This window comes from Populus alba, chromosome 4 (genome assembly GCF_005239225.2).
Source record: "Populus alba chromosome 4, ASM523922v2, whole genome shotgun sequence".
Taxonomy (NCBI): domain Eukaryota; kingdom Viridiplantae; phylum Streptophyta; class Magnoliopsida; order Malpighiales; family Salicaceae; genus Populus; species Populus alba.
Window position 1 is genome coordinate 22,136,393 of NC_133287.1, and position 70,727 is coordinate 22,207,119.

General features: G+C 33.6%; 7 protein-coding genes and 1 long non-coding RNA gene across 15 annotated transcripts in view; 4 read left to right on the forward strand and 4 right to left on the reverse strand.

Moving 5' to 3' along the window:
• The window catches only part of LOC118031141 (YTH domain-containing protein ECT4), a 5,407-nt gene extending 1,009 nt beyond the window's left edge, over positions 1-4,398 (reverse strand). Inside the window, exons 1-8 of the mRNA XM_035035461.2 lie at positions 4,241-4,398; positions 3,657-3,710; positions 3,469-3,515; positions 3,160-3,337; positions 2,119-2,183; positions 1,336-1,692; positions 510-1,052; positions 147-359 (exon numbers count right to left, since the gene is read on the reverse strand). Coding sequence (XP_034891352.1) covers positions 147-359; positions 510-1,052; positions 1,336-1,692; positions 2,119-2,183; positions 3,160-3,337; positions 3,469-3,515; positions 3,657-3,684 — 1,431 coding nt within the window. The 5' untranslated portion in view covers positions 3,685-3,710; positions 4,241-4,398. The remainder of the gene's footprint in view (positions 1-146; positions 360-509; positions 1,053-1,335; positions 1,693-2,118; positions 2,184-3,159; positions 3,338-3,468; positions 3,516-3,656; positions 3,711-4,240) is intronic.
• Positions 4,399-7,572: 3,174 nt separating this feature from the next.
• Positions 7,573-12,755, reverse strand: LOC118031140 (uncharacterized). The gene is made up of 2 exons (XM_035035460.2): positions 9,634-12,755; positions 7,573-8,316 (listed from the first exon to the last, which is right to left on the reverse strand). Exons 1-2 carry the CDS (start codon positions 12,200-12,202, stop codon positions 7,880-7,882), a joined length of 3,006 nt encoding a protein of 1,001 aa, XP_034891351.1. The 5' UTR covers positions 12,203-12,755; the 3' UTR covers positions 7,573-7,879.
• Positions 12,756-27,076: 14,321 nt separating this feature from the next.
• On the forward strand, positions 27,077-31,969 carry LOC118031138 (DEAD-box ATP-dependent RNA helicase 35). Of its 3 annotated transcripts, none has more exons than XM_035035459.2 (3): positions 27,077-27,221; positions 29,088-29,997; positions 30,891-31,969. In XM_035035459.2, the coding sequence occupies exons 2-3, from the start codon at positions 29,099-29,101 to the stop codon at positions 31,753-31,755; spliced, it is 1,764 nt and encodes a 587-aa protein (XP_034891350.1). In that variant the 5' UTR covers positions 27,077-27,221; positions 29,088-29,098; the 3' UTR covers positions 31,756-31,969. The 3 variants fall into 3 exon arrangements, with proteins under 3 accessions (XP_034891350.1, XP_034891349.1, XP_073264903.1); XM_035035458.2 differs by lacking the exon at positions 27,077-27,221 and adding an exon at positions 27,888-28,085; XM_073408802.1 differs by lacking the exon at positions 27,077-27,221 and adding an exon at positions 28,122-28,423.
• Positions 31,970-34,947: 2,978 nt separating this feature from the next.
• LOC118031137 (uncharacterized) lies at positions 34,948-38,594 on the forward strand. Of its 5 annotated transcripts, none has more exons than XM_035035456.2 (5): positions 34,948-35,226; positions 36,474-36,571; positions 36,654-36,707; positions 37,582-38,013; positions 38,343-38,594. In XM_035035456.2, the coding sequence occupies exons 4-5, from the start codon at positions 37,720-37,722 to the stop codon at positions 38,484-38,486; spliced, it is 438 nt and encodes a 145-aa protein (XP_034891347.1). In that variant the 5' UTR covers positions 34,948-35,226; positions 36,474-36,571; positions 36,654-36,707; positions 37,582-37,719; the 3' UTR covers positions 38,487-38,594. The 5 variants fall into 5 exon arrangements, with proteins under 5 accessions (XP_034891347.1, XP_034891346.1, XP_073264951.1 ...); XM_035035455.2 differs by lacking the exon at positions 34,948-35,226 and adding an exon at positions 35,250-35,491; XM_073408850.1 differs by lacking the exon at positions 34,948-35,226 and adding an exon at positions 35,523-35,920.
• A 2,470-nt stretch (positions 38,595-41,064) lies between these two features.
• On the reverse strand, positions 41,065-41,917 carry LOC118031136 (uncharacterized). The gene has a single exon (XM_035035454.2). It carries the CDS (start codon positions 41,774-41,776, stop codon positions 41,246-41,248), a length of 531 nt encoding a protein of 176 aa, XP_034891345.1. The 5' UTR covers positions 41,777-41,917; the 3' UTR covers positions 41,065-41,245.
• A 5,061-nt stretch (positions 41,918-46,978) lies between these two features.
• On the forward strand, positions 46,979-51,198 carry LOC118031134 (stromal 70 kDa heat shock-related protein, chloroplastic). Its single transcript, XM_035035451.2, has 8 exons — positions 46,979-47,795; positions 48,320-48,572; positions 48,752-48,831; positions 48,918-49,060; positions 49,146-49,244; positions 49,381-49,570; positions 49,730-50,128; positions 50,416-51,198. The coding sequence occupies exons 1-8, from the start codon at positions 47,241-47,243 to the stop codon at positions 50,818-50,820; spliced, it is 2,124 nt and encodes a 707-aa protein (XP_034891342.1). The 5' UTR covers positions 46,979-47,240; the 3' UTR covers positions 50,821-51,198.
• On the reverse strand, positions 48,694-54,084 carry LOC118031135 (uncharacterized). Of its 2 annotated transcripts, none has more exons than XM_035035452.2 (2): positions 53,659-54,084; positions 48,694-52,585 (listed from the first exon to the last, which is right to left on the reverse strand). In XM_035035452.2, the coding sequence occupies exons 1-2, from the start codon at positions 53,879-53,881 to the stop codon at positions 51,744-51,746; spliced, it is 1,065 nt and encodes a 354-aa protein (XP_034891343.1). In that variant the 5' UTR covers positions 53,882-54,084; the 3' UTR covers positions 48,694-51,743. The 2 variants fall into 2 exon arrangements, with proteins under 2 accessions (XP_034891343.1, XP_034891344.1); XM_035035453.2 differs by having other exon boundaries at positions 53,640-54,084.
• Positions 54,085-61,443: 7,359 nt separating this feature from the next.
• Positions 61,444-62,297, forward strand: LOC140955552 (uncharacterized). Its single transcript, XR_012169772.1, has 2 exons — positions 61,444-62,098; positions 62,209-62,297. It is a non-coding gene; the product is annotated as an uncharacterized lncRNA (long non-coding RNA).
• Positions 62,298-70,727: the final 8,430 nt, after the last annotated feature.

Below are 70,727 nucleotides of genomic sequence, written 5' to 3' on the forward strand. Positions count from 1 at the left end.
AGGGTGTCTTGCAGAGATATCAAAGATTCAAATCTCAGATCCTAGTAGAGGGTGACAAGCACAGGTTTAGTATACTTCATTCAAGGACCAGACCAAGCACCACAAAGAGACCCATGTGCATTTAAATAAAAGAATATAGGAGATACCTCTTGAGTGTCCCGGCTGAAAGTTACAGAGTGGCCATCATTATTTTCAAGCACAATATGCCGCAGCTGACCGTTAGGAATGTCTTTTATTACATGCCACTTAACTGGGAAGAAACCATTCCACTTGTCAATTTGCCAAAAATCCATGTCTTTATTGAAGTCTACTTGACCAACCATCTCAGCTAAGCCAACAAACTGTCCACTTCCATTTACCTGACATTATAATAAACCAAGGAGGGCAGAACCAAAAAAAAAAAAAAAGACCAAGTCATTTAAAGTTTGATTGTATATAGGGGCATAATGAGTAATTAAAGAAACAACAAACTTTTCACATAAAGAAAAAAAAATGTGTTTCCAACTTACTGAAAAAAAGAGGAAAATTGGACATTTGGTGCCGGTCTCACTTGAAACCTCTTCTGCATTGTGGAATGCAGCATCTAGCTTCTTATTGCCATTTGGGGTACTTGCCCATACATCATATTTAATGCTCTTGTGAATATCATCTTCATTGTAAGACTTGATAACAAAAAACTTGGCATTAGAATACTCAGTTTCAAAATCTGGTAAGTTGTATTGCTCCTTATTCATTGAAAATCCCAACATGTCCTTCACCGAGGAGTCCAATGGAGCATTATTTTTGACCGAGGAGTCTACAGGAGCATTTTTGTTGGATGCCCTAGGACCACGAGTTAATTCAGTTTGGTTTTCAAAATCACCATTTCTATTGAATCTATCTCTTGGTTTGTTTCTGTAATTCCCATTCCACATTCTTACATTTTGCCTGTAGTTCAAAGGACCACTGTGCGGGAATGGACCTTGTTTTTGGCCAGTAAATGGAGGAAACTTTCCCATAGGTTGATATCCCTTGTACAGGCCTGCTGAAAAATCTGAACCCAGCGGAGAAACCTGTCCATTGATTGGTCACATCAGCAAAACACTTCCAAAAAGAATCCCTTAACACAATGTATACCATACAAAGTTCAGTTATTCTTGAACCAGCTTTTATGATAAAATAAAGAAAAAAGTTCAAAGAATATTAAGAGTATCTAGAAATGCAAGGAAAAGAAATGCAGTTTCAAAAACTCACAAGCAATTTCTGCTCAACAGAACCACTGCTCCGATAAAAATGAGGAAAATGCTAAAGATGATTTCTGGAAAAAATTAAACATGCTCCAAGAGGGTTATATACCTTGGTCATAGGTCTGGCAGGTTGTGTATACATAGGCTTGGCAAATTTGCTTCCAACGTTGCTATTAGATTTTACAGAGTTGAATCCACTTGACTTGGAAAAAGCAGTGGAACCTGAGCCATTTTTTCCATTTTCAAAACCAGCATTTCCATTTGAGACATCACCAACATATGTTGAATCCCATGAATAACAAGGCATGGTTTCTAATCCATAGGACACAGGATGCTGTAGATATCCAGAGGAAGAAAAATATGGCTGTTGAGGAACACTTTGCCCCTCAACACCAACTACAGTCCCTGAAGCATACGGATAGCTAGGCCAATAATAAACCATGGAACCATTATCTGATTGCATACCCTGAAGAGGCAACCAATAAAGAGTATAAGAAGTAATATTTCATCAGAAGGTGATGGCAGTAGTGATGATATGCAGTGGCAAAGCTAGAATTTTTTTTCAAGGGGAACAGATTTTCCCATTGACAAGAAAAAAGAAAAGTATGGGGGGCAATTCATACATTTTAATTTTGATCTGTGAGAAAAGATAAGAAAAATATAAGGACTAAATGTGGAAGTTCAAAATATTAAGGGGGCGGCCTTCTCTATAATGTAGCTTCTCCCCTAACATATATGTAGTAGCAGTAGTATTACTCTAATGGATTTCGGAAAAAACAGACAAAACCCAAAACTTTTGCAAACAGATTCAAAACTTCAAAGTCAATGTAAGTTGGACCATTACAAGGTAATGACGCTCTGTGCTTCTACGTAATAGTTAAGAGGAACGTACTATATGAGAACCATCTGCTTGATAATAGCCATGATCATCCAATTGCGTGAAGGACCCACTATAGCCTGCAAAATAGAGTTAATTCTTCTAAAAAAAACAAGCACAGTGATAACAAACAAAATGCTCAAATTATAAATTGGAAATTGGAAATCAAAGGTGAATAAACCCAATGAAAATTTCCCAGTAAATGCAGACAACTCCAAATAGTAAAAGAAGAAACTTCATGGTTACAAAAATTTATTGTAGTATTATTTTAGGCAAAGCATTAACAAAAAAAGGAATGCTTCTATGATGTCTATCATATAAAGCAAAGAGGCCTGGGGCTATCTCAAATTACTACCCAACTTATAACCAGGTCACAGCAGTGATCTTGTTGAAAGAGCTTTTGTGTTAAATATGTCAGTATTTACCAGGTATCAATTAGGACAACCCCACTAGCCACTCGCTACCACCTTGACAACTAGAAAGAGTAGCAAATAAGATTTGCTCACTAAACCTTTTGAGTAAGCAAGAGTAGCATATAAGCCACCACTGGATGCTCCAAATCCCAACCTGCTTATACTCATTGACCAAACCCCAGGCGATCCCATTAAATTAGTACTCTACAAGTACTCCTACGCTAAACCAAATTCTGACCAGCAATCTGTTACTATTCCACATGCTACCCGGCCCAGAATGCAAACTGAGGGCTGATTTTTAGTCTGACCAGCAATCATTTTTTTTCTCTCCTACAGTAGCTTGGCTTAATTAGACATCTTTTGATGTTCTCATGGTTGACAACATCCTAAGGTGAAGAAGTTCCCTTTTCCACATAATTGCACGGTGTAGCATAAAACATTCTAACCTTATGGCAACAAAGTATTATATCAACAATAGAGATCACAAAAATCCATTAACTTTCAGTTTCATTAAATACCTGAAAGAGTACCAAGTACACTACTTCGTTTAGCTGAAAACCTATTACCATAGTATTTGCAATGGAGATTATAAATTTCCATGAATGCACATCTTAAGAACAAAAAAAACATTTTGACTACTAACCTGGGTATTGATAATTATAACTACTAGTAGGGGGAACAAAGGCAGCATGTGGCTCTTGATCACCCTCCTTTATGGTGGTAGCTGCAGCACTACCATTAACTTTGGTGTCAGAAGCACCACTCCCAGATGACAAAATGGTGGGAGTTGAGTCTGATGGGATTCCATCTTTTCCAGAAACCTGCTTAAAAAGAAAGAAAACATTTAAAAAAAAAAGCCTTAAAAGCCAAAGCTTTTTCATCCCATAATTCTATTATTCCGGCCGAGCCGATTTTAACTGAAAAAAATGAAGGTAGGTGAAATGTAAAATACCAAATTGTTGTCAACTGGTTTAGCAACAACAGGGTTTGGCTCCAATCCTGTCAAGACAGTCTCAGCTATATTAGATTATATAGTTAATGACTAACTAACTCAAATCATCCATTATCAGATTTAATCAATCAAACAGGAACAGAAATCCAAGGAAAAACAAAGACTTGAGAGAAAGGAAGGAAGGGTACGTTTCTCGAGTTTGGTTTCGGTGGCCATTGTCGATCTTCAGAACTCAATTAACCCTACAAAAACAACAAGAACAACAAGCTGAGACACCCATATATTTATGTATTTATAGATATAAAAAAAAAAAACATTTCTTTTAGAGCTGGAAATATCTTGGGAAATATTAAATTAAATTTTTTTAAGAAAAAACATGAACTGGGTCACGTTATGCATCCAGGCGCATGTTAGCATAATGCACGAAACTGGATAAAAAAGGAGATTCTGATTCTTTCTTTTCTTTCATCACCACAACCATCGTTATTACTGGTAAAATCAAAGGGAAAAAAATCAATATTTTCCTAACCCCTTGATTGATTAGTGATTTCTCTCAAAAACAGATTTCTTTTTTTTTTTCTTTTTGAGATATTTCTCGACAAAGATTCGATTTTTTTTAGAGATATTTTAAAAACTGTTTGTTTCCTGAGAAAAAGAAAAGGGGCACCACAGAAACTTCAAAATTCAAAAAGAAAACGAGAGAGCACTGAAATTTCAAATTTTCAGAACTGTGAATGAATTCTTAGGAGAGAAAAAAAAAAAAAAAAACGACCTTAAAGAAAAACCGGATCAAGGCCGACCCGAAATCGAGAGACCCGATCTAACCGAAACAGAAAAGGCTCTCTCTTTCGATTTTTTTTTTCGGAGAAAGATAGAGGAGAATGGAAGAAGAGAAGGGTGTGGCGGATTTGGAGTGAAGGAGGGAGGACACTAGTAGTAGGGGTTATGGAGTGAAGGAGAGATCGTACGGCTTAGATTAGATCCCATGTTTTGTAATAACTATTATTAACCCTTGGATGTAGGGGTTAGCGGCTGCTTAACATGTTCCTTCTCTTCAAACTTTTGTCGATAGAAAAAGTATGATTTTTGAGAAACTTAGGTTTAGTCCCTAATGTATTAATTAATTATGAAAACATTTCAAAAGCCATAAATTCAATTCAATTTTATCATATTAAAATTTATTTCAAACATATGAATTTAATTAAGTAAACAAATCATTTAATAAATCTGTTATTATATCCAAACTACCATTCCTTTAGAAATACATGTATAAATTGCATTTTAAATTATTTTACTTGCAACACTTTATTTAATTATTATTTTTTATTAAAAAAAAGTATAGATTAGAAGAGACATGTTTTCTCAACACTTTGTATAAAAATCCAGCATAGATTTGTTTTATATCTTTGCTTTTATCTATGTTTTTTTCAAGGTTATCAATTTTATGTTTTGTTTCGTTTGAAATGGCCGAAATATTTCATATCAATTTAAAAAACAGAGTAATTTTTATCTTATTTCAAATTTCAGTCATTCCAAATTTTTTGACTAAATTCCATCCGAAATATTCCGGTTTCATTTCACATATTTCATTCCAGTCTTGAAAAGCTATTGAATCAAATTGAATCTGGTTCAATTTAATTAATTAAACCATCAAAGTATAAAAAAGCTCTTTTTCATTACTATTTTCAATAACAATTATATTAATTTTTTAAAATTAAATTTATCACTAATATATATGGTTTTATAATCATGTTGTTTTTTTCAAGTTTATACTGTGTAAAAATTTGAGCAAAACAATGAATACTTTACATTCCATTAGCCTTGGTAACATTAACCTGGCTTTATATTTAAAATATTTGTGTTAAAATATTTTAATTTTATAATATTTTAATATTTTGTTTAAGTTGAATTACTTTAAGTTAAAGATCTATTTAATCTTGACTATTTAGAATATTTTAAATTATATTTGTTTGACATTGTATTTGTATTGCATAATTATAATTAATTTATCTTGAATTTGAATTATATTTGTTCAATGTATATATATATGTGTGTGTGTGTGTGGAACAATATAACTATGAAACGGCACATCAAAATATTTCAAAATTGAAAACATTCCATTTCAATTTAAAAAATAAAATACCCACCGAAACAAAATTGACAACTTTGATTTTTTCAACCAAACACATTTTTGTTAATGTTATTTTTATATTTTTTTTGTTTTAAGACAGTAACTAAACATTACCATATAAATCATATTCTATTTTATTTAATAGTAGTGTGGTATTCATTTTTATACAAAGCTCCAATACAAAAAAAAAATATTCATATATACTAGAATACATATGTACTATTCATCTTTTTTGTTTTAAGATAGTAACTAAACATTATCATATAAATTGTATTTTATTTTATATTTTATAGTAGTGTGGTATTTATTTTATACGTAACTTCAATACAAAAAAAAATATTCGTATATACTGGAATACACATACACTATTCATACTAGAGATGAAGCCACGTAAGGCTATTCTCCATCTAATGCCCGTAGAGTCCTAGGTGCTTAAATTTGTACATTTCTTATTAATTTCACTACTTAAAGAGCATTATATATCTTCTCATAATATTTTCCTGGCACGTACCCTACAAATTTCTCACCCACTCGTGTGAGATCTTCGTAGATGGTGGCAGCTAATTGTTGAACCTGAAATTTAAATACCATGTTAAATACTTATGGTTGTTGTTTTTAAAACGAAAATTTCATTATTTCAAACCCGTATTTGTTTTCTAAATTATTATATTTATCAAGGTAATATAATATTGATAGAGAGATTTTTAATTAAATTTCCCGATAAGATTATTGATAAAATTTAATTACAATTTTTTTTAACAATTTCAATTATATTTTAGATTATTATCCCTATATTAATGGCATTATCAAACCTTTACATGACAATGACAAGACAAGTTAAAAACCCATACCAACCTTGTCAAATAGATTAAAATAGCGTTTGGAAATACGGTTTATATCATATTTCTTAAAAAAATTTTTTAAATTTTTTTAATTAAAATTTAATATGGTTTATATATTTTAGATATTTTAACGTGTTATATCAAATATAATTTTTAAAAAATAAAAAATATTATTAAAATATATTTAATTTAAAAAAACAAGTCTAAACGTAGATCATGCCAGTTCTATCGAGCTAGCTATGTTCCTGTAGCTAGGCGCATGTAGGATAGATTCCATCTCCTGCCTTTACTAAGGTTTAGGGTGAGCCCTTTAGCTTTATAGTCATCGAGGCCAGCTTGTGTTCGTAGGTGTTTTGTGGATGAAAATGGTTGTTTCTCAACCTAGTAGGAGGTCGGTCCTTACGATTGGAGGATGTGTTCGAAGATGCAGTTTTGATTTAAAGTATTTATTATTTTAAAATATATTTAAATAATATATTTTTTTATTTTTTAAAAATTATTTTTAATATTACATCAAAATAATCTGAGAATATATAAAAAATTAATTTTAAATATAAATTCAAATTTTTTAAAAATATGGTTTTGCACCTATTCTTAAACACAATATGAACCAAAAAAGGGTAGGGGAGATAGAGATTTTTGTTTTGGTAGATGAAAAAGAGAAATGTATGGGATGCGTATTATGGGATTTTTTAATCCTATTATTATTTTAAAATGTCTTTCCTTTTCCAAGAAAATGCAAAGAAAGAATCATATTATTATTTTAAAATATCATACTAATAGTAAAATAATTCACCTAATTAAATTATAATAATAAATGAATGTTGGCTATAATTAACTTTTTTAAATTAATAACAATCTCAACTCAACAACATAAATGTTGTTAGGTGAGGTTGTAAAATATAATTTATATTATTTTTTATCACACCCCCTTTTAAGTGAAAACAGTTTGAGCTTGAAATTTACACAAACCCTTACCTTGTACTTAATGTTTATCAAATAAATAGGGATAATGAAATTTGAATTCGTGATTATTTGGTCATCAAGGTTTTAATACTATGTTAAAAAATCATCTCAACTCAATCTCAAGTTTATAAGCGAGGGAAATGAAAAAGAAGAAGAAGAGGAGAATTGTAAAGAAATCAAACAAAAAGCATGTATATTAAGAGTATATATATTAATACAAACATGGTACCATTAAGATTTGCTAGCTCTCTCCCTCAGCTAAATTCAAGAAGTTCATCGTAAATTATTCCTACATATCGATATGGACATGGAATCTCTGTGCCTAGAACCTAAGTCAATAATTAATAATAAGAAGGAAAAAAAAAAAGGAAATCGAAGGGAAAAATATACTTCGCACAAGGCAAAGGTTGTAACTAAATCAAGCCAGCTTTCAGACACAATTTAAGTGTAATAATAATATAAAAAAACTGCCTTAAACCAAAAGATCCTGTTTATATTTCAAGCCATTTACGATCTCCTTCTTTTCAGTACCACTCTTCTTCAGTTGTTGGGGGAGAATTGAAGAAGACGAAGATAGGTAATAATCTGGTGATGCGTGGCGATGGAATTCCGAGAGCATCTGCACCACTTCCCTCATCGTGGGACGTTCGATGCTATTTTCTTGGCTACACAACATTGCAATGAAGAATAAATGCATGGCTTCGTCCTTTGGCACCATTGTTAGCCTTGGATCAACTATGTGCAAAGCATCTTCTCTGCGACCGTTTGTTGCTCTTTTGCTCCACTGTACAATGTCAACTCCATCGCCGAAGTCTCCCACCGGCCTCCTCCCGGTGAGAAGTTCTAGTAGAACTACTCCAAAACTGTACACATCGCTCTTCTCATCGACCTTCAATGTGTATGCATATTCTGCATTATTTAATTAAGAGATTAGACAGAAATAATTTGGGAAAAAACGCCATTTGTAACGCAGTTAAAGCTACCCTTTAAACCCGTAGCTTATAAACAAAATGTACTGAATCAAAATAGTGCAAAAACAATCAAAATGTTCGTAAAAAAGGAAAAAAATAAATCAAAACTATATATTTAAAAGAAGCAAGACAAAAGGAGATGTCAGTATGCCAATAGAAACCAAAGCAGCCAAAAGGGACTTGTGGGTGGGAAACAGCAGGACAAGGAAAGGAACAACAAGAAGAAAAGATAGCCCTTTACACGTAAGATCAAATTAGCAAGGCAGTGCTTCAAGGCATTATATTTTTTTTTTCTTTTTGAAAAAAAAAAGAAAAAAAATTGATCAAAAAAAGAGAAAGAAGATGATGATGTAAATAGGTGTGCATGTCGGTTAGCTTTCACCAATCTCAACGCCTTGTTACGTTAGACATCATTGTCAGACAATAAGATTTCTGTCAGATTTAAACATCTTAAATTCTGAGACCAGAAGTTTTGTAGGGTCCCCAGCAAGTGCTCTGTTTTTTTTTTTTTTTTTTTTTTTTTTTTTTTTTTTCTAGCTGTGGTTACCAAAAAAATTCTATGTTCCTTGTCTTGCTTGTCCCCAGTCTCTCCCTCTGTGGCAAAAATCACGGGTGGTATTTTTAGCTGTTGCTTTAGCAGAGACAGAGAAAGAGAGACAGTTTAGCTAAGTAGTACAAGCGTACAGCACCCACACTTGCTTTTTACAGCGGGATGAGGGAAGAGATGATCATTTATGTTATGAAGGAAGATGATTGTGGGATTTGAATACTAGGTATCACAAGTCAGTGATGATGATGATGATCATCATCATCTGGAAACTTGAGCTTATTGTTCCCTGCGGAGGATTGTCATACGTAATTGATTACTTCATAATCATCTTCTTACCTTGTTACTAATCCTAATTATAAAACCCAACTCAATCCCGCGGGTCATTTCAGTAACTAATCTAAGTATTGTCTGGTTTGAACCAAGTCAATTGAAAAATCGATCAATAATAATCTGGCCCTGATCGATCCATGTCAAGTTTTATAACTATAGTGCTAATTAAGTTTACCTGTCCAAATTCTTTTATTCACAAAATCTTAGAATTCTCTCAAGGAAGCTTTTTAGACCAATGTAAATTGAATTTTGTTTTGTTTTCAAGTTTCAAATTTGTGTAGATATTCAAGAAGAATGTAAGCAATTAAACATGTTGCAGAAAATGAAGTTTAGTGAAGAAATTAAGATTATTAGGGAGTTGAAGATGGTGAGTACCAGGTGCTATGTAACCATAAGAGCCTGCAATTGCCGACATACACTGGGATGCACCACCATCGACCAAGAATTTCGCTAGTCCGAAATCAGCTACATGAGCTTCGAAGCTGGAATTCAAGAGGATGTTGTTTGACTTTACGTCTCGATGAACAATCAACGGAGAACAGTCATGGTGAAGGTAGCATAGGCCTTTAGCAGCTTCAATGGCGATTTTGTACCTCAAGTTCCATCCCAAGAACAATGCACCTTTTTTACCATGCAGTGCCTCTCCTAAGCTCCCATTTCTCATGTACTCATACACAAGCAAGTTGGTGTCCTTGTTGGAACAGAACGCCAGCAATCTAACAATGTTTCGATGTCTAATGTTGCCAAGTGTTTGAATTTCTGCTCTAAAACCATGGTCGTGGCTGTTGTTGCCAAAACCAAGTAGTTTTTTTACTGCAATTTCGACACCATTTGGCATTTTCCCATGGTAAACAATCCCAGCTCCTCCTCTTCCAATTACATTGCCATCTTTCACACATTCAATTATGTCTGTCACTGTGAATTCAAGCTTTTGGAAGGTTGTCAACTTCCAGGAATCCGAACTGCTTTTCTTGAATGTCTTGGCCTTGATTAAGGCAGCAGTTGCAAATATCAGAGAGCATATCAGCAGGCCTAAAGCAAATATTAGCTTGAAATTGCTGGGGGCTTTTCCTGGTGTGTTGGTGACGGTGGTGAAATTGCAAGGGTTGTTAAGGAGAGGACCGCAAAGCAGAGGATTACCAGCAAAAGAAGAGGCATTGAATAAAGAGAACTGGCCAGATTCCGGGAGCTTTCCAGCGAAATCGTTGAAAGAGAAATCAGCAACGGTGAGGCTTTTCAAGGAACCAAGGGATTTTGGTATGGTCTGGTTCAAGTGATTTCTGGATAAGTTCAAGTAGTTCAAGTTACGAATGTTGGACATATCCGATGGGATTGGACCGGAGAGGTTGTTCTGGCTCATGTCAAGAAATGTAAGGTGGAAACAGCTGCCTATTTCAGGTGGAACCAGGCCGGAGAATGAGTTTCTACTAAGATCAAGCTTCAGTACTTGAAGGAGTTCTCCTATCATTGGTGGGATTGGGCCTGAGAAATTGTTTCCACCGAGTAGAAGAGTTTGAAGGGAAGAGAAATTTGAAAGTGAAGATGGCAATGGACCTGAAAGGAGATTGTTTGACAAATCAAGTTGCCCTAATTTAACAGGTTTCAAGGAGCTATTACCATTTTCTGACAATGTCCCCGATAGGTAGTTGCTCTGAAACTCTGCTAAGATCAGCTCAGGCAAGTAAATAAATCCGATCGGAATGCTGCCATTCAAGTAGTTCTGACCCAACCTCACTTTGGTAAGACTATAACATGCTCCCAAGCCTTCTGGGATTGGCCCAAAGAGGAAATTCTTGAAGAGAATCAGTATCCTCAACTGATTGGATGAGCACAGGTCTTGCGGGATTGTACCGGTGAGCTTATTGGAGGACAAATCAAGAAGCTGGAGCTTCCCATTTCTGCCGAGGTTGCGGGGAATCTCGCCGGTGAAGTTGTTCTTCCACAGTTGCAATGTTTCCAAATTGGGCAAGTCTGCAACGTAGTCTGGAATTGAGCCGTGCAGTCTATTCAAGAAGAGATTTAGGAGGTTGAGTTGCTTGAGATTGATGAACTCAAATGGGATTTCGCCGGTGAGTGCATTGTACGAGAGGTCAAGATTCACCAAGCTTGTCAAGTTTCCCAACTCCTTTGGGATGGAGCCTGAAAGGAAATTGATATGCAAATAGAGAGTGTGAAGCAGCTTCAAGTTTCCAAGCTCGTTAGGAATCGGACCATCCAATCCACAGCTCGAAAGATCCATGTGAACTAGATTCACCAAATTGCTCAACTCCACCGGGATCTCACCTTCAAAAACATTGTAGTTCCCCAAGTAAATCTCTCTCAAGTTAGTAAGATTGCCTAGCTCACCTGGGATTTTTCCTTGAAGATTATTTCCCATCAACGAAAGATACTCCAACCCCGCTAGTTCTCCATAGCTTGTTGGTATTTTGCCATAGAAATAGTTTCCACCAAGCTCCAAGTACCTGAGTTTCTTCAAGTTCAGAATCCCAAGAGGAAGGAAAGCAGTGAAGTTGTTGTCAAAAGCATCAAACACTTCCAAGTCTGCAATACTCGTGTAGTTCCAATCCAAACCACCATTGAATTGGTTGTTTGAGATGTTAAGAAACCGAAGATTACTCATGCCGGCCAACTCAATGGCACCGCTAAAGTTGTTTCCTGCGAGAGATAAGCTGGTGAGTTGATCAAGCTTTGAGATTTGAGGTGAGGCAGAGCCATACAGACTAAAATCCGTCAGGTCCAACGAAGAAACACGACCGCGAGAGCAATGAATTCCAACCCAAGAACAAACTGAGCTCGGATTCGACAAATTCCACGTGCTCAATACAGGTTCAGGGAATTCAAATCCTCGTTTAAGCGAGAGCAAGACACGAAAATCACCAACCAAAGAAGAAAAACAAGTGGTGCTTAGAAGAGAGAGCAGGGCCAAAACAATGAAGGGGACCATGTTTTGTTGTCAAGATTTCTCAGCAAGATTTGTGTTTGGAAGGACTTGAAGGAAAGGGTAAGGGATTTAAGGAGTTGAGAGATTACAGAGTTTCTACAAAAGGAAGGAAAAGCGAAGGGAATCTGAAGAACTTCAAGCGCGTGTTTAGGCCCAAGGAATCAAACATCTTCACAGAAAGAGTCTTCAAATACAAGGAAGAAGCTTGGCCTCTCCTTTCTCTGCTCCTCTTTTCTGTTCATTTCTTTTTCTTTGGCTTTCTTCCCTTTTCTCTTAAAGAAGAAGAAAGGGAAGAGGAGAGGAGAAGATTGAAATTCTTCTTAAATTCTTTTGTTCAATTGCTTTTATGTCTTAATTAAGCTTTGACAGAGGAAGCTGAGAGAGAAGAGGGTAAAGAAGGTGTGCTAAATTATTCTTATGGAATAGTAACAGTGTTTATAAAGGAAGAACATAATCATAAAGCCGTTGGATAACAGAAATTTAAAGATGAGATAGACTAGGGGGAGAAAAAAAAAAAAGTAAAGTTGATGCTGCTCGCTCGCTCTCTCTCTCGCTCGCCCGCTAGCAGCTCTCTCCTTTTCTTTTGGGTGACAAACCTGCCCTTTAGCTTTAATCAAAGGATGCTCTTTATAGCTTTGATTCTTTGAATTAGAAATGGTGGAATTGCACTTTCAATGATTTGAAAATGGCTGCATTGTCCTGTTGCTTTTCATAATTGACACCCATGGATCCTCTCTCTTTTTTTTGCAATTCTCAGCTCCATATTATGATTGCCTACAAGTGGGCAAAATAATTGATGCATCAAGTTGTTAATTGATTTCATTGTTACTTTGTACTACTTTAGAGTCTCAAAATCAATTCAATGTTGCTACAAAGGTTTAAGATGGCCATAGTTCATGAATTTGTCAAGCAGGCCATGCAGGTTTTGTTTAAACAGCATTTGATTATTGTTTTAAAACTAAAATGTTAGTGGCAGAAAAACAGATAAAATATTTTTTCATGTAATTTATGCTTTAAAAAGATATAATTCTACTCTAAAATTATTGGTATTTTATTGGTATTTACTGACAGAAATCTATTCTAAAATTATCAGTACTTTTCAAAGTACTTTTTATGTCGAAATGCATTAAAATAATGTTTTTTATTTTTAAAAAATTATTTTTGAGATCATCGTATCAAAACAATTTAAAACATATAAAAAAATTAATTTTTTACAAAACAAAATTAATTTTGTTTCAGAACATGGTTCTCAAACATTCTCAACCCAACCAAACATAACCTTACCATAGGTACTATGAGAGTGATCATTTGACAATTGTTTGGATAACTTTGGTAAATGAGTCATGTTATACATTGAATTAAGTTCCATCAGCAATAGTATAGCTAGCAATGGTTATCTTTAGCCATGAACAATTTTTGTTTTTTTGTTTTTTTATGAATTAGCCATGAACATACATATACAAATTGGATGGAAAAGCACATTGACACCTGATGCATATTGGACCCATAAAAAAGTTTCCTGTTCATGTTATACGATAAGTTGGACCGAAGAAAAAGAGTGTACTTGATCAAGAGAGAACGTAGAATTTTGTGTACTTTGATGCAAATCCTACACACACAAACACATTTGAACTTGCGGGGGATGGTTTTTTAGGGTTAATTGTTCTTAATTTTATCTTGAGATTGCAAACATGTGCCTGCAACAAACAGTACTGGGCTGTAAGAAGTAAAAGATGATGATTATTAATATATCATTACCATGTTTGCTGAATGATCAATATATAATTATGTAGTATGGATAGGTTGCATGGAAGGAGGAACCAGTGGAAGCTTTCTTTTCTTTTTTTCATCAGCTTTATTCCTTCTTCTTCTTCCTTGCCCTACAGGACTGGGACCAAAATTTCCCTTAGTTAATGTGCATTTGAGCTTTATTAGAAGATGGAATAGTCTTAAAGAGAGGGCTGAAAAGGAAAAGCAAGTGATATTTGCTTTTGATCTTCCACTTCAAAAGAAAAAGTAAAGAAAAATCCATGACCCCTCCTTCCCACTTCTTTCACATGGAAAAGAGTGCTCTTGTATGATCTTGAACTCCATCAAGACCTCAGACCGCTCCCTCCCTCCCTCCCTCCCTCCCTCTCTCTCTCGCGACCCCTCGTACATGGGAAAGAGTGCTCTTGTATTAGCATGGACTTCACTCTCTCTCTCTCTCTCTCTCTCTCTTGCTTTCATGTGTGTATTTGTCATAAAATAATGCATGGTTAATTGGCTCCACTTGTAGCTTGGTGGTTTACTCTCATGGCGAGAGGGGGTGATCTTAATTTTGAGGAGTCTCTATCTGTCTTATTGATGGGCGCAGGCCTGCCCTCTTTGAAGAGTCACTGTCTCGTGGCTTGCACCTACCTTTATGTGGTCGGTCTCGCACTGTTTTCTTTGGCAATGACATATATGCTCGGGGTTGATTTCTTGTATATGTTTAGCTAAATTCCAAGAGTTTCTCCTACTTCACTTTTGTCTAAATCTTTCATGTCCGAATTCATGAAGCTACGACACCATTTTAAAATGCCCTAATCTTCTCCTTTGTTGCAGAAGGTTAGCCGAATAACTGATCAAGAGTATATAAGAAATGATCTTATGTTCATATGTATATTAACCAATATATTTCATGATATATGTTGTTCAACTCGATCCATTTGAAAAACAGTATCCTCATATTTCTCACATAAAAATGCTCAAGAACCTAAAGATACAAAAGTGTTTGCAGATTGAGAAAACACAAAATAAGGTCCCTTGACATTGTTTCCAAGTGATTATTGCTTGAAACAAAGTTATTAAATACAACCAATCTCCGCACAAGACTCGGTCATGGACTAGGCTGAGTGAATTTATGAAGATCAATTAAAATAGTGCCATTAAAATGATGTTATTTTAAAAAGAAATTAAAAATTAAATTGAGTTTTAATTAGATCAATCAATTCAAGAGTTGACTTTCTTCTTGGGTTTTATTTTTAAAAAAATCTAGATCAAGTTCTGAATCAATACACCAGATTGGGGATTTATTCAATTAAGGTGAAGGAAGGTTATCAACAAGTCAAGAGTACTAAATGAACCGTCTGATAAAAAAACAAAAGTAATTAAGCATGATATAATTGCCATTGCAAGTTATGAATTACGTTAAATTTTGCTGTAATAGAACATGCTAACATATTGTTTTTGCACCGAAAACACGGTATCGGACTCAAAAGCATTATCATGGAACATTATGCAATATTCCATATTATATGCGAAAGGAAAGGGGAAAAGGGGGAAAAGAAGAAGAAGAAGAAGAGAGGTTGACTTTCTGCCATAGAATGTGAAATAAGATAGCATACAAAAAGATGAAGAAGGGGAAGGAGAAGAACCAGGTTCCTTATCTTTTTTGAGGAATTATAGTTAAAAGCAGCTTTAGAAATCTTGGGCTGTTATATTGCTACAATGGCAGCTGTATCATTTCAATCAAAGCTGAAAGAAAGCACATTTATTTTAATTTCTCTCATGGCAATCTTGTAAGAATAATTAATTTGGAAATGGCAGCAGTATCAGACTTTCAAACATCCTTAGCTGAAAGAAAGCACATTTATTTTAGTTTCTCACATGATTGCAATCTTGTAAGAATATTTAACATGGAAATGCATTTATTTGTAGTTGAAATAAATAGGATATATGTGTAGTCTGTTATGAGTGATTAAGTGTTCAAATTAAATTAAATTATGCATATTAATAATATTTGTATGTGTGTTTACTGTTATTAGATTATGAAATTTAATAACTTTGACATAATATAACATGTTAACTAAATGATACATAGTATTTATTTAACTGAAAAGTGAAAGTGTAACATTTTAACAGGAGGAGGAGGAGGAGGAGGAGGAGGAGGAGGAGGAGGAGGAGGAGGAGGAGGAGGAGGCTGCTGATCGTTCCTGGGACTATACCGCAAAAAAAAAGACGCACATGTACCACTCATCTGTGATCTCATGTCTATGATTATTTGACCTGGTCATATATTAACTATTACTGATAGTATTACTGATGAAATTATTTTGTCTGTAACTCCGTCAGTAACTTATCGATGTTTTGACACATCACTGTACGGACAGCTTGGTTTGAATCCGAACTATAATTTCATCGGTAAAACCGTCCACAAAAACCTACATGTCATCACACAACTTGTTTTTTTTTTTCTCATATTCTGTTTGAGATTCTCTCAATATTTACCGTTAGAGTGTTTTTATCAGTATATATCGATAAATTTAACTACTTAAAAAAAAATTATCAGTAAATATTACCATAAAATATATATAAAAAAAAATTTATTGGTGAGTCCATTTGTATTTGATGAATTTGTGGTGGTGAAAGAAGCCCTTGGATCAATGATGATCGTAGTCATATGATCATTCGATATGATGGGAAAATAAAGAGTACATAAAGAAATGCTGGCTGGTGGTGTCATCCAGAAATGACTGAGACTGGAAAGGTCTCCTGATCAAGATTTGAGCTTTCATGAAGAAACAGAGACGAGAGTTCTGTGCTGTGGTACAGCACATATACATAGCCTGTGCTTCTGCTCTCTTCTTGTACTCCTCTCTATCTATCATTGTAAAAATTTGACATGCATGATCATACACTATGGAATATATACAAAATAAAATATACCATATGATTAAATGCAGGGGTGGCGTGTGAGGAGCACGATCCAATCGGCAAGGAGGAAAGTGCCTCCACATCAGCTGCCCCGGCAAACCCTATCCCTTGTCATGCCATGGAAGTACGATCATGCTCCTGCCAGCAACCATCGAATCCTTCAGTGCTGTTTCATATCCTTTCGAGCTCACTCAGAACAGAGCAATCTTGCCTTTATTCTTTTCGTACATGTCCTTTCAATTAATTTTGTGCACCTTTTATTTTGTTCATGTTCAATTCTTAGGGTACGAGCACCACTAAGCAAAACAACCTTATGTAGTAGGTTGGTGTCCATGATCGAACGGTGATTAAGCTGGTAGTTGGAATGAAAAGTGTATGTATATAGGTCTTGATGGTCGAATGTGGACATTAAAATACATTTTAAAATTTTTATTAAAAAGATTTGGAGTTGATCTGTGTTCATGATTCAATGTGTTTTAAACTATGATAAAAATGATAAAGCAAAAAAATAATACATATTGATTTTAATTACAATTTTAATCATAACTTTACCGTTTATTACCTTAGCTTTTATTGATATATGGATTAGTTTTAAGATATTCTCGAGTAACAAAAATTCTGTAGAAACAAAAAGATCTATCATTCATTCAGGTGATGATCTGACATTACTGAATGTGGATTTGATCTAAAAGACTTTCTGAAATGCAATCTAACATGTTTTTATAAATTAGTGGGATAAATCTAAACTCAAAAGAAGGTTTAATTATGTCATATTATGATAGAACTTTAAAGTTGAGATAACAGAAGATTTAGCAGTTAGATCAGGATTATTTTTTTTTTCCAGGTGATTTCAGAGACAGTTCTCATAATGAAAACCATTGTGTCACTTATCAAACCATTTGATCTTCTAGAATCAAGTTTCAGACATGAACTTTATTGTTTGGGATAATTTTGTTAATTTTCTTGGCGAGTTTTGAATTTGTTGTTTTATTATGGATTCTGTTTTAGTTTTTTTACTGTTGATTTTAGATTGTTTTGTAATAGAATTAGGTTTTTTTTGACATACTTAAAGGTCTTATAAACATTTTAAAGTGACAACCATTATATACCTAAATTAAAGAGAATAAATTTATGAATTTAAAGTTTATATAGTTAAGTGGCTCTTTTCGCTAATTAAAATCCTAAGCTTTATGTGCTATTATTATTCTATTTAGCTTCCACCTGCATCACATATGTTTGTGAATTACTAAGATTACAATTTATTAAGCTTAAAAGGTTTACATGCTTGTGCGACCAATATTTTCCAGCTTCCATCTTATTTGATTTCCTCATTCTTGGCCTCCCTAATCTCCATAGGCTAGTGTATTTTTCGAATGTGTTTGGTAATATAATTATTATTTTAGATTTAAAAGATATTAAATTAATATCTTTTTAATTTATTATAAAAGTTATACACACTCAATAATTTTTTTTTATATCTAGCTTTCATGAGCTTGTAGGCTCGAAAATCTATACTTGAAGCATGATTACCGTATCAAGGATTAACCCGAAGATCCTGCTGAGCTTATTTTGTGTTGAATTGGGTTGAGTGACGAGTCAAAAGCTTGTGCTAGCTCATTGAAACATGCAAGCTAGGCATGCATTCTCTTGTGTTGACAAAACTGTGAAGAAACAAATTAAAGAATTAGGGTTCCAAATTTAAATATAAAAAGAAAAAAAAAGTTAGGGCAATGGTGTTGGCTGGTTAACGGTATAATAGACAAAATTATTAGTATCACATATATGTATAAACGAAATGAATGATGGCATGCTAAACAACATTATTGTCTCTTGACTGGCGGCACTCTCACTTGTGAAAAACAAAGCAAGAGCACAGAAAGATAAAGCTCGAGGAGCTTTCGGGCTTGAACCCTAGGAACACCTTTAGCCATGGCCAAAATAGCTTTTTTTTTTTTTTTTTTTTTTTTTTAAGAAAAGAGGATGACTCGTATTTATACTGAATGACAAAAGAAGATCATTGGGAGGTGGAAATGGCAATGGTCCTCCTCCTCTTCTGCAACTATGCAAGCACAGGGAAAGGGAAAAAAAAAAGGAAAAAGGAAGGAAAGAAGTAAAGAAAAGATCAAAAGAGATGCTTCTAATAATTAATTCCTGTAAATAAAGCTAAGATTTGCCTTCAGAATATTTCACAATATTTATATTATATTCATTATCTACAGTGTAAGATAATTTTTTAAAAAATCTATACATTCAAGTTAATAAGCTACTGTATATACAGGGAGAGAGCTAGTGATGTGCTCTCTTGTTGTTCCTTTTTTTTCCATAAAGTTTTTTGCACCTTTCCTAATTATTCCAAGAACGGTTTGATTCTATCGTTTAACAACAGGAATGACTTCCTCTACGTACAACTTTCAATTTTCATGGTTTTTTTTTTTCAAATTAGCACGGTAAATAAAAAAAATTAGTAGAATAATATTGATTGAAAACAATTTGATAAAATAACATACTTTCATCTTGTTGTGCTTTAAAAACATGATATTTACTAAATATTATTGTTTCTAAGTATGAGAAGATATTTAATGTGCTTCTGAATTTTAATATTTAGTAAATGATGAAAGTGTGTTGTCTTCTAGCTCAACCGGTTGGCTCACCAATGTTCACATAGTAGTTATTTTATGTTTTTCAATGTTAATGATGTAGTTGGATTTTTGATAACAGGTGATTCTGAGTAGTCATATATGAACCTGTCATAATTAAAAGAGGTCTATTATTTATGGATTACTGAGACAAGTTTAAGCCCAAGAGGAAGTTTGGTCGCACTAGACCAGAATAACAGATCAAATGGGCCATTACTTTTTGATCCAACTGTTGAATCGTGTTCAAATTTTTACAGGAGTTTCTTAAAACCATTTTTCTTACTGCAGTCATTGCATCGCCACACGGACCTTCGAATCTTTAAATATTAAAAATCTCGTTGAGACCACCCAGTCTTAGTAGTTTTGAGATTTTTCTTTATTATTTTCAGAACCAGTATACTGGTTTTATAGACCATTGCAAATTAATTAGTCAACCGATTGAGCCAAATAATAGAATATTTTCACCTTATCGTGCTTTAGAAACGCAATGTTTTCTTAATATCATTATTATAAAGTGCAATAACTATCATATCTCACTTAGAAATAATAACCTTTGGTAAATATTACGTTTTTAAAACGCAACAAATTGAAATGTGTTATTTAATTAAAAATAAATAAATTAAACAGTTTTATTCCGCCGAATTTTCACATTTGCTGCGATAATTGTCCAATTTATCCATTTTTATTACTCCCAGGTCCCACCATGCCTTTCCAAGGACGGTGCTGATGAGGGACATGCAGGCGTAATTATAAACTTCTCAAAATCCAACGAATAATAATAATAATAATAATAAGCAATTAAAGGAAGGAAGGTCGAAAGAAAATAAAAGTAGGCTAAAAGATGCAAAATGAGTGGGGTTTCCTTTGATTAAAGTGGGCACAAACTACCCAGCAAAGGAACCCAAGTAGACTGCTCACAGAAACAAAGGAGAGAGCACATCTCCCTTTTATTAAAGTGCCTAGCTGCAGTTCTCACTTAAATAAAGCTACAATGTTCTATGGACTTATCAATGGGTCGCCTTTTATTTTCATTTCTTTTTCCTTTCTTTTTTAATGTTCTAGCTATTCCATGCAAAGTTATTAATCTCATTCCATTCTATGGACTGATCTAAGAATCATCGATCTAAAATTTAGTTTATAGATTGAACATGTTAACTCAGGTTGATTAAAAACAGTTTAAAATAATATTATTTTATGATTTAAAACAATAATAAAAAGTGAAGACGATATCATTTTTAAATTTTGTTTTAAAAAAAACTCAAATCAAGTTTTGATGAGGTCGACCAGATTACGAGTTGAACCACTATATTAACTAGATCATACTAAATCAACTCTTATTTAATTTAAATTAAAATCTAGCTTAGATTAAAAGTTGAGTCGATAAGTCATCAATTTGATTTATTAGTGGCAAGGCATGTTTAATAACATTGCTTTCATGGGTTACTGTACAACTATGGGATTTTATTTGCCAAACTAAAACACTTGGATTTTCATTTTTATAACGCTCTTAGCATACGATAAACCCTTCCTTCAAATACCAAATTAATTAGAGAATAAAATTGCGATGCTCTTTTAATATTAATTCCTCTTTATTTATTACAAATGAGACATGGATTTCCAAAACTTAAAAAAAAAAAAAAAAAAAAAAGAAATCAATCTAACCTCTCAAAAGCATAAACTCCACGTATATTTGTTGAGCAACAAGACAAAAACTCTTTTGGGAAAATCTGTGGATTTGCCACCAACCTCGTCATTTGTCAAAGATAAAAATAACACCTCATAATCTGCAGCATTTTTGTCTCTTTATTATTGAAAGGTAATATTTATATTAACTTTGCTTTTGGTTCTATACTCTTCCATTGTAGACATTCCTAAGACCATGCACTCTCACTCTAAAAGATCAAATTGATACTATTTTTTATTCAAGATTTTCTGCCTAAAGATCTCTCGTACGTGCCACCTCCCGGGGAAATGTTAAATGGCCCTGAAAAATGCATGCACGGAGAGCACGAAACTATAGAAAGCACTTAATTATTCTGTGAAATTTTGTCATCTTTTAGATTATAACTAAATATTTGATTCGCACTCTGCAGTTGAGATCTATTTTTTTTAATGTAAATAAAATGTTCACAAAGTAAGTTTATTATGACGACATATTTTGTTATAAATATTAAAATCATCACATATTGAATTAATTTGAGAAAATTAATGTTAATATATTAAATCTTTGATTTGAGTAATTAAATCTTGATAATCTAATAAAAAATTAATTCATAATAAATCTGTAGTTGAAAGATTAAAATGAAAAAAAATTTAATTAAAAAACATAAAAGTCAAATTGGGTTAAGTCATAAGACCAAGATGAAATTGCAAATTAGGTTAACAATATGGGAAAAAATTAAAAAAATATATAAAGTTAAATTTTCGATTAACCCAATGTTAAAAGATAAAATAACTAATTAAAAGTAAATAAAAAAAGATTGAGTTCTTGAAAAATGAAATTAAAAAGTTGAAAAAACTGAAAAAGTAAAAGCAAAGCATTGTTCACTAGAAAAAAAAATATAGATAAAAAAATAAAAAGTAAAAAACAAAAAAAAGTGTCATTCGCTAATAGGCCAAACACGAACACCTGACCTTAATAAAAAAAAGCTTAAGCTTGCATTTGTTTTTATTATTTCTCATTAAAAAAAAAAAAACAAATTAAGCCATAAGTTGTCTGCGATGACTGGAGTCATGTCACCGCAGGTCCAATTTTCAACTTGTTTTTGCCTAAAAATATTTTTAAAATATAATATAAATTTCTAAAAACACCTTAACAATCCCAAAAACATCTCAAAAACATTCTAAAAGATGAAAGTCAATCGAATAAAAAAATAAATGAATTTACATTACTTTTCTTGATATGTTTAGAGTGAGATAACATCTTTATTGAACTTTTCTCTAGAATAGAAACCCATCGATATAAAAAACGTTCTTTTTTGTTTCTGAAATATGATTAATTAACAATTTTTTCTCTATCTTATTGTGTTTTAGCAACTTTTTTCTTCTCTTTTAAGTTCAAGAACCGGAAAAAGAATAAAATAAACTTTTGGGCCAAAATTAAAATTCTAAAAACTTTTTTTTCAATTTAGGAGAATTAAAAAACTACCTTAAATCTTATTGTTAATTAAGTTGCAAGGCGGTTTATGAAAATCTTGTCAAAATAATTAATTAAAAACGTAACATATATTTATAGATTTGATTTAAAATTCAATTTACACTTTAAACCGAGTTGGTGAATCATCAAATAGATCCAAAGTTAATGTAGATTTAACAACACTATTTTCATGGGTTAGGATACAACTTTGGAATTTCATTCCCCAATCTAAAACACTTCTTTTTTTCGAAAGGAAGAACCAAAACAATTTTATTGCTAGAAGAAGAAGAACATTTGTATTTTTTTTTAAGGCTTTTTGTATAAGATAAACCCTTCCTTCAAACACCAAATTAGTTAGAAAAAAAATTGCAATGCTCTATAATATTCCCCCTTTATCTATCTATTAGTAATAAAACTTGGATTTTCAAAACCTTTTTTTGTATTACACACACACACACACAATAATATACAAAGAAATCAAACCTCTCAAAAGCACAAACCCCACGTATATTTGTTGAGCAACAAGACAAAAACTCTTTTGAGAAAATGTTAGGAGTTGCCACTAACCTTGTCATTTGTCAAAAGCTTTGCAAGGTATAAACAACACCTCATAATCTGCTACGTTTTTGTCTCTTTATTATCGATAGCTCATATTCACATTAACTTTTTGTTTTTGGTTCCATTCTTCCATTATAAACACTCCTAAGGCCAATATCTCTTTAAAAGATCGCATTGATCCTACTTTTTATTCAAGATTCTGGGGCTCAAGATCTTGTACGTGCTCCATGGAAATGTTAGGTTGCCCTGAAAAATGCATGCACGGAGAACAGCAAACTCGAAAGCACTTCTACTGTAAAATTTTGTCATCTTTTAGATTATAACTAGGTTACTTTCCAATATTTAGCCAAGTAGGAAATTTTGTCATTGAAGCGTCAAACTTAAAAACTCCATAATTAATTCTCTATTTGTTTTGAGTTTTAAATTAAATTTTATAGGAGTTGATGTAATATAATATTGTTTATTTGATAGATCCAAAAAAAAAAAAAATTCAAGTTAACCCTAATCAAACTGTCAATCTTACGACTTGAATAATCAACTTCAGTGGGTTTAATTAATTTTTTTATTATATTATATGATAAAAAAAAATATAAAAACTAATTTAAAATCAATCAAATATTAAAAAAAATAAAAAAAATAAAAATCCAACATTAAATGATGAAATTAAAAAAAAATTAAAAGATCATGAAATAACCAAAGGGCCAAAAAGTAGCTCAATGCAAGGCTTTGGCCAATGACCTTTTTTTCAAGAAAATAGAGAGGAACAAATGACACGTCATATACTTGGTTACAGCCTAGATGTGGCTGGAAAAACTGGAGAAGGGGTTTTTTTAGTTGAAAATTAATTTGTCAACCTATTTTTATCTAAAAATCACCCAAAAAAACATAAATCAACTAAATAAAAAATCTCAAAACTATGTCCAATCTCTTTTGTCAGGATGTTTAAGAAAAAACACCAACATCAAACTCTCCTCGTCAATTAAAACCCTTTGACGCTAATAATGATGAGTTTCTTCATCAAAAAAGTGACATAACCGATAATTTTCTCTCTCATCATTATTTTTAGGTGATTTTCTCTCATTGTTTTGAAAGTCAGAGATTAAAAAATTAAAAAATAAATTGATTAAAATTAAAATTATCATGAATTTGGTATGAAGCATATATTTTCTCCGTGTTTTACTTTTCAATTCTTTGTCCTTTAATTTTATATTTTTATGATAAATTGGAATATAATTTCATTTAATTAGCCTATAGAAGGGATTAGATTATAAGAAAAAAAGTTTTTTTAAAAAAATAGATGCTTCTCCGTTTATATGAACAATGAAACCATCCCATGTGTTTTAGTTGTTTTTGTGTTTTAAGACTTGTGTTAATGATGTGACAGAAATTAATTATCCCTAATTTATATGGAAACTTAACTAAATTAAAGGATAAAATTTACCCTAATTTTCTTGATAAACTATGTTGAAAAAATTAGATGGAACTGTTTGCGCTTTGATCAATAATTTATTTATTGTCTGACATATTTTACCCTTGATCTTTCGACCAAGTGCTAGGTCACTGGGCTCTGTCCTTAGAACTGAGCTCGTCGATGATTGGGGCCAGACACGTTATATAAGCCTGTGATTTTATAAGCTTTTGGACGTTTTGGCTCCCTAAAGATGTATTTGGAAAACGTGGTGCAGATAATATTTTTTAAAATTTTAAATGTTTTTAAAATAAAAATTATATTTTCAGATTATTTTAATGTGTTTGTCAAAAATAATTTTTTAAAAAATAAAAAAAAATATTTTAATGTATTTTTAAATGAAAAACACTTTAAATTACCACTGGATACTGTAATTCCAAACACATCCTAAATTTAGGCTCAGGGTTTACTAAATATTTTATTTTGAAAACTAATGATAAATCTTGGTTAATCTGTGTTCAAGAAAGATGCATTTATTCCAAAAATAAGATCTTCTTTTTGTTGTTGTTGTTCTACAAACTGCCCGCTTGACTTGGGTTTCGGTAGCGAGAGGTAAACATTATAATTGAACCGGTACGTAGCTTTGTTTATTTTTGTATTTTAAAAATATTTTTAAAAAAAATTAAATTTTTTTATTTGTTTTTTTTTTAAATTAATATATATATTTTTATATTTCAAGATCATTTTGAAATGTAAAAATAACTTTTTAAAAAATATAAAAATATATATATATATATTAATATATTTTTAAATAAAAAATATTTTAAAAATAATTATAACTACACTATCAATAACACAATCTAACAATAAAAAAACGTCAACACGCAACCACTTCCTGAAAGCTTTATGAAGCTCAACTCACAGCACTTTGTTCTCAGGCTGTGGACTCGACATGATTGCCAGAGATCATCACGGAGACGCCCTTCCGAGTGCTCATAAATGGATATTTCAGGCCCATCTACCTATTGTCCTTGGGGAAGCAAAGGAAGCAGGATTCTATAAGCTTAAGCTTGAATCAGGCTGTCTTCAGGGTTATCTAGGGCAAAGAAGATGAAGACTGCTACTCAATGATTGCTAAAGACAGACTACTCTGTATCATCTTCTTCTCAAGCTTTTCTTCGTAAGCACAGTCCATGACAAAATAATTTTTTCTTATATGTTATAGATTGTTTTGATACATTAATTTAAAAAAATAAAAAAAAAAATATTATTTTGATGCATTTTAATATGAAAACAATCTTAATCACACTTCCAAATAAAATACTCAAATCATATACAAACAGATGCAGCATTGATGTAACTTAAAAAAAAACCTAATTTTCTAACTCTAATAGATTTTAAAATCTTTTGATTTAGTTAAATTTATATCATTTTTACACATGTTTCAAATGATTTTATTTCCTCATCTTTTGTAATTGTAATTCAACCAATGAAAAATCTTGATGAATTGATAAAAAAAAACAAACTCTCACAGCTATACACAAAAACTGCTGCTAAGGAAAAAGAGCACAATTATACCTTTGGGCTTATAAAATGTTATGTAAAGCTTAATCTTGACTTTTTTTTTTTTTTTTTTTTTTTTTTTTTTTTTTTAGAAAACATGTTTGATTTTATTTAAAATATTAAATTTTTATAAAATTATCTTGTACAAATTTTTTTGCTCGTAGCATTTCAGCACGAAAAACAATTTTTTAAAAATTAAATTTTAAAAATTAAATTTTTTAATATGTTTTGGAATCGTTTTGATGTGTTGATCTTAAAAATAGTTTAAAAAAATAAAAAAAAATATTATTTTAATTCATTTTAATATAAAAATAATTTAAAAAATAACCACAACCATACTACTAAACAGTGATATCTAATCTTAGCTATCAAGATTTAAAAAAAAAAAAAAAAACAGCTAAATAGGTTTTTTTATCCATTTCACAAAGCCAAAAAACATTTTGTTCTATCTCAAGGTATATCGTTTTATTACTTTCTTGTTTATATGAAAACGTTCAGTGTTGTCTAAAAAAAAATAAAAATATGTCAGCCAAAAAGTAGTTCAGGAAAATAAAAATAAGTTTCCCAAGTCTTTTAGTATAGCTGAGTGGTATTTATTTTAATTATCACATAATTAAAAAAAGAAAAAAGCTTGAAGCATGGTTGTCAGTGTTTTGGACTCTTAAAATGGTTTGTCCAATTTTACAAGTTAAAATAACAAAAACGTATAAAATCGAGGTTAAAAACTCAAAAAATCAGTAAATCAGGTCAAACTAATCAAACTAGGTCCAACTCGTTAAAATCAGTAAAAACATACCGAGTTCACGAGTTTGCTAAAATATTAAAAGCCTTCTCCTTGCTAGTTGCTACTCCATCTTTTAATTTTATTTGCCCGACACTCCATTCAGTGCACTCACAAGTCTCACACTCACCAAATCTCAAATTCTAATAATCTCAACTCTCAAGTCTCAGCCCTAACAAATTAACATCAACTGATTTCTCTCTCGACTACTGCTGGTTTCACTCTCGACTCTCCACTCACCAGCAGCACAAATATATAATCAGGTTTGCTTGTTGGATTTTCATCTTTTCTGTCATGTTTTTATTTGCAGAAGAGGGCCATGTTTTTTTTTTTTTTTTTTTAGCTGTATACAGTGTTGTTGACTGTTGTTGTTTTTAAGAAGATGAGACCCACGAATTTTGTAGGAAAATTTGTTAATCTGCTAATTATAATTATATAATATATAAGCCCAGGTCCCAGGCACGCAATCTGCTTTGATTGATTTGGAAATTTCGTTTTTAAGAAGTTCTAATCCTTGGATTTTACTTGCATCGTCACAGTATAGGAAAGCTATGTTCCATAAAAGGAAAATGCACAGAACACATTCATGTAGATTAAAATTATTGGTTTTGGTTGGGAATTAGGCAATCACTTGCAAAGAAGGAAAATTCAACCCCGTCAGTCCGTCGTCACAGTTGCTCTGACCATATGGGTGTACGGTGTACCGGAGGCTTTGGGAGAATGGATGGAAGACAAGAGAAGGCTTATAGAGAGATTGAGGGGGGTATATTTGGAATTTTCTTAGAAGTACAGGGTTTATTGTTTCGGAAAAAACCATTAACGTGAGAAGCGATTTTTTAGCTGAGAAGAAATTTTGGAAAACATCTAAAAATGTTTTCCAACTTGTGTAAAAATCAAAAGGTTTTTTTTTTCTAATTTATAAAAACAACAAAAACTCCTCTTTTTAAAACTCCATAACCCCTAGTGCTAGTCCTCCCTCCTTCACTCCAAATCCGCCACACCCTTCTCTTCTTCCATTCTCCTCTATCTTTCTCCGAAAAAAAAAAATTCGAAAGAGAGAGCCTTTCTGTTTCGGTTAGATCGGGTCTCGCGATTTTGGGTCGGCCTCGATCCGGTTTTTCTTTAAGGTACGTTTCTTTTTTGTTTTCTCTCCTAAGAATTCATTCACAGTTCTGAAAATTTGAAACTTCAGTGCTCTCTCGTTTTCTTTTTGAATTTTGAAGTTTCTGTGGTGCCACTTTTCTTTTTCTCAGGAAACAAACAGAGTTTTTAAAATATCTCTAAAAAAAATCGAATCTTTTGGCGAGAAATATCTCAAAAAGAAAAAAAAAAAAGAAATCTGTTTTTGAGAGAAATCACTAATCAATCAAGGGGTTAGGAAGGTAGAGGGGATGGATTATTGATAGAGAAGGATTTGAATTTCTAAACGAGGACGATACTAGTGGAGTGCAAGAAGGCATTAAAGGTGATATATCTCAACAACAACAAATGAGTTTGGTTAGGGAAGCCATTGCAGATCAATTGTGGAATGATTATAATAATCATTAAGAATTTATTGTATCTTAATTAGTATTGTTCATGGGTGTAAGACTTCATTATTAATACTCTCTAACAATGAAAATATTATATTGTTATGTTCATTCTTGTACCTCATTCAATTTAATTAGGTGGAAAATTCATCTCAAAACCTTTCAAAATAATGATAAAAAATATTTGTGTATGTCAAGATATCAAGAATATCATAGAAAATGTTTAATTTGAATACAATTTTCATTTTCCCATTTTTCTCGAAATCGAAAACAATATAAAATGAACACATTTTCCAGTTTTCTGAGTTGGAAAAATAATCTGAAATTTTAAGAAATGAACATGTTCTCTATTGGAGAAGAAAAACTAGAAAAAGAGAAGAAAATTGAAAATGATAAGGGAAAATTGTTTTGTGTTATTGAACAGGGCCTAAGTGGCTTATTGCTAAACTTGGTTTTCTTTTTCTTGTTATTTTATGTTGTGTTGTCATGTTCGCTTCCAACAAGTGTAAATTTGGAGGACCTGCAGCGTGTTTTTGTTTTGTGTTTTTTTCATTATAATTTTAAAATACAGTGGTTGCTGATGAATTTGTGTTGCTACAGGAAATTAAAGCATGGAGGAAGAGGATAACTACGTGGAGTATGTTCCTGTGGCAAAGCGTCGAGCATTGACAGCTCAAATGATTCTTCAGAGAAGGGGAAATATCTCTGCTTTAGAGGATGAACTTGAAAAATCAAAACTTGCAGAAGCCAAACCCAGTCTCCTGGTCAAAGCATCTCAGCTCAAGCGTGACCAACCTGAAATTAGTCAGACGGAGCAGATTGTGCAACAAGAAAAAGAAATGATAGAGCATCTATCTGATAAGAAAACACTCATGTCAGTTCGTGAGTTGGCCAAGGGAATCACATATACGGAGCCATTGTTGACAGGATGGAAACCGCCGCTTCCAATCAGGAAAATGTCCAGGAAGGAATGTGATGCAATTCGAAAACAGTGGCATATAATAGTTGATGGTGAAAAAATTCCTCCACCGATTAAGCATTTTAAAGATATGAGGTTTCCCGAGCCTATTTTGAAAATGCTAAAAGCCAAAGGGATTGTGCAACCTACTCCTATTCAGGTGCAAGGTCTTCCTGTTATCTTAACAGGAAGGGACATGATTGGGATTGCCTTCACAGGATCTGGGAAGACGCTTGTTTTTGTGCTTCCACTGATTATGATTGCCTTACAGGAGGAGATTATGATGCCCATCATGCCTGGAGAAGGCCCTGTTGGTTTGATTGTCTGCCCATCAAGAGAACTTGCCAGACAAACTTATGAAGTTGTGGAAGAATTTTTGATTCCAATGAGAGCAGCTGGGTATCCAGAACTGAGGCCATTACTATGTATTGGTGGAGTGGATATGAGGTCACAGTTGGAGGTTGTAAAGAAGGGTGTGCACATTGTAGTTGCAACTCCTGGAAGGTTGAAGGACATGCTAGCAAAGAAGAAAATGAGCCTGGACAACTGCAGGTTTGAACCATTTATTTTATGATACAGTATTGTTTTAAATTAATGACTTTGTTCTCTATTGTTATTGTGATAGTCATGGATTCTTACTTTTATCTTGTTGAGAGGGTCTCTATTTGCTATATGCATCCATATAGATTTGATACCAAACTAAGCCCCTGTCATAAATTTCCTCTTTTTATTCCAGACCCCTTATCAATTAAGTATTTTTTATTATCCTTTTTTTTAGTTCTGCAGACATGCAACCTCTGCTGACATTCCTCATCTCAAAACTTTTTTCAAACTCAGATAATGTCTGCTTGCTGGTTATACTTATAGTCTTGCTAGACTTCAAAACCTTAAACTTGATCATATTTGCTACTCAGATTTAATTTGGCTTTTTCTCCACAAGTGGTGCAGTTGAGTTTGACTTGGTTCCTGTCATTTGAGAAAGCCACAAAGGACATTGCTAATAAGATAGCCTTTAACATCATAGGAAGTGATGGAGGAACTTGTGGTGTCTGGAGAATAATTTCATATTAGTTGCTCAATGATTCTTTGAAGATGTGTGTGTAGTCTGAATAAACTTTCTTGGTATTGTATCTTCAGCTTCCTTGTTTAGCTATAAAGATGACATCTTGAATTGAAAATGTTTGATGCAGCTGTATTTAACCGTGCATATAAGAGTTGGTGTTGCCATTTTCTTGTTTCTATTCCCCCTTAGTTTCCTAGTCTTGCAGCAAATTGTATGGCTTTGCTATGTTTGCTCGCTTGATGCATTTTTTTTCATCCTTTCATATAATGTTTGATACACTTTTCTTCTCTCTCTAGCTCTCTTTTTTTCTTTTTTCCCTGAAGATATATTTTTTATTCATCTGCTGGCTACTTTCTGTTAAGATTGTTGCCATTGCCTTCAGGTACTTAACATTGGATGAAGCAGATAGATTAGTGGATTTGGGCTTTGAGGATGACATAAGGGAAGTTTTCGACCACTTCAAAGCCCAAAGGCAAACTCTTTTATTCTCTGCCACCATGCCCACCAAAATTCAGAATTTTGCTAGAAGTGCTCTCGTGAAGCCTGTCACTGTTAATGTGGGAAGAGCCGGGGCAGCAAACCTTGATGTGATCCAGGAGGTTGAGTATGTAAAACAGGAGGCAAAGATTGTTTACCTTCTTGAGTGCCTACAGAAGACGCCACCTCCTGTATTGGTATTTTGTGAGAACAAGGCTGATGTGGATGACATTCATGAGTATCTCCTCCTGAAGGGAGTGGAGGCTGTTGCCGTTCATGGAGGCAAAGACCAGGAAGAGAGGGAGTATGCGATTTCATCATTTAAAGCAGGCAAGAAAGATGTCTTGGTTGCAACTGATGTCGCCTCAAAAGGGTTGGATTTTCCTGACATTCAACATGTAATTAACTATGACATGCCTGCCGAAATTGAAAACTATGTACATAGGATTGGGCGAACAGGAAGATGTGGTAAGACTGGAATAGCAACGACCTTTATAAACAAAAACCAGAGTGAGACAACACTTCTTGATCTGAAGCACCTCTTGCAAGAAGCGAAGCAGAGGATTCCTCCTGTTTTGGCTGAGTTAAATGATCCAATGGAAGATGGAGACACGATTACTAGTGCAAGTGGAGTTAAAGGGTGTGCTTATTGTGGTGGTCTTGGTCACCGCATCCGTGATTGCCCCAAGCTGGAGCATCAGAGAAGCCAGCAACTTGCTAACTCCAGGAGGGATTATTTCGGGTCTGGTGGTTATAGGGGAGAAATATGATGTATTTGTACGGTCTTTTCAGCTGATCTGGCGTGCATATTTCTATACTATGTGTTGCTGTATCAGAAAACTTTATGTTCTTTTAAATGGCAGGGTTACAATAGAGAGGCTTTTGTCGAAATTTATGTTGTCTGTAAATGTAGTTAAGATAACTAGTATTGGAGGATTATCTTGTTAGCTAGCATTTGTTTTTGAATTTATGATCTCTTGCCCTGCTTTGATTTACATAGTAAAATCAATTATTATTGTTGTTATTATTAACTTGGATTTGGATTTGGCATGCGGATAGGATTTTGTTTTCTTCTTCAGAGCATCCAGGGAAATTCAAGTTGGCCAGAAGGATGAGTTGTTTGGCTACTAAATGGAGGAGATGGAATGGTACTATTTTTGTAAATCAGGGAGTCCATGTTGTTAGAGCTTCAAGCAAAGATTCAGAAGCCTGGAAGGGATGATCGGCCTTCAACTTCAGATGAAAGAAACGAGCTAAAAACACTCTTTATCTCAGATCACCGGGAGACTGACAAGCGCGTGGAAGCAATCTGGAGGATTGTATCCTCCAATGGTGCAATCGGCGGATATAAACGTGAATCCTCGGAGATGATGCATTGAAGGTATTTTAGTTCTGCAAAATCTGACTCATTTATCAAGTGGTCTCCAACAACAGTAATTACATTATTTTAATACGGTGATGTTAAAAATAATTTAAAAAAATAAAAAATATTATTGATATATATTTTAATAAAAAAATTTATTTAAAAAACAAAACAATTACATTGATAAACAAGCTCTAAGTAATGCCCATTCCATAGCCCTATGAATATATCAATTTCCGTGTACTTAAAATTACCGTCCTTGTTCTTCCAACTATAAAGCTTGATGATGGAGAATTAAAATAAAAAACTATATTCCAATCTGGCAACTCATCATCAAGTATCAATTTATTTCGTCGAATTCCGCATAAAATCCAATAGGACAATGTGAGAATTGTTTGATGCTGAGACTTTAACAAGAAAATACAAACGAATACACCAAAACAATATTTTTATTAATAGCTTATGGTGAATTTTTTTAATTGAATATATTTTTATAGTATTCATTAGTAAATATTGATAAAAAATATTTTTTTAGTATATATTGAGAGAATTATAATAAAAAAAAATCCTAAAAAAATACAAAGATGTGTTATTTTTACAAATAAAATTACCTATAGATTTAAAAAGTTCTGGAATAGTTAATTTTTGATATACAAAATTACATTGATGATGAAAAATAATGAAATGATTAAAATATGCTAAATATATTTATTTTTTTGGCATTTTTCTAATTATATTTGAAATACAAACAAAAATAGGGTTAAAATTAAATTATAACAAACACTTTGTTCAATTATATTGTCTCTTTGACACTCGTTTTCTATCAACATAGAGGGCAAGGGAAGTGAATGTGGGGAAGAAGAGACCTCTATTTCTTGCTTTCATTTTGAAAGGACATTCGTTTGTTGTCTTAGATATTCATTTCTTGCACCATTTCACTTTATATATAAGCCCATGAATCAAGCCCAACACTATAATGGTCATCCCAGGAGTCCTGCTAACATGGTCCAAGCCCAAACCCAAAGAGTATTGAAGCCTAGAATTGGACTTGTGCTCTAACATTCACTGAGGATAGCCCACTTGAAATGAAAAGTTGGTTTTTATTATATTTATACTTAAATATTTATATTATATTATCAAGTTTTGGATATACAGAGTATTATTTATCTAAGGTATATATAAATATATTAAATAGAAAATTTATAATAATCACAATTTTAAGATATGATATTTGATTTGATAATTTTCAAATCTTATTAGTTATTCATAAAATAATTATTTAAAAAGACTTCTTTTTTATTTGAGTCATCCGGGTTATTATAGTTTTGAAACATGGCCCGGCCTGGCCGGTTGACCAGGGATTGAAATCAAGCTGGGTTAAAGAAAAAATAAAAAAAAAAAAACTCAGTGTGATTCAGTAACTCGGCAAAACCTGTTAAAAATTCGGTTGCAACCCGTTGAGTGTTTTTTTTTTTTATATAAAAAACAACAACACAGTTTTGATTTTTTTTTAAAAAAAAATTGACCTGAATGACCTAATGACTCGGTCAAAACCCGGTGATCCTGTCAAAACCTAAAATCCAGGTTTTGGACCAAGTTAGCTACTGTGCCGGGTTTAAAAACTATGCGGGTTAATAATCATTGTGCTTAAGTTAAAAAAAAATTAAAATTCGCACTTAATATGCAAAGGGGGAGAGCAAATTAGGGCAGATTATAACATTTTATAAAAAATAAAAAACAATTTTCTTAAAATTATTAGTGCAAAATCTATTACTACAGTGTCAAATACTTGAACAAACGAAGAATAAACTGTTCAATTTCCTGCTAGGTTCTCAAGTGTGCTCATGTACTGAGCAGCACAAAACGTTCACTTTGATGAAGTCTTGAGACCTTGGATGCCTCGATTATTTCAGATAATGGCACTGAAAACAAAAACTTGAAGATTCATACACTTCAGATAATGGCACTGAAAACAAAAACTTGAAGATTCATACACAGTATTAGAGGATTCATTTACGAAACCGTCAATGTTGTACAAGAAAATTAATGGAAATGAGCAGGCAGTAGATTAAGAACAGGATAATTGGTTGGTAAAAATGGTGGGAAAGCAAAGGGTTGCTTCGTTTGGAGACTAGTGTTTGAGAAAGATGAGAAAATAGAGAGACAGAAAAGAAAAAAGCTGAGAAAAACATGCTTCAATCTATTTTCAACGGCTGCTTTGGAGTGCTTTCATGTCATGGGACCCTTCTCTTTCTTTTGCAAATGTCTTACATGGAAATGGGAAGCAATCATCTCCCTTTTGAGATGACCTTTGTGCATGAAAATACAAAATTTGCTGTAATTTTGACATTTTTTTTATTAAAAAAAAACAAGAAAGGCACTTCTTGATTTGATGGAGCACCATTTCTTGGGATGGATTCTTTCTTTTCTTTTTTTTTGAAAAAAACAAAAGAAGATCACAAGATATCATCCGATCAGGAATCAGGAAATATACATCATGACCCCGAGTTTCACCTCTAAATGTTTTTGGATTATGTTAGCATGCATTCTATTGCGTTGATACTCAATTATATATAATAATATGTAGAGAGAGAGAGAGAGATCTAATACAAGTTTCATGAAAAGGTTATGGAATTGTAAGATTGGCCATCTCAAAGAGATAATTAAAGAAGCTCGGACTCAAAAGAAGAAATCATGGGATTTTTGTTCATACAAATGGCGCTTCGAACCTGGAACGAGCTCAAAAAAATACTTGTAAAGAGGGGAAAATAAATAAATAATTGAATTTTAATGAGAAAGGTGAAGATAAGGCTTTCATTTCATTCTCGGACAAGGTGATTGTGTGGTTGACAAAAGAGTCTCAATCAACGTTTTGGAGGTAAAATTAAAGAGCTTCTTTCTTTTTCCTGGCTTCTTTTAATAATTTATGCTGCAATTATTACTCCATCTGTTTTCCAAAACTAAATAATTCAAGTTTTCTTTTTGTAGCTGAGAGGATTCTTAGCTTAATAGTAATCTCTCTCTCTCTCTCTCCCCTCTCCCCCTCTCCCAATGTTTTTAAAAGTTTTATATTGTTAAAGGTAAGGGTTTTCGTGGCTCTAGTGTTAGTTTCTGATAAAAGTTAAGGGGTTCGCTCTCAACAGGTTGTTAAATTTTACTTTTTTAATTTTTTTTTTAAATTCTGGATAGCAATGTGGTCTAGATCATCAACCTTTTCAAGATTCATTCTTTTGGCCACTCAGCCATTTCTTTCTTCTCTTAAATCATGGCGGTTTGGTACTGCATAGCTGTAAGGTCTCAAAGACATTGATTCTCTCTCTCTGTCTTTTGGCCACACATGCCCTTGTTCTATACCAAAGCCCTCTCAGATTAAATTATGCACATGGCTTGTTGCTGTTGCAATACAACCTTTTGATGTCCAAGCAGCTTCTTCATTCTTTCTATTTAATGGTAGATTACGTGAGATATTGCCGTGCCTTTTCCATGATTACATCTTGATGTTTAAGCTGGATTTGAGCTGGGAACCTAGGCATTAATCCCGTCAAAATGAGCTCTAAACTTGAATCCAGAAGGTACGTGATAATTAATTAATAGTCAAAATGGGTAATTAGTGATTTGCATTAGCACTAACCAGTGTGTTTTTCTTGCTGTAATATGGCATTATTCTTGATGATGATTATAATCATACATCATGTGAAAAACTGATCAATGGTTGGTCCCTTGGCGGTCATAATTATTTGTCAGTTCATAATTACAAGAGTAGTTGATAAATCATAAACTCCAGCAGCCTACAGGTTAATTGTGGGGTTATTAAGGTTAATGTAATGTAATTCAGCACTCAAAAGGTGACGACTTTTTTAAAGGCACCAAGAGGCCTTTCCTGTTTTCGGCTCTCCAGACATGAAGGCCCATGCTTTTGATTTCTTAAAATATGCTTCTTGAGACAAGGTATAGTAGTAATCAGTAAGTTAGGCATCCGGATCTTGAACATCAAAAACTGTACTGCTGGCCTTTGATTATCATATAACTTTGTCTTTACATTTTCTATTGGAGTATAAAGCTAGTTCGGTTCAGCTACATGACGTAAAGTATTCATTGAGAAGTGTAAATGTCTTGTGTTTCCAGGGCAGCTAATACCCCCTAGAATCTCAAGACTTGGATGATGCATGCTTCTATTTCTCAGGGCCAAATTCAAATGCCTTCCAGCTCCTCCAAATGATGAGGTCAGGTTACACTTTATATAGCTATCTATGATCACAATAGTGTATAGCAAATTAGCAGCTCACCTATTTCACCACACCACAGGAAGAGCAGCATCAACTGAAGATCATCAAAATCCGCGAGCAAGACAACTTTCATGTTAGTTCTAGTTCTATCTGCTTGTCATTGGTTCTTCTAGCTTGAGCTTCTTCGTTCAGAATTACATTTTCTCAAATATCTTGGTGTTACCTGACCTCAGATCTGTTATATCACAAGTGGCATCATCATTTTCACCCTGTCTTCTGAGTTTAGTCTTTATCTGTGTACTCTTGTGCATTTAGACAGCAATTATTTAGTGGGATTAGCTGATCCTCTGGAAATATACGATCTCTGTGTGCTGATGAATGTCCACAGGCATGCTTGTCTACACAATGTAATTAGTAGGCGGCATGCTCTTGCTTTGTAGTGATCATTACCAATCTTTATGTAGTATGATGGGAAATGTTAATGACTTAACCATTCCTGTGAAGGGCAATGTTTATGAGAAGTTAGGAGTAATTTAATGGGGGTTTCTTGACACATAGTTTGAAATTAAAACAGCAGGTAGCCTAGTATTCGACAGAGAGAGACCATTGTTGGGAATTGAAGGGCATTAGTTGAAATCCAAAGGCAGTTGCAAAGGTCAAAGCTCCTCCAGAAAAATGGCATTCTTGTCAAGATTCACATGAACACTTTCCTTAGGAAGGTCAGGTCCCCTGGATTTTTTAGGGGTCTGGTTTTAGAACTAGACCACCAGTTATTCACTTGCCTGTTCACCTAGCTTATCAAAATCGGTCAAGTTTTCCTATCTGCAATCATATAATCATTTTTTTCAGCATTGTGTTCAATTTTGTTCTTATTGTTGATGAAGGATGATGCCTTCTTCCTTCACATTGTAATTGCTAGTGCGCGTGCGCGCGTGCTGAACTTTTGTTCTCTTTGTTAGCTAAGCAATTCCTTTATTCATTAGAGTGCTATTTATTTTTTGCTTCAGGGACAATGACTGACCACGGGACCAGAGACAGGAAACAACTATTGGATCTCAGTCTCAAGAAGCTATAAGTGTAAGTTTGATACTTCAGAGTTGTGCTACCCACAATAGCCCTTCAGGAAGAAAGAAAACAAGAAGACAATGAGTGAGCTAGGTTCTGAAAGATCAAAGCCATGGAACATATACACAAGTTCAGACCCTGCACCATCTCAAACAGGAGAAATTGATAGGGAAGCCCCATGGAAAAGTTTTGGAACGTCCATGAATGCCATTTCTTTTGGTTTTGTTGCAACAGCAATCTTGATATCAATGTTTCTTATAATGGCCATCTTCGAACATCTGTTTAGGCCTAATCCTTCTTTTTCTACACCTCAAGAAGTCACCGATGGTTCTTCAGAATCAAGACCACTACACAAACTTGGAAACCCTCAAACAGTAAGTCTTCACTAATCATTTAAGTTGTATGTTTCACTTTTTGATGAAAAAAAGAAAAAAACCATGTACTATGGTAGCGTTTGGTTGTTGTCCCAAGACAAACGAGATGGAGATATTAGGAATAGAAAGGATATGTCTCCTGTCCTCCTTATTTTTGAAAGGACAGAAATTCACTCCAAGGCCTAATCCTTATTTGTTCTTTTTGTATCTGATATCCTGAAACACTCACCAAACTCAACCATATATTTTTCTTCGGCCTATTGTGTAAGAAGCCTGCTAGTTATATGCTTCTATGGATTAATGAAAATAAGTTCTTGGCTTTGTGACAGGTTCCAGCAGCTTATGCATCAGATTTTGCAGTAATGATGCCTGGACATCAGCTTCCAACTTATATTGCCCAACCAGCACCCTTACCTTGTCCCAGGGAAAACATTTATTGGCCTAACCATGAGCAAAACCTTGTTTTTCCTTGAAAACATAGTGTAATACTTGCATTTGATCATGCAGCGGCAGTTATGTTATACTATCTATCTATATCAAAATGATTCATCACTATTATGCACTACTCATTTCTCTGGCTTTCGTTACCAGATGAGACTAATTGATGAAAATCTGGCCATTTTTACTTGAAAAATCGATCATTCCTGATAAAAAGAAGAAGAAGAAGAAGAAGAAGAAGAAGAAGAAGAAAGAGAAAGAAATAGCCCTCCGTTGACCAATCATGCCACCTTGAGTGGGCAATTCATGGGTTTCGCCCTTCTTTAGGATAAGACGCTCTGTCAGAAAGACCGCTGTATTTCTACTGTTTGAATCATCACAAGGATTTCCAGTGTTGGAAAATTTTTTCATCAAAATGTCAACCAGCAAATTATATGCTATGAGTACGATGCCTCGTAAAGTTTGTCAGTGTAAATCTGCACACGAACTTGGCCATTTTCCAAGTATCATGTGTTGAAGAACCACAATGTGTTCTACAGGTTAAATGTTACAGAAGACAATGATGATTCAGTATTCCAATCCAACACCAAAGCTTTCATAATAAATGGCTATGACATCCTTTTAGATCCTCAAAAACTCCCTTCCTTTGTTAGCACACAAGCTACAGCAGCTTACTAAAGGAACGATTTTTGTCCCAGAGGTTCTGCTCTTCTGTATCCTATCTGCAGTTAACATGATAGCATATATCTCTTGAACAAAAATCACCTGGGAGAAACAACAGGTGAACGTTGAGAATAATTTGGTGGAAGTGTTAATCTAGCTGCATGATCCCTGACTGAAGTTCATCTGGATGTTCAATCTATTTAGGAAAGTCATAATCATGTTAATTCACTCGAGGCATCATAATGTTGGGAGTATTTCATGGCACAGTTCCATTTTGTACCTTTTTCTGTATATTCTGTTAAATGTGCTGTTTGCAAATGGTAAATCATCAGCTAACAATTGAACCTTACTGCTCTGAACGATCTCTGTGACGAACTTGCTGGAACTAGGGTTCTCGGACCTTTTGTTTGAACCAATATAAAAAACTAATGCTATCGTGTAGATTTGGGAAATGAAAAAACTTGAGCAGAAGAAAGTATATGCTGAGATTCAGAGGAACGGTTGCTTACAACATGCATGTGTATTCCTGTTCATTTTGTTAAATGGAAAGATGGAATCTAAGCTGTCTGGCTGTCTCTCTCGCACGCAACTCATTGCGGTCTTAGTGATATGTCCTGCATAGGTTCATGTATAGAGGGTCTTTCATATTAATGCAACTTTACTTTTTCCTATCTGTGACATAGGTTCATGTATAGATGGTCTTTCATATTAATGCAGCTATACTTTTCCTATCTGTGTGGAGTAAAATGTCATATTACCCGCTTCGAAGAAACACACCACTTGAGAAAAGCCTGTTCTAATTTCCTTTGTGATCTTGTAGCGGCTCAGAAGCCACTGATGCCCATGTAAAATGCCTACCAGAGAGGCACTGCTGTCCGGTTATGAATCTCCAGCGATTTTCTCTGATGCAATTAAGTAGATGATGCCAATAACAATCAAGGGGATTGACCATGAAGTTAACCACGAGCATTCTCATCCTCTGTGAGTAAAATACGGTGCGTGGTAAAGCTTTGAATACCATGGTGTTTCAACTTTCAAGTGTTTCGACATTTGAACAAAGAACCAAAAACCTCAGATCTGTTTTTTCACTCCAAAAATGTCTTTGACCAACTCAACCTCCCACAATCCCAAGTAAACCTTGACAGGGAATTTGCAATTGATGAGAAGCAACACATTTTGTGCTCTTCTTTAAACATGTATCCTAGCAACAACACCAACCCTAAAAGAATATAACTAGAAGAACCAGCAATAACAGCCTCCATTGCATACAAGCCAACAAAACAAATATTTTGAGAACATGTGTCTATGTTGATATGAAACATAGAATTAATCACATACCAGACTGGAGAAATCTAACAAGAAGGACATTGTTCTTATGTGACACGACCTATCCAAAAATTTAGAAAACAGAGGACAAATATGAGAGGGCAGAAGCCACCTCTCGGGTAAAAAAGATGTCAATTTCATGGAAAAATTAGTACCAGAGCAATCTATCTTCAGCACAAGTTTGTAAACTACAAATCTTTACATACACCCTAAACATCCAGTTTTTAACATAAAACTCTGAGTTAATGTTTTCAATGTATGAGGCAAGGTCTAAACTAACCATGCCATAACCATTGAGGACAGATTTAAGTTGTAGCAAGACAATAACAAAACCAACTCGATTCCTTATCCATCAATTAATCAACAAAAATCTCCAGACTTTGGTGTTGTTGTAGTTCAGCTAGCATTAGTTTCCCCCTCCTCCAAACCTCCCTTATTGTCTAATGCACTAAAAACTAATCGACAAGAAGTCCTAAAATAAGATTTCAATCGCTCCAATATTTAATAGTAACATAAGAACCAGATTCAGAGAAAACTAACTCAAGTCCTTATCCATCAATTAATCAACAAAAATCTCCTGACTTTTGGAATTTTATAGCTCAGCTAGCATTGAGTTCTAAAATCAGATTTCAATCGCTTCAATATTTAATAGTAACACAAAAACCACAATTTAGAGAAATCCATGATAACCAAAATGGCAAGCTAGGTCCTCCAAATTTCTCCATGATCATTTAAGTTGAACAGCACGTTATTCTACATAACAATTCACCAAAAATAATTTTGATAGATAAGAAAGAAAACAAATTCATTCAAGTACCACAGTAGCTCCCAATGCTTTAAGTTTTTCAATAATGGGACCAGCCTCTTCTTTAGTAAGACCCTTCTTCAAAACCACAGGCACTTTCTCCACCAAGTCCTTGGCTTCCTTCAAACCCAAATCAGTAAAAGTCCTAACTTCCTTTATAACCTTGATCTTGGACGCTGCATCAAACTTCTCCAACTTGATATCAAAGGCAGTCTTCTCAGCCGCCGCAGCCGTCTTCACATCCCCGGAGGCGGATCCAGGTGCAGCCGGGCCTGATAAAATGGCCCCAGAGACAGCAGGGCCATAACGACCAAGACCCATTTTATGTCTGAAGAGAATGGCATAGTCGTGCCTCTCGATCTTTGTTAGGTCAAGAAGCACGTCAGCAATGCGTTCAAGTTTCTGGGTTTGGGTTTCCGAGGAGGAAGAGGAGGAGGAGGCGCGGGAGATGGTGGTTATGGGTTTCGGTGTGAATGGGAGGAGTCGTCTTTTCAGTGTTTTAGAGGCAAGGTTTGTGGTTATGGAGCTCATCTTCTTCTTTTTTTTTTAATGGAAGAATTTATGGGTTTAGACTTTAGAGTGAAGGGGGAGGAGGAGGAGGGTTTTTCATGTTTTTTTTTTTTTTTTTTAGAGGAAATGGAGAGCTCACTGTAGTTAGGGTTGTAGGCGCTAGGCAGCATAAGAAGACTAGGGTAGTTTAGGTATTCTCCTTTTATTTAATTTTTAAGGTTTGGTTCATTGTTTTTCCCCATATATTGACCAGGCCTAGCTTAATAATAATAATAATAGATGATATATAACATAAAAAGTATAAATTTATTTGATTAAAAAAATAAATAAATTCTGGGATAAGATCTCATTATCACTTCCACCCTCTTCTCTTGTAAATTCCTGCAATTGCTGCAATTACAGCAATCAAAATTATAATTTTCATAAAATAAAACCCTAGAGAGCCAGATGAGTAGTTTGAGTAGAAATCAAGAATCAGAGGTCTTACCTCCTTGTGAGAATACGAGCTACATGGACTGGTATCAGCAAGACTCAGCCTCCGTTCCCTCATCTCAAGCTGTTTAGATAAGAAGCAAGAACAAAAATGCCTGCCAATTGTGTAGATTTCATGGAATTTACATAGAAAAATCAAGCAGTCAAATCATTTTTGATGATATACAGAGGATTTAATTAAAGATCATTGCAGTAATCCAGTGACATTAATTCTCAATTTTGGCACTTCAGTGGTGTCATGTGGTTTGCTCCACTAGCAGTACTGGCCTTGATGCCATGGAATCAAAAGACAGTACTGGGTTCATACTGCCATCATATTCCTGTTTTACAGTAGGTTTTGCAGCCATGGCAGCCATGAAGGGTACTTTCTCTTCTCAAGTTACTGCAAGCATGAGTTATGATTGTGGAATTAAGTTCATCATCTAAAAGTGACTGAAGAATTTCGAGGAAAATCATATGTATTTTGGTTCTGCAATGATCAGAAAACTAGATCCATATTGAATAAGGATCAGACTGAAGCGAGATGATGGGATTTCAGAAATCAGACATGATGAATGCTTGAAATCCAAAAAAAAAAAAAAAAAAAAAAAACCTTGTTCTTCTGGTAAACTTGCTCAGAAGCCATACCATGCTGTCCATTCACAATAAAAAACCTCTCCTTCTTAATCTCTTCTGTAGATCATCAGCAGGTTGAAGAGTTGATGAGTGTTGTATATTAATGTCATACCTGAATTAAGAATTGAGAAACAAGAAAGCAAGGCAACACATTTTATAAGAATTAAGATCTTGGATGAGCTAAAACTAACTTCTTTTACAATTTCTGGTGGTAAAAAGGACACATGTTAATGGAAAAATGGAAGACTAGCTAGGTTCTCCTTATCTTCCAAGATGTTTATATAGAATCTTTAATTATGGTAAGTGTTAGTATCGGATCTCGTATCCTCCATCTTTAGGTTTTACATGGAGGGAGATGCTAGCTATGGAACAGCTGCTTCTCTGACATGTAGATTTTGGATTTGTTCAGACAAGCTACTCTTCTTTTACAAGAGTATAGGTGTGAAACATTTACCTACCGATGCTCGGTTAGCACTCCCTGATTGTTATTGTTCTTTCCCCGCGGATCCTCTGATCAATTTAAAAGTACATCATATTTTGATTCATGCATAACAAAATACATAACACACCAGAATTCTTCTTTCCCCCCTCAATTTGGCTCTTGGCCGAGCATAGTCTAAGGGAACTAAGGATCCCCTTTTTCTTTCTAGCTAATTTTTCTTACCTCATCCACTCATTGATCACAATCCACACATACTATAACTGTTCATCAACCCAAATTTCAGAATTCCTTTCGTCTCCCATTCCATCCTCGTATAGCCGGCCACTCAAGCCTTTGAGTTAATGATTTTTTCTTTACTAATTTTGTGTTTTTCATGTCTAGATCATCTCATGTTAGCTTAACTAACCTCATTCTAACAATTTCTGCATTTCACCTAAATTTTCCTTCAAGAACCCTAATTTATAAAATCTGAAATTGATGTCTAATTCCCATTTAATTGTTAATTTGTTTTACACAATTAAGTCTTGTCCATATCTTAAGAAATTTTAGAATCTCACTTCAATTTAGTTGAAGATTTTTGGGGCCTCTCTTCTCTTGCATGCTGGCGACCCTCTCCCTTCTTTTTCTACAATTTCTTCACTTGTTTTCCTTGTTAAAATCCTTGTTAATTAGTGTCCTCTTTATTTAAAGAGTTTTAGGTTTTATAAGAAGTTGCTACCAAACCTGCAGATGCATGAAATCTGCCAGTGATTTCAGTAATAGCGTGGAGGAAATCTGGCAATAATCTATAGCAGCAACCAAGATGCTTGTAAATTAATAATTTTCCCTCTCTTTTGATGAAGAGCAATATGTACTCTCTCCCCTCTTTTCTATGGTGTTTAGACGGCTATACAAGAGGAAGAAATGAGGTATTTATAGCCCTATTTTTCTAATTACACATTGACCCATTTTCTTTTCTTTTACAATTAGAGTTTGTCCTTATGTCTTTCATCTTTTTCTGATTTGATTTCTCCATTATTATATTTATTTATTTTTATTTTTATTTCAAATTCTAAGGATTTTACAATGTGAGTAGCTAATCTTTATAGATTGGATGTTTCTCAGTCAAATTGCAGTGATTGCGGCTCTTAAGAATGTTGGAGATGCCATATTCATTATTAGTTTGAAAATGCATGCTCGATTAGCTAAAAAATCTAAAAGAAGAAGGTGAATAATAGTTAAACAACGTGTCATTTAATCCCTTCATTAAATTTGAGTGAAGCGTTGTCTAGGTTAAACCCAAAAAATTAGGGTTTTTAATTTGAGAATTGACAAACTTCAATTTAGTTCATGTTCTTCTAATTGCTTTTAATTGCACCTATAATTGATTCTCAATTTCTTAATGTCATGCAATTCCATTCCTGTCAAATTCAATTATCAACCCCAAAAGTTCATTGCATGTTTCATTTTGATTCTTGGTTATGAAATTGTGCATTTTGACCTTTAATTGATTAACAAACTTTTAATTTCTTCAATTTAGCCCTTGATTTCATTAATTTCAACCCTCGCATTTACACACATTTTCGGTTTGGTCATTGGTTTTAGATTTCTTCAATCAAGTCCCTAATATAATCAAACTTTAATATTTTTATGCAATTAAGACCTTGATTTGATCAAATTAACTCTTTAAAATTGCAATTAGACCTCTAAACTTTAATTTCTTATAATTAAAGCATAAATTGACTTCGTAATCATTTATTTATTGCAATTAAGCCCTCAAAAAATTCAACTAAACCTTGAAAAATTCTAATAAAATCCTTAAACACCAATTTTGAATTTTCATCCTTAAATTGAATTTTTGCTTACCAATAGGGCTTTTATTAGTAAAAAATATGCTATTAGATTCACAACTTTAGGTATTTTGATCCTCATCAACTAGTTTTTTTGCAATTCTTGGGGAATTCTGATATATTTTTGTTATTGATATATATATATATATTATTTTATTTTCCTCAATATTTTTTCATTTTTTTTTAATATTTTTTTCCTGATTTTCTTTGCATGTTTATATGAGACTCTAAAATGAGTAACATTAATCAATATATCAAAAATAATCAAAATATATATAAAAAAATATTTAAGAAAAAAAACTCAAATTTTTAGAAAAACATGGTTTCAACTGTGTTTTCTAATGCTCATTAAAACAAATACAAGAAATCTTACATAGAAATAATTTGAAACTACAGTTTAATCCTAAACTTTAAGAAAAAGATTGTAGGTTTCATACTGACACTCATAACAACACCAACAGACAGACCTTCCCTATAACTAAAATCAACACTATAACTTCGCTATAATTATTAGCATCAACATGAAATTCAACACCACAACTTTTATCATTCCTATCAATACCTATATTTGTAGTTGGACACTCAGCAACACCATCATCATCAAAATCTAACCTTCTTCCTCAACTACTGATATAATTTTATTATCATCTTTTTTTGAAAAATATTTTATTCCTGCAGACCTAACACTAGCATTTAGTTTGCCTATATAACACTTACCTGTTTTCATTTGTAGTGGAGTAACTTTAGAAGCAACATCAACATTAACATCAACAAAAAAGTAGATTTCTTCTTCTTTTACTTCATGCATGTTTAATATCAATACCGTCAAGTCATCATCAATTATTTCATTACTCATGTCATCTCTTAGATTAAACCATGTGAGTCCACGTCATAGATTGTAAATAATCAACATGTCTATGTAAGATATATCAAAGAAGCAATTGTTCATAACATATGGAGCAACCCCTAACGTACAATAATGCTGGGCGTTTTGTTTCCTACATAATTAAACACTAATTATATATGTTACAGTAAAAGAACACAAAATTAAGGTTATATAAATAATAAGACAAATTTTTAATTTGGGAATTTATTTAGGTTTTCAAGAAAACAATCCATATTATTTTCCACTTGTCCTAAACTGAGTTTTTGGACATTGAAAATGAACAAGAAATAACTTAGAGATCTACGAGTTATATAATAACCCTAAATTAATGCATTTTTTTGTTCAATCGAGTAAACCAAACAATATTCTAAGAAAATAACAATAATTAAACAACCACTAAATACACAAACTTGATTAGTCAAGTCTCAATTTGAGAAAATAAGTGAGATGACATATCCTATTTTTTCTCTCATTCTCAACAAAAATATTACAATATGAGAGAAATTCCACAACTGGATAAAGCGAATAAATATACTAGCATGCAAAGAGAATCAACTAGGAAGTACCTAAACTTTGATTTTGTAGAATTTTAAATTTAATTGAGATGAGATTTGTACAATTTTTAGAGAACTTTTGTTTAAAAATCACAAGGGAAGAAAGAGAGAAAAAGAATGAATTTGTGTTTGTTATTTGCTGGTTTGTAGATATAAAATATATATATAGAGGCATAGTAATTTTCTTAAAGTTTAATCGAGTTAATAGAATTTTACTAAATCAATATTTTTCTAATTTAACTTAAAATTTAATTTAAAATTAAATTAAATTTTAAGTCATAAATCTCTCAAATCAGACCATAATTTTAAAATCTAAACCAGTTTGATGGGTGAACGCAGTATCTATTATCTATCATGAAAAAACCATGAACCACCTCGATGATTCCATCCGGGCAGGGCAGGCGGGTCCACCCAATTTCAACGACCATCATCCTTGCCCTTGAACACACAAACGGGCAGCCCTAGATCATTCCAGAACATGCCACGTGTCAACACACGTAACCCTCGTTCACCTTCTCTATAAGCCCAAAACCCTCCCTCTTCGTTCTCTTATCTTCTTCTTCTACACAGAATCACCTCACCTCACACAAAGCCACGCTCCAGTTCCTTAGGCTTTTGTCTCTCTCCATCTCTATTTCTTTGTTTCTGGGGTTATAAGCAGACAACAATGGCTTCCTCAGCTGCCCAGATTCATGGTCTTGGTGTTGGTGGTGGGATTAGTAGCACATCTTCAAGAAAACCCACCTTTTCTTTTGCACCAAGATCAGTGTTTTTTGGCCAGAACCTTAGAAGAACCACAGCTACGTTCTTAAAACATACGAGTAACACTTCAAGAAGAAGGTATAGTACCGGGGCGGTTAGGATAGTTAATGAGAAGGTTGTAGGGATTGATCTGGGAACAACCAATTCGGCGGTGGCGGCGATGGAAGGAGGGAAACCGACGATAGTTACAAACGCGGAGGGGCAGAGGACTACCCCATCTGTTGTGGCGTATACAAAAAATGGGGATAGGCTTGTGGGGCAGATTGCGAAAAGGCAGGCGGTGGTCAACCCTGAAAATACCTTCTTTTCGGTGAAGAGGTTTATTGGGAGGAAGATGAGTGAAGTGGATGAGGAGTCTAAACAGGTTTCGTATAAGGTTGTGAGGGATGAGAATGGAAATGTAAAATTGGAGTGTCCTGCTATTGGGAAACAGTTTGCTGCTGAAGAGATTTCAGCTCAGGTTTATTGATTGCTTCTTTTGACCTTTTTTGTCTGTGTGTCTTGGTTGCTGCCTAGTGATGTTATTGGATTTGGAATTATGGGTCTGCTGTTTTTCCTAATTATTTAGAGTGGTGAGGTTTTATGTTGAATATTTGGTGTTTAAGAATGTTTCTTTGATGAGTATGAGTTATCTATGGATTTGGAATTAATTTTCATTTGCTATTTGATTTGGGATTTTGGATAATAGGGTGTTTTTGTACTGGGGCAAGCCTCTTAGTACATGCTGGATGCTTCACTGTTTAATTACACGAGTTATCTACTTTGTACTCATGTTGCATGCTATGTTGGTGTTATGGTTTCGTCTAGCTTAAACGTTTGGTCCTTTTTTCTTATGGGGAAGTACAACGAAATAAAACTTCAATCTTGATGTTTTATGGTTTAGTTTTTGGATAATGAGCTCATTGCTCAAGTATTGTCTTTCCACTTTGTGCTTGTTGGTCATTTCAAATTTCTTATGTTGTCTTTTTAATTATGTAAATTTAGGTTTTGAGGAAACTTGTGGATGATGCATCAAAATTCTTGAATGACAAAGTTACCAAAGCAGTTGTTACTGTGCCTGCGTACTTCAATGATTCCCAAAGGACAGCCACAAAGGATGCTGGTCGCATTGCTGGGTTGGAAGTTCTTCGAATCATCAATGAACCTACTGCTGCATCGTTAGCATATGGATTTGAAAGGAAGAGCAATGAAACCATCCTAGTATTTGACCTTGGTGGTGGTACTTTTGATGTTTCAGGTATCTTATTGTTGTGGGTCGTTGACTGCCATTAGTTTTACTTTGTGCTTTTTGGCAAAAGCATAAGTGTTGTGTTCTTATCATAATTGAAAATTCCAAGAGTACAAAAACAATTTTCCTGTTTTGTCTATCAAAGGAAAATAGAAAACACGCACTGAATCTCCATTATATTTATGCAGTGCTTGAGGTTGGTGATGGAGTGTTTGAAGTGCTTTCTACTTCAGGAGATACACATTTGGGGGGTGATGATTTCGACAAGGTTGGACCTGCTCTTCTTTATTTTAAGTTCATTGTGCTTTTGTGGATTTAGTTCAAGGGAAATTCATTGCGATCTTTTCTATGCAGAGAGTTGTTGATTGGCTTGCTGGTAGCTTTAAAAGAGACGAAGGTATTGATCTTTTGAAGGATAAACAAGCACTTCAGCGGCTAACTGAGACAGCCGAGAAAGCTAAGATGGAGCTGTCTTCTTTGACCCAGACGAACATCAGGTAATTCTATTTTGCATGTTGTCTGCTCTCTCTTTCTCCAATTTACCTTCAATTTCATCTGGTAAAAGTCTCTCTTCTTCTGCAGTTTACCTTTCATCACTGCTACTGCAGATGGCCCCAAGCACATTGAGACCACCCTGACAAGGGCCAAGTTCGAGGAATTATGTTCTGATCTGCTTGACAGGTATTTTATTTAGTACACTTTACTTGATGTGCATCCAGCCATCATCTGCTTTTTTGTCTTTGCTTTCAAACTCTGGTGGTGCTAGCTTATGACTGTAACCAACATGCTAAGCAACTGATTTTGTACTCTCCACCAGGCTTAAAACTCCAGTTGAGAATTCCTTGAGGGATGCCAAACTGTCCTTTAAGGATCTAGATGAAGTGATCCTTGTTGGTGGATCAACACGTATTCCAGCTGTACAGGAGCTTGTAAAGAAGTTGACTGGAAAAGACCCCAATGTCACTGTCAATCCAGATGAAGTTGTTGCCCTTGGTGCTGCAGTTCAGGTGAGGCTACTTCCCTACTCTTAACTAGGGCTTGCTGTTCATTTAAAATTACTGTCAACTACAGTTAAAAAAGACAGCATATATTCCCATATGGCAATGTCTCTGTAGTTATATGGTATAATTTTTGTGAAAGTAATCTTTGTTCTTGTTTGACTCTAGGCTGGTGTCTTGGCTGGAGATGTCAGTGACATCGTGCTGCTGGATGTGTCTCCGTTATCTCTTGGTCTGGAGACTCTAGGAGGGGTTATGACAAAAATCATCCCAAGAAACACTACTCTTCCAACCTCCAAATCAGAGGTGTTCTCAACTGCTGCTGATGGACAGACAAGTGTAGAAATTAATGTTCTCCAGGGTGAAAGAGAGTTTGTGAAGGACAACAAATCTCTTGGCAGCTTTCGTCTAGATGGTATCCCACCAGCTCCACGAGGAGTTCCTCAAATTGAAGTGAAATTTGATATTGATGCCAATGGTATTCTCTCCGTCGCTGCTGTTGACAAGGGCACAGGGAAGAAGCAAGACATCACCATTACTGGTGCTAGCACCTTACCCAGTGATGAGGTATGTTTGTCCATGAACAATTCAATTTGGATAGCATTTGATACTGCATTAATGTGATGCATATAAGCTTCTGGTTAAAGTAGTCATTTCATGTTTTGAGCTGCAGTGCTTGCTTGCTCTTTAAAATAGGATTTTCATGTTTTAATGTGCTTGCTAGATCGAAGTGCTATGATACTCTAGCTTATAGGACAGGTTCATCAACTTCAAGCTAATTAGTTGACCTTTTTAGAGCTGATCAATTGCTCTCATGGTAGAATAATGTTTATTGACCTGTGGATTTTATGCAGGTTGAGAGGATGGTCAGCGAAGCTGATAAGTTTGCAAAGGAGGACAAGGAGAAGAGAGATGCCATTGACACAAAGAACCAGGCCGATTCTGTTGTCTACCAGACCGAGAAGCAGCTTAAAGAGCTAGGGGAGAAGGTCCCAGCCCCTGTCAAAGAGAAGGTTGAGGCAAAACTCCAAGAGCTCAAGGATGCAATTGCAGGTGGATCAACTCAAGGGATGAAGGATGCCATGGCTGCCCTTAATCAAGAAGTCATGCAACTTGGCCAGTCCCTTTACAATCAGCCAGGTGCAGCGCCCGGCGCTGGCCCTGGCCCTGCCCCTGGCAGTGAAGCTGGACCCTCAGATTCATCGAGCAAGGGACCTGATGGAGATGTCATCGATGCAGATTTCACAGACAGCAAATGAGATGGAGAAACTGTTGGCTGGTTTTTCCCTTCTATACCATGAAAATGTGTATAAGAAATTGATTTTGTAGGGATTGGGTCTGGTGTTAAGTTGGGTCAAAGTTTCCAGACATTTTTGCTCTTTCCAAGTGAGAATCAGGAGTATAGAGTATTAAACACCAACAACCACCTTTAACAGCTAAAATTTTGGGTGTATAAGCCTTGCACGTTGCTTATTGCTTGCTTAGATGTAGTGTAACAAACGGTTGTTTACAAGTTTCTATGTGCATGCCTATGTTCTGGGTTCAGAGCTGGTCAGAGTTTATGGCTGACACTGTTACTTGATTTTTGCTGCTTCCATGGAAATATATACTACATTGAGGATTTCTTGCTTGTAAAATATATTCCTACAATTGTTCATGCTTCGAACCTGTGTAGATTTTACTGTTCCGGATTATATAATGAGATTGCTTTCCCTACAATTTCTTGCAAGAAATTTATATGCTAATCAGCTCTCTTGCACTCTCATGCTTCTTTCGACGGCCAGGATGCTTCAAGCTCGCATGAATTTAATTACTTTTCAGTAGAACACTAATGGAATTGGAAAGAAAAAGTAAATTAATTTACTCGCACGCAGCATTAGCATCAAGTGTATGAACTAAATCATCCTTTGATTTTAAGTATAAGATCACAAGTTATGCTAGGTTGCTTTGGAATGTACAATAGAACATCCTTTACATGTATCTATAACTTCATTTTCTGAAAATATTCTGGAATTTCTTCACATATACAGCACCAAAATAAAAGTAAAGCATGTGCTGTTCTTACCATTTGAGAAAAAAAAAAAAGAGTATAAAATGAAGAAAGAAAATGTCTTCTGTACCATCTTTGAGCCCAAAGCAGCAAGTCATAAGAGCATACCTGATCTTTTCTGTCAGATGCTCTCTACTCCACATTTCCATTGCTGGGGCTCTGGGGAAGACTGACTGATCTATCAGCTGTGCTCAACCCATAAGAAGAGTACTCATCATAGTGCCCATATTTGCTGGAGTTTCCGCTCCCTAAATTGTGTCTACTAGAGTAGTATTGGTTGAGGCCACTACCAGTAGGAGCCCTCCCAAAGTCTGACCGTCCCAGTGGCAAAGATGGTGATAGCCTGTGAGGGTCGTGAGGTGATCTAGAAGGTTGGTAACCATGTGGATTATGTTGCTGGTGGTGGGGATGGTAAAGGTGCTGGGGATGGTGCTGGTGCTGGTGCTGGTGCTGGTAGAGGTGGTGGTTGTTTAGGTTGTTGCTATGGTGGTGGGCGGTGTTTAGATTGCATAGACTTGGAGAGCTATGGACTCTAGTCATTGGGTTTCTACTAACATGATAGCTATTCATGAAGGTGGGTTCATGGGGCACAGAATCAGCAGTGTTGCTTTCTGGAGATGTACTTTTCGGAGAGGAGCTAGCAGAGAGGCTGAAGGAGGGATGGTTTGCATTGATAGGAGAAAGTCTACAATTGGCCGTTGTACGAACCATACCATTAACAGCATCCACAGAACGTTGTTCTGGTGCACCGGGATCCATGGGAGTAGATTTTTCGATTGCAGCAGGATTTGAAGGGAACAAGAAGGCTCGTAGCTTTGGAGCTCCTTCACTTTCATGGCGGTCATATTCATCAAGCATATGCTTCAGATCCTCATTGGTTCTTACAGACACCAAAACGTCAAGTTCTTCAGGTATAACCTGATACTTCAGGACCGTGTCTCCTTCAAACTCCGCGCTAAGCTTCTTCTTAAGCTCTGCACATCACAAACAGGACCACATAAAAGAGTTCCATATGGTCTCTGAGATAAAGCAGAAGAGCATGCAAAAGAAGTCACCGTCGCCAACAGCAAATGAGCAACCATTGCAAGAGAAAAAATAAGAAAAACAAGAGCTGTGCTCCATAGCTAATTAATTCATATCATGTATGTGTATACGCATAATCTAGCACCTAAAGATTGAGCTTGTATCTTTCTTTTTCACGAAAATTGACGAAAACCCTTTTTAGTTTGATCTCAACACACGACATAGAGCTAAGGATTTACACAGCTTCCAAATTCAATCGCCTTTCTTGCCCTTCTCAGCCACTACATAACAGTTAACGTTCAAACAAATTCTTTGCATAAGGAGATGTCAAAACATAAAATTTTATCAGTTCAAATCTCTTACTCAATGCAATAATTTAGCTTTCATCAAATTTTTTCTTTTTAGATTAACGTAAATATTCGGATCAGTTTGTGTATACTTTAACTAATCTTACAGGTTCTGAAATTAATGACCATGTAAATCTCTAATAGCCTTGAATTTTTTTAGAGCTCGAATTAGTAACATTTAAAAAACAAACCCAAAAATTGATCAATTGAGTTATACATTCCATAGCCTTTATCAAATATTAAATTTATAGTTATTAAACCTGGTTTAACCTCAATTAGTTTTTTATTTTGAATAATAAAATCGGTAATCAGAATAATAAACTTGATTAGATCAATTTCAAGAAATATTTATTTTAAAAGATTTTGTTCAAAACTTTTATTCAAAAAACATTATTTATGTTTTTTTTTTTTTTGAAAAAAACTAAACATTATACACTACTGTCGAGCCAAACCGGTAGAATAATTATATTATCAAGTTATATAATTTATTATATCGAATTAGATCATCTCATCCCAACAAAAAAAATAATAAAAAAACAAATAAAATTGCATGATATAATTACTTAAGTTTTTTTTAATATTGTTTTTTATAAGCACGACAATAGAAAACCATCTGTTTTAGAAAATAATTACGGGCATTAAGAAAAAAGTAGGAAACCTGAGAAGCTGATGTAAACCTGAGAAGTTGATGTCGCGAGGAATGGCAATGACACGTGTCTCACCGCCAACGTACTTGAGGTGGCCATCAACGGCTCTCGGCATGATTTTCCCGCCATAGCTACACAAGAGCTTCACTCTGTTCTTCGGAGACGATGTAGCAGCAACAGCGGAAGCTTCATCGGCCATATCTTTCATCATTTCCACCGAGTTCACAGCTCGCCTTTGCAACTCAGTAATCATAAAAATCGAAACTCGTCGTTCCGATTCGATTTAACTCAATTCCTTTTGAATCTACAACCAGCAACAAATTATATATATAAAAAACCATAAGCAATTTTTTTTTTTATGAGATAAAAAAGAAGGAAAGAAATGAAGAGAATTTTTTTCCTTCTGATTTTCTGGTTCTTTATCTTATTTTCTTTTCTTTTATTTTTGAAAGGACGAGAGCAGACTATTTTCTCCACTTTTTATGCCGTTTCTCCGGGGTTTTTTGGATTTTTCTTTCTCAGGTTACCAATACGCCCTTCTATTGGTTTTTCTCTTTTCCCTTTGTAGAATTTTGATGATTTGCGTTAAATTTGCTTTTCAAGTGTATTTATATTGCTTTTTTCCAAAAAAAAAAACTTAAATTAATAATTTTTAAGTTTTTTTATATTTTTAATAAAATTAATAATGGGTATTAAGGTCGAATAACCTTTTTTTTTTAAAAAAAAAAAAAGCATTAACAACTAACAAATAGTGTTTATATTATTCTTAAAAATGAAAAAAAAAAAAGAGTGGAGAATAATAAAAAAAAGTGGAAGAAATTGGTTCAAAAGGACAATAACGTAACTTCACAAAACCCAGAAATAGTAAATTACCAGCAGAGGTTACGTCAATGGCTTGGGACGAACACGTCCTCTCATCGGTTACCTTTGTCGGAATTTAGTAAATCCCGAACTTTAGGGCACGTGTCTAGCAAATATATACTTAACAGTTTCAGATGGGGTCCACAAACCAGCGTGTCTGATTCTGGGCCTTCTTTTAAGGCACGTGAGTGGATTCCAAAGGCCTTATTTCTCTGGTGACGTGGCACAGAAAGCCGGGAGAGGGTGTAAAGCGGGAGAAAATAGGGACAAGAGCTATTGGCACCCATCAGCCGCTTCGCTCAGCTGGCACAGCCACCAATGCATGAAGATGTGATTTTCCTTCGTTACCATCCCTTTATTTTTGGCTCTAATATATTTTTAACACAACTATTTTTAATTATTCTTAATTTTTAAGTAACACTTAATTATCAAATACTTTTTTAGAAAGAAAATAGATTTAAACTAGTTTACATGTCTTTACTACTACGTTGTTAGTCAGATTAAAATTTTTTAAACAAATAAAAAATATTTAGGTTATAAAAAACTATTTAATATTATGATTAAAGTCAATCTGGTTGATTAACCTTGACACCTCTTAATTTAACTTCCTGTATATCCCGAGTTTAAAATTAAACTATATAAAAATTGCATCAATATGACTCAATAGACTTGGTTGGTCTAAAGACATCTCGCTTGATCGGTAAAAACAATTTGATGATGAGATTGAAAAAAAAAAAAAAAAGATGAAATTGACATAAAAACCCTTATGACACAACTTTTTACCTAACTTGGATTTAGAAACAAACCTTATGGGAGTTTTATTGATGTGACCTAATTGATTTGACTGGTTCAAAAGTAACTTAGCTGACTGGTAAAAAGAATCCAAGGGAGAAATTGAGAAAAACAAAGAAAATGAAATTGAAAAAATAAAAGTTTATCTTGACTCGACTCCTTGTTTAATTCGAGTTTAAAATTAAACTATATGAGAGTTACCTTAACATGATCTAGTTGATTTGGCTAGTCTAAAAACAACTTGATGATTGTTAAAAAAAGTTAGAGGATGGAATTGAAAAAATAATATACAAAATTGAAAAAAAAAAAGAGATTGAAAAAAGAATAGCGGAGGTTGAATTGAAAAAGAAAAGAAAATAAGCTTTACTATTCATATGAACAATAAAGCTTCATAATGATTCCTAATTATTTTAGTGTTAAGTAAATTGAAGGGAGACTTTAATGAGGACATCAAACCCTAGAAATGGTTCAGACCTGAGAAATGATTCATACATTCATATGATTTACGATGATGGAGGATAGCCCACCTCTAATGTTATTGAATTTTATTTGGGTTTATTTATTTCATGGAAAACTCAGCATATACTGTTAAACTTAGAAAATACATTTTAGGTCTTCAAACCAAGCTCTCTTAACCCCAACAAATCACATTATCATGAACAAATAGGTTTGAATTAAAATCACTAACAAATAAACTCGAATAATAAAAAACATGTATAATATTTCAACTTCTAATTCTGTAGCTCTATTATAAGCCAATAAAAATATCAAAACTCAATCCAAAACTGATTCTTTAAACATTTTGAGACCCAAACTAAATTGATGAATGAAGAAAATGCATTAACAACTTAGAAAAAAGCCACCAAACATGTACTGCTACCAAGGGCGGAGCCAGGAATTTTTCATGTCCTGGGCTATTAAATAAATATATATTTTTTTTAAAAAATAACTATTAATTCATGTATATAAATTTTTGAAGTTAACATTACAATTTTAATTCAAATACATTACATAAAATATTAAAAAAAATTAAAAAAAACATAAAATTAAAGTAAAAAGTAAAAAGAAATTCCCTATTGAAATTACATCATTCGATGTTTTATGAAATATAATTAATTTATAATCAAATCTGAATCGATATTATAACAACCCTTAACCAAGATAAAATAATAATCTCATGTCAACTGGAAAAAAAATTAATTAATTTTTTTTCCTCTCTCAATTCATCCTTCCTTCACTTGATTCTTCTTTAGATTAGAGTTTTATAAGTTATACTTTGTAAATTTATAAGGTTATTCTCTTACTTTTTCTATTTTTTTTCCTTGGATTTTTTTTTTATGTTTTCCCTTTCTTCTCTCTCTTTCTCTCTTGCCTTTTCTTTTCTTTCCTTTTCTATTATGCTTCTTTTCAGTCAGCAACATATATAAAAAAGAAAGAGCTTATTTTTTTTATTTTTTAATGGCAAATAATTATTTTACCCTTAATGAGTTGTTTTGCTTTTATTTGACAGTTTTTTTTTGTTAGCATTACCAAGCTCCGTTCATTCTAAAATTTTAACCAGATTTTATTCAATATATTTTAAGATCCCTTGTAAAATTTCAGCTCAATTTAATAGTCGGATTGAAAATTACGTTCAATAACGTAAAACTAGTCAAATTGTGATTTTTCATTAAATTTCTAAATTTCTTCAAAAATTCTGAAATTTTAATCCAAGTTAAAGTATTATATTACAAGGCTCTACGCAAATTTATAAATTTTTTTGATAACTTAATTAAAAATTAAAATTTTATTTTATATAAAACTAGTCAAAAAAATAGTGATAAAATTTTACCCTGGGCTAGAGCCCACCCTAGCCCTCAGCACAGCTCCGCCCTTGACTGCTACCTTTGCCAGATTCCAAAACTACTATCCTTATCAAAACCAAATATACAAGCACCTTTTAAACATCTCTACAACATTAACAATAACTTTAAAACAATATTAATTAAAACAACATTTTCATTTATGAATCCACATAAATGCTAAAACATAAAATAATACCAAAAAGATTAAAAAACATCATTAAACATTGAAAAAGCATGAATGGGCAGGTTACTTGGACTCCACCCTTGGGTTTTCACATGGTTATATCTTTTCCAAGCTTGCTGGTTGTAGGCTATTACTTCCCTACCTTCTTTTCTTTTGAATCTTTATTCTTTTCAAAGCTTGTTAAATCGTCTATGTTAGGTCTTTGAACCTTCACACTACAGTCTTTTTATAGTGTATCCTCACGTTTCTCTCTCTTCCCCATCTTTATTTTTCTTTGATTTCTAATGGTATTTATAGGGGTTTTCAAGGTTTTTTGGTGGATTCCCTCAAAAATTGATCAAGGCTCAATCCTTTAATAAAAATGGGAGAGCTCTGGAAAAATGTTAATGACTTGAACCTTTGTCTTTCAATGGATTTTGGGGATTATGGTTTTGTCTAAGTGGATTTCTCTTTCTTGAAGACAAAGACATGCATTTCTCACTTTTTGATCTCGAATGAAAGATTTGTGGCCCTTGACAAGAACCTTTTGGAATTTTTTTACGTGTGAACATATGAAAAGGTTAGGTGGTTTTGTACAAATGAGCATCTCAGTCAAGGCTAATTGAGTTGGCCATTTTCGAGGCTTTGTAGAAGAAACTCTAATGTAAACATCATCGGAGACCACATGAACTTGGTAGAGGACATACATACCTTTTATTTTGATCCATCCTTGCTCTATTTAAAGGTTTGTAGCTCCATATTCATTCACTTAATGATGCTAACTCAATCAACCTAGAATCTGAAAATGTAATGATGACTAATCAATGATAAGATGTTGGAGATTTTCATGGAAGAATTGGGATGTGAACATCTAATTTCATGAAAATAGAGTTTTAGAATGGATATTCTCCTTCCATTTGTAAAACACCTTGTGCCATTTAGAGGTTTAAAACTCCATAAAGAGCTCTTAAAAGGTGCTAACCCGACCATCTAAAATTGTCAAGGAAAGAGATAAACAATGAGTGAACGACGACTTGTCTAGGTTAAACCCATAAAAATTAGAGTTTTTAATTTGAGATCTAATAAATTTCATTTAAGTCTCTATTATTCAAATTGCTTTTAATTGCACTCGTAACTATCTTCCAAACTCTTAATTTTATGCAATTTCACCCATGCTAAACTCAATCATCAGCCCCAAAGTTTAGCACCATTTTCATCTTAGTTCTTGGTTTCTAATTTGTGCACTTAAACCCTTAACTGATCATTAAACTTTTAATTATTTTTAATTTAGCCCTTGATTCGGTTAATTTCAAGCCTTGAAGTCTTATGTTTTTTTATGATTTGGTCATTGATTTTGAATTTCTTTAATCAAACCTCTAATTAGCTATCAAATTTTATTTTCATAATTTAGCTCCTGATTTGACCAATTAAACTTTTCAAAGTCCAATTTTAGTTCCCAAACTTCATTTTCTTCCAATTAACACTCGAATTCACTCCAAAAACTGATTTCCTTACAATTAAGTTCTTAATAAAATTAATTAAACATTTCAAAATCCTCATTGAGTCCTTACTCATCCAAATTTATATTTCTTTACCCTCAATAAAAATATTTCCTTCGAATGGGTCTTTTGTCATTTATAATTGGGTCACCAATTTTATTAATTGATTCGTACTTAAAAGTGCATTTTTATCAAGGTTTTATATCATTATTTTGCACTTGAAGTATCAATAACTCCTTAACTAAAGCATGTTTTATAATAACAAGTCTGATACTATAAGATACTTTAATTTATGGTAAATATTCATCTTAAATGCAGGCCTATCACATAAATGAAAGGATTGATTGATAAGTTTAAATACTGAAATTGAAAGGACAAAGAGAGGGCCAAACTTAGAAAAGAGATGTTGGTGTAGTTCAAACTAGAACACTATTTGGTAATTGAGTTATATCTGAAGCTGTAGATCTCGGATTTAGGTCTGCTTTATATGTATGAAAAGGTAAGACATATGCCTAGAACTTTCATGAGAGTCCAAGATTTAAAAATGCCATTTTTAAGTTCAAATTGTAGCAACAACGGAGAAGTCCGAATATGTCCTGCAGCTCAGACATATTCAATGTTCAGCCCATATCTCAAGTCCTAAAAGTTTAAATGACCTCAATTATTTTTTTCTAGAAAGCTGAGATAATTTTCTAGAACTTTCATGAGTAAAGTTGGTTGAAACTCGGACATTATCAATAACATTTTGTTCAGACAAGAAGATAAGGATTGTCACCAAGTCAAAATGTGGTCATCCACTTGTCCTCATGAAGAGAGATCTGTCTTGAACTTTAGATAAAACTAACAAATAGAAACATAACCTAGAAAAATAATCAATAAAAAAATACAACTTACCATAAATAATATGCGTTGAGTAGTGGTTTGAAAGGCTAAGATATTAATGAAAAAGGTCTCCTACCTTAATTTCTATATTATTTTGGATACACAATTGGATTGTGGTTTGAAAGGCTTCTATCTATCCTGAAAAGCCTATGATTAGAAAACATCTACCTATGCAACTCATTGAAGATCCTCTAAACCATGTATATCGATGGCCATGCGAAGGAACTTTCAGAAGATCACACAAGTCGTTAAAAAATTATGTAAACATCTAGCACATACTCGACCAAGAAAATCACTACTTCTTTCAGATCGTGTTAAAGTCTCTTTAAAGTCGCCTATAATAAACGTAGGCCATTCAAAAGCAAAGTTAAGTATAGATTTTCTATCTTTCATATTACCTCTAGCTAGCATATATAGTCGTTTGGATAAATAATTAAAAAAAAATACAAAATTTGTATTTGCTGGCATCCGTATATGGTTTGAATCGGGAGCACATGTTCTTAAATGCAGTAGTCAAACAAGTGTATTTTTTTTCTTCATTCAAACTATATAATGCAAAGTCACGAGGACTCTTTTGTTTTAATTATTTTCATTATATTGCCGTGTTGTTCTAATGTGGACGAAACATCCGTGGACTTGGTTGCGCAAGTCTTTGAATATTTTTTTAATTTTAAAGGGTATAATTTAACTGGTTAGATTCTAGATTTGTATTATAAAGATTATTAATTTGAGTCCCACAAACTTTAGAAGCACTTGAGGCTTAAATGGTTGTTAACTTCAGGACTCGTGGGATCAGTTGAGGTACACTCAAGCTGACCCGAACATCTATATTAATAATAAAAAAAGACCTCTAAGGTAGATTTATAAAATAGTATTGATTCATCTAAGATAATAATTAAATTATATTATTCCTAAAGGGAAGTCCAATTCTCTAAGGTAGATTTGATAATTAAAATGAGTTGCTTCATCATTTTTTAATAACTTTTTTAGTTTGTTTGGGAGTATGTAAATTGAATTTAATTAAGAGGATTAAATGAATTTAATTAAGAGATATTCTTGTACTTTATAAGATATGTTATTAATCTTTCATTTCTATTTTTTTCTTTTAATTTTTTTTTGCCCGAATTTTTTCTATCCTTTTTATATTTCTGAAACAAAAATAATTTATAAATTTTAAAAAAATAGTAAAGATTGATAATTGAATTCATTTCCATATATATTCTAAATAATATAATTGCATTTAATTACATAATTTAATATTTTATTTCAAATATAAAAATTATAATAAATTATAAATTGTATTCACTCCGGCATTGTTTCCAAAAAAGATATATGATTTTGAAATCAATATCTAGAGAATTCATTTTCTTTTTTTGATGAAAGAAGATTTATTTCCTTGATATAGATGATGCCCTGAAAAATCATTCTAAAATGAGATTTAGTGCTAATCGACACATAAATTTGTCCAAGGATAATTTTTTTTTTTTAAAAAAAAAACAAAATCCTGACGAGTAAAGTATCTTAAACTCAAATTGTTTGAACAAATACGTTCATTCCTTCAAATCCACATTGCATTTTTTCAGGTCTTGAAAAAAGTTATTATAACCTATTCAAATCTACCAAACATTATCTCAATTATAATTAAGATCTATTACAAACATGTTTGTTTTTATATTTTAAAAATAATTTTAAAAATATATTATTTTAATAAAAAATTACCAAGACTTTCAAAGTCACCTCCGTCTCTGCATCACGTGCACTCCCTCTCCCACGACAGATGGCCTCCATCACAAGTAGTCTAAACCAATCCACACCATGCATAAGGCATTCTAAGCTGTCTTGTCCCATCCTTTGTACTGATCACCAGGCCCCGTTTTGAAGACCTTCTAGCTCACCAGGCCACCATCGGCAAAGTCTGTATCGTCTCCATCCCACAATCAAAATGAATGGTTATTCCAAGATCAAAATCTCTGGCGCTGCCAATTCAAGATCCATGGACTTTTCAGATCTTTCCTTGGCATTTCCTGAGCCCACAAAATCCAACATAAGCACCTCCCTCGAACACCAAGAAAGCGAAACCAAGATCACAAACCAGGACATCCACACCATGAACGTAATTCGTTCTGGCGCCACCTCCGCCACCACTCAAGATTCACTCTCAGTTCTTGAAGATGATCAAGAAAACGATGTTGAAGAGAGGTTTAGCATGAAGCTGAGGAGGAACCCTTCCGTTTCTTCATCAGCTTCTGCAGTGAAGAAAGCATTCTCCATGAGAAGATCTACTTCGGTGTCAGAAGGGTATTGCAGGATCCATAACCAATCTATGCCATCTGCATAACCCATCCATGATGAAGATGATACTTTGGACACGGTGAAGTCAACAAGATCTGTGAAGAAAAAACATAGCAGAGGCAGGATCCTCGGAGCGTGTAAGAAACTTTTTGGACTTTAGCAAATTTCTGCCATTTGTTTAATTCCAGTTATTGGGCTCATCATATCATTCACTTTGCTTCCTTTTTTTTTTTTTTTTTTTTTCCAGTAAAATTTTGAATGCTGTAACTGTTGGAGATATACTGAAGTAGCATATATCATCTGTTCAATTAAGCTACAAGGTTGATTCATATTTTTGTTCTCTACAATCCATTTGGAGTAAGCAATGATGTGTTTTTTTAGAGTTCCAAAAACTCACAAGCTCTTAGGAGATGGTTTCGCAATTTTGTTTTTTTTTAATATTATTTACGTGTTAATTACAATTAAAATTTAGTTTTTAAAAGCTTTGTTTCTTTTTGTATATTTGTTATATACTTGGATGAATTTAATAATTTTTTAAATGATAACTCCAAACTTTGAAGTAAAATCAAAGGAAATGCGTTCATCTTTTTAATCACAAGTCAACTTTTTGGGATTAATAAATAGATACACTAATGGAGTAATGGTTTCTCTAGAATTATAAAATAAATTAAATAATCCCTTTAGTCTTACAAACTAATTCATTCATTCATTGAATATAGTCAACTTTAATTTAATGCCCCCCCCCCCCCCCCTAAAATGTCTCTTTTCATCTACCTTTTCATATTATTTACCTCTTCATTTTCAAACTCTTAAAAAAAAATTAAATTAGAAAATAACATGAAATGGACAAATTTAATTTAATATTATTTTTTTTCTAAAAATGTCTCTCTTTTCTTCAACCTTTTCATATTATTTGCATTTTTTTTATTATTTAAAACAAAAAAAGAGGTTAAATTAGAAAATAACATGAAATGGACAACTTTAATTTAATATTATTTTGTTCTAAAAAATGCCTCTCTTTTCATATCTACCTTTCATATTATTTACCTTTTCTTTTTCTTTTTCTTTTTCTATTTCTTCGTAACAAAAAAGATTAACCTGAAATGGACAACTTTAATTAATATTATTTTGTTTTAAAAACGTCTCTTCTCATCAACCTTTCATATCATTTACCTTTTGGGCCAGACCTATAGAAAGGAGGCCTGATTTCATTTTTGGGTTGATTTCAGCCCAGTTTTTTTTTAGGCTGGCCCGACCCAGTAAAAATAAAAAAATTTAAAAATTATTTTGGGAAATTCAAGATTTTCTCAAGTGTTTTTTTTATATTATTTTAATTAATATCGGTTTGTATTTTTATATTATAAAGATACAAATCCGGTATTAAGATACCTGGTTTTTAAAAATATATATTTTTGTGCATTCAGTCAAACCTCTCAAAACTAAAAAATCATATTGTATTTTTATACAACAAAGAAAACTTAATATATATATATATATATATATATATTAGCATGTATTTTGACTTTAATAACCAGTTTATTAAAGTCCTGAGAACTTGGCCAATATTTCAAAAAATATATATATATATTTTTTTTGTTTTAATATCTGGGATTATGAATTTATACATAAAACATATTTTTGATATTAAAAAGATAGTTTATATATATATATATATATATATATTAGAACGGTTAGGCTTTACTTCATAAGATAAGAATCTCCTTACTGAGAAATGCTTTTTTGAACCATAGACGGACCAACATGATAAGACCTTAGTTTTTATCAGACAATAAAACAATGCAGCTTACCTTAGGTAGGATGTATTTGGGGTGTTAATACCTTTCCTTTACGCAACCAGTCTTCGTACCCGATCTCTAAGACTAGTTAGGGTTTCTAGTGACCAAAATATTAGATGGTGAATCTCATTCCTTTTTTCATTGATAAGAAACAAGAATTCATTGTCTCCTCATATTTGTCGGAATAGATAGACATACCACATCTGATGATGGTAATGAACGATCACTGTGACGCCGTACATATGCGACAATATAGTTAATGGGTTTTTTTAGGTTAAATTAAAAATAAGACCCACTCACTCGCTTTTAAGATTAAAATATTATTGAAATTTAATCTTCAATATAAATTCTTTAATAAGAAATATTAATATGGTTTAAGTAGATTATGAGTAAATGAGAAATTCATTCCAAAAAATTCTTGGTTGACATACGTACTTTAAGGAAACTCAAAACATTCTTAAAACTCATATCAAACATATAAACAAAAAAAAGTTTTTCTTATTATTTATATAGTGGAATGTGAGAAATTAAAATTTGATTAAAAAAGAATTGAAGCTTTTAAAGGGAAGATAATTTAAGCAAAGTGGAATTTGAGCTTAAACCCACATACTCGTGAGCTTAAACCCACACACTCACGAGGCCCAACATTATTCAAAATATGCTTGTGCTTTAGTATATTTAGCTATAATAATTTTCTTGGTAGAGTACAAAACACACGATGATTTATCTGTTTTCAACTTTGCTTCATGTGATCTCTAATTACTTGCTTTTCTGCATGGAACATGGTTCAATTTCACTCTTTAGGTTTTAGACGAAAATTATAAAATAATTTCATGTCACATGAACGTTATGGAATTGGATTCTTAGAGATCTATTAACATAAGGCTTTCTTAGAATGATAATTATTCTAAGATTTACTTCAAAAAAACACATTTACTATAATTACATTATTCGTTTCTCTCTCTGTTTTTTTTTTTGAAGTTACACCAGCAATCCTCTTTCCTTCTTTTTTTCCCCTTTTCATCCAGGTAAATTATTTTTAAATACAAATCCAATAAATTTTTGGTTGTGCATATTAAAAAAAAATAACTTATTTAAATTTAATATAATATATATTATTTATAATTTCAAAGGGTTGGTTTGGGGACCAAGTTAAACCAAACGGGAAAATTGGTTTTGGGTCGGTGGGATCAATAAAAATAGGCAAATGGATGTACAGAAAATTACAAGATACTCAAATCTAGACAATCTACCATTTAGGCTTAATTAGGAAGTAAAAATCAGAACCATCAATGGCATACTACTATCTGATGGTATAGCTGCAAAGTTTTCTTAAGCAGGAGCAATCTCCATTACTGGTAAAGAGACTGAAGGAGGAAAACCTCATTCTCAAGAACCCTATCCCTCTAATAATGGGAATTTGTCTTTGCTATCTTATAATCCTTACCACTACTATATATATATAGATATCAACTTGGTCTCACCTTCAAATTCCCACCACAGTCTTCTTCTGTTCTTAGTCGATATTCATATTCTTAGTTCGCTGCAAACCTTGAAGGATGTCCTCCATGGAAACTGCCAATAAGGTGGTGATGGAGTGGTTGCAGCCTGGGAATGGACAAGATCAGAGAAGAAAGAAGACCATCGATGATCTGTACAAACAAATCGATGACATGAAGAAACAGTACGACAAACAAGTTGATGACATGAAGAAGAAATTCGACTGCGATAACCATCTTCTTCATCAAAGGTATTCTAATGCAGCAAAAGAGCTTGTTCTCTTCAGGAGAGCATACTATGATTTAATGGAGAAAGTTCAGCAGCAGAATAATCCAAGTTCAAGCTGTCAATTCTCCCCTAAAAATGAACATCGTCAGAAGAATATTAATGTTCATGATGGCCCTGTTACACCATCTCCATCTCCATCTCCATCTACATCTCCATCGCCATCGCCACCACAGCCTCAGCTTATTGTTATTGATGATGACGATGATGTTGATGCCACCAAGGTTGAATTCTCTGTAAGGCCGTAGAGGAGAAGTTTTTTCTTTTTTTCAACATTTAGTTGTTAGAATCTTATTATCCCAACTCAATTCGAGGGTAATGAATTTAATGACTGTTTTATTTTTATCCAAGTCGTTGAGTTTTTAGCATCTGCGATCGTTTTACAATAAATTTATAATAAACTTCAAGTAGAATTATCATTGTTATTTATTGAATCATTTGATGAATTTAAATATTATATACAAATTTATTCATAAATATGTTCACATATTGACCCATCCAAACATACATAAAAATTCTCAATTTGTATTCGATTTAAATTCTGAATTATTCTCAATTTATGAAATAATAATATAAATTGTATTTCTATTTACTGAATCAATTGATGAATCAAAATATCGAATAAAAATTTATTCACAAACATGTTCAGACATTTACCCACCTAAATATATTTATTCAACATAATTAAATAATTATAAAAAAGTTTATTAAATACTTCTAATAATCATATCCTACAATAAAATGAAGATTTTTAGATGCACATCCAATTTAAAATTTTAATTATGCTTATTTTTTAAAAGGTTCGAATTAAGATTTTTACTTTTATGGCACTAAAATGATAATGGTCATAGGTCCAAAACATTTTAGCCCATTTCCAAACACTTTTTTAGAGTTTATGTAAAACATCTAAACCTAAACCTAAGAGAAGGGTTGGGCTCGAGTTGAAACCCGAGCCAAGGTGGTGGGCATGCCCGCCTTTTGTTGATAGGCTACAGTCCGAGCTCAGGTGGTGGGCATCCCCAGCACCTTTGGTAGACTCAGATACACCACTTGAGCCCAACCCCCGAAGGATGTCTCTTAGCCTCATTTTTAAATTCAAAAACATGTTGAGTTTTTTTTTTCTTCTTTTTTCATTAATGTTCATTAATTCTTGTGTAAGAGATGTCATTTTCCATTATAGCTCATTAATATTTATGTAAGAGATATTTTTTCTCATTAATGTTTGTATAAGGGATATTTTGTCCCTAATAAATGTTGTCATTATAAAATTACTCTTCAGCCCTTCCATCCAAGAAAAAAACAAGGTCCAAGGGCTATAAATACTCCTTGAACTATCAGGTAAAGAGCAAGTTTTTTTTATATTAAAAAGATATAGATTCCAACACAAGAACAACCTAAAACTTATATTTTAAAGCTCTTTAAGTGTATTTATCACTCTTCTCTACAAAGTTACTGACTTTAACATCGAAGGGTCCTTAAACACCCTAAAAGAGGACATTTTAAAGGTTTTTAGAGGCATTCATAAAAAATAATAAAAAATAAAAAATAAAAAAGAAGTTTACCTTAACATTAAAGAAATGAGTTATTAAAAAAGATGCTTAACCAATCTATGATTCAAGTACCACTAAAAACCTTATTTTATAAATACTTCATCAATTGAAGTCGTCTATGGGGAATTGATCAAAAAGTCATTAATGTGCTTTCCCCAACTTGTTATAAACAATATTCCAAATCACTCCATGGTAGATAAACAAGATATACCCCAGCCTAGACATGTAACAAATCAATATAGTGAGGCAGGTACTTCTATTTTGCTAGACCTCTAGTAGCTATTTAATTAAGTACGACGCTTGACTCAAGTGGTGTTAGCTACTCAAGGATAGAATCGAGTCATACCGCCCTAACAAATCCCAACACCCTCAACATCAACACTCTTAGTAGTACCAGTACCACCACAAAGGGTTGCTCCTAGCACCCATAAAAAGTCACACACCTCTAAAAGGTATTGGCAAAATGACATTCAAGAAAACAAATATTATAAACGTGCTTCTTCTCAATACCAAGGTATTGATAACAACTACTGAACCAACCATATTGAAGGAGAATATTCAAGCTCTCCAGAATCAAGTAGACAAAATGTTGAAAATAGATAATTTTTTAACACATCCAAGGAGATGCCCATAGTCCTCATCAAGTGCGTGACTCTCTCTTTTCTATACAAGTTGTCTACTTGATTCTGGAGAGCTTGAATATTCTCCTTCAATAATGGACACTGAAGAAAATGCTATCCACAAGCTCTAAACTTGTGGAATGGTGAAGATGGGCTGCTCTTTCTTCTATGAATTTTGCTCCACCTAGACCCAGTTTTGAAAGGTTTTGGACAGAGTACTGGCCCAAATTTTAAATTTCTGGTGGTCTGACCACCATAATTATTGATTATAAGAATCGATTAGGCTTGGCGGGTTAATCATGATGTGTTAACTTATAATCTAGCCGGATAATGATAAAAAAAAAACTGATTTTATTTTTAAAATGATGTTTTTTTGGAGTTTTAAAAGATCGAGGTTAACTAGAGTTAATTTACCTAATATATAATCCAAAACTTATACAAGATGCTGATCTTATAATTATGCATTCAAGGACTGTTTATACCTTAGTTTGATAAACATTAATTTTCTTATATCATTCAAATACTTTAGACCAAAGATGCTTCTTCTCAATTCCAAGGGATTGATGACAACTACCGAACCAACCATATCGAAGGAGAATATTCAAGCTCCTAGAATCAAGGAGACAAAATGTTGAAAATACGTCAGCCTTTGAACACATCCAAGGAGATGTCCATAGTCCTGATCATCAAGTGCACGACTCTATTTGTCAAGATCATGGAATTTAAGGCCAAAGTTAGCATGAAGGGAATGACGCGGACATGAAGGGAATGTGAAGAGAGATCGGAGTAAGTCTCTCTCTTTCTGTACTGCTACTTCAAGCTTGAATTGCTTTGCTCGTTGCTAGATGATGCTGTCTGGTTTTCTTTGAGAGTTTGGTTTTCTCTGCTTCTAAGTTACAGCAGCTAGATCTCCTCATCATTGATGTTTATGCGTGTCACTCGCTATATGAGAATCTAGTATGTTTTGCTGAGTGTTATGTTCGGGAACAAATATTGGGCCATTAACCTTTTCAAGCAGTGATGGAGTAGGAGTGCAGTTAAGAACACACCCTAGCTGTTTGACAGAATGCCGATGAAGATGATAGTCATTTTAGTGTTGCTGCTTGTAACAACCCAGGAGGTGGTGCTAACCAGAGAAAGCTAAACAATAATGCTGTAAGCATAGAAACAAACAATAAAAAATCCATAAAAACTCAGAATGCTCCCCTCCAACAAGCCTCCAATTCTGTCTATCCTCCCCTCCCCCTCAAACAAACCTCCAATTATGTCGATCCTCCCCTCCCCTGCTTCCCAGGTCTTAGCAACCTGCTTCAAACCTCCCCCTTACAATCCAACCACACAAACACCTGCTAATGCCCTTATTAATCCCGCCACCCTGAACTTTTTGCAACCTGTATGTTACACAAACAACAGCCAAAACAACAAGCACTTACCTAAAACAGCTCTCACTCCCTCTGTCTCTGCTAAGATTTATTTTGAACGTTTCCCGTCTTGGCTTGATTACCAAGATCTCAAAAAGGCTTTCTCAAAGATAAGTCCTGTCACCAACCTCTTTGTTTCCAGGAAAAAAACAAAACAAGGGAGACGGTTTGGTTTTGTATCTTTCTTCTCCCTTTTAGAAGATACAGACCTTTGTGATAGATTGAACCTGGTATGGTTCGACTCTTTCAAAATTCGTGCTAACCTAGCAAGATTTCAAACACCTATAGATTCCAAGAAAAAGACAGTCCACTCTACAAAGCCAGAAATCAAAATCCCACCCAAACTAGCCCTTACAGACAACAGGACCTTTGTTGAAGCTCTTTTGGTCCAACAACCATCAAAGAAGACTGTGATGTATGAGTCCACTCAGGATGACAAGGAATGGCTGTTGAGAAGTCTGGTCGGTTCTATAGCCACAGAAGTGGACTATGCAAAACTGGAGCATATGGTTTTGAAAAACTGTCAAGAAGGCAATTTGGATTTCGCTTCCTAGGAGCAAGCCAAGCAGTTATCACCTTTACAGACAGAGAGACTATGGAGAAAGAGTTAACAAACAGTAGCTCTGCCTTGGCAAACTACTTCTCTAGTATCAAACCATGGAAGAGGGAAGTAAAAGCAGTGGATAGATTTGTTTGGGTGTCTATTATGGGACTTCCTCTAATTGGCTGGAACCGAAGATGTATTGAATCAATGGTTGAAGATGCAGGCAAGATGATTGGTTACGATATTACAAGTGTGAGTCAAGGTTCACTTATGGGAGTCAAGGTTCTTTTGTGCACAACCTCTTTCACGACTTTAAACAAACAGCTTTCACTGATTCTAGACGAGAGAGAAATTTGATATATCAGTCATGGAAATGAAGCCAGGTTTTAGCCCCATGCTTACCCACAATTAAATACTCAATGGATACATCAGGCACTGAAGAATCAGATGAAGAGTCATGCAGTAAAATCACACCTTCAGAGGAGTTTCCGCCAGCCAGTATAAATGAACCAGAAGCTGACCGAACCTCAACAGAGCAACATGACAAGGACATGCAAAATGACCCCTCTCTCATTCTCTGCACAAGATACACTGAATCACTCAACAACCAAGACCAAACTGACACAACATACAAAACCTTCTGCCTCTTTCCTGAAACTAAGGAAACACTCAAGTTACAAACAAAAAACCAGCAACTACACATTGCCTCTCACCAATTGTCCTTTATAGAGCCATGCTACGACACCATCAAGGAAAAAATTCAAGTGGTAGACACCAGCTACAGCAACTCAGATGACTCAGCATCAATATCCTTTTCGAGAGTGGGCCTCGATAAAAAACAAACACAAACTAAAGCCTCCTCTGTCCAAGTTACAAGGCCTACCCCGAAACAAACCAGACCCATGATACTAGCCAAAAGCCGGAGCCACAATACACATCAGCAATCTTTCTCTGCCTTCATACGTGACCTAGCAGAGCCACAAGAAGTAGTGGAAATGGAGTTGGAAGGAAAGATGAAAGATAAAAAGCTTAGAAGAGCTAGAAGGGTTG

Coding starts and splice junctions, on each gene's coding strand:
- LOC118031140 (XM_035035460.2), bottom strand. CDS start 12,202: ATGGTCCCCTTCATTGTTTTGGCCCTGCTCTCTCTTCTAAGCACCACT. Junction 8,317..9,633: donor TTATGGTTACATAGCACCTG/GTACTCACCATC, acceptor TAAATAATGCAG/AATATGCATACACATTGAAG.
- LOC118031138 (XM_035035459.2), top strand. CDS start 29,099: ATGGAGGAAGAGGATAACTACGTGGAGTATGTTCCTGTGGCAAAGCGT. Junction 29,998..30,890: donor ATGAGCCTGGACAACTGCAG/GTTTGAACCATT, acceptor CATTGCCTTCAG/GTACTTAACATTGGATGAAG.
- LOC118031137 (XM_035035456.2), top strand. CDS start 37,720: ATGAGTGAGCTAGGTTCTGAAAGATCAAAGCCATGGAACATATACACA. Junction 38,014..38,342: donor AACTTGGAAACCCTCAAACA/GTAAGTCTTCAC, acceptor GCTTTGTGACAG/GTTCCAGCAGCTTATGCATC.
- LOC118031136 (XM_035035454.2), bottom strand. CDS start 41,776: ATGAGCTCCATAACCACAAACCTTGCCTCTAAAACACTGAAAAGACGA.
- LOC118031134 (XM_035035451.2), top strand. CDS start 47,241: ATGGCTTCCTCAGCTGCCCAGATTCATGGTCTTGGTGTTGGTGGTGGG. Junction 47,796..48,319: donor CTGAAGAGATTTCAGCTCAG/GTTTATTGATTG, acceptor ATGTAAATTTAG/GTTTTGAGGAAACTTGTGGA. Junction 49,061..49,145: donor TTGACCCAGACGAACATCAG/GTAATTCTATTT, acceptor CTTCTTCTGCAG/TTTACCTTTCATCACTGCTA.
- LOC118031135 (XM_035035452.2), bottom strand. CDS start 53,881: ATGATTACTGAGTTGCAAAGGCGAGCTGTGAACTCGGTGGAAATGATG. Junction 52,586..53,658: donor TCGCGACATCAACTTCTCAG/GTTTACATCAGC, acceptor TGTGATGTGCAG/AGCTTAAGAAGAAGCTTAGC.